The 63,169-nt window shown below is 36.8% G+C and overlaps 8 protein-coding genes and 3 long non-coding RNA genes across 60 annotated transcripts; 4 read left to right on the top strand and 7 right to left on the bottom strand.

The window, feature by feature from the left end:
* Window positions 1-6,505: 6,505 nt before the first annotated feature.
* Window positions 6,506-7,258, top strand: LOC139196903 (secreted RxLR effector protein 161-like). Its single transcript, XM_070823256.1, has one exon. It carries the CDS (start codon window positions 6,506-6,508, stop codon window positions 7,256-7,258), a length of 753 nt encoding a protein of 250 aa, XP_070679357.1.
* A 9,506-nt stretch (window positions 7,259-16,764) lies between these two features.
* Window positions 16,765-17,300, bottom strand: LOC139196714 (uncharacterized). Its single transcript, XR_011581814.1, has 2 exons — window positions 17,050-17,300; window positions 16,765-16,928 (listed from the first exon to the last, which is right to left on the bottom strand). It is a non-coding gene; the product is annotated as an uncharacterized lncRNA (long non-coding RNA).
* A 9,369-nt stretch (window positions 17,301-26,669) lies between these two features.
* LOC139196902 (uncharacterized) lies at window positions 26,670-28,011 on the bottom strand. Its single transcript, XM_070823255.1, has 4 exons — window positions 27,764-28,011; window positions 27,392-27,690; window positions 27,070-27,172; window positions 26,670-26,934 (listed from the first exon to the last, which is right to left on the bottom strand). Exons 1-4 carry the CDS (start codon window positions 28,009-28,011, stop codon window positions 26,670-26,672), a joined length of 915 nt encoding a protein of 304 aa, XP_070679356.1.
* A 1,455-nt stretch (window positions 28,012-29,466) lies between these two features.
* On the bottom strand, window positions 29,467-33,007 carry LOC139196901 (uncharacterized). The gene is made up of 4 exons (XM_070823254.1): window positions 32,860-33,007; window positions 32,129-32,537; window positions 31,077-31,934; window positions 29,467-30,979 (listed from the first exon to the last, which is right to left on the bottom strand). The coding sequence occupies exons 1-4, from the start codon at window positions 33,005-33,007 to the stop codon at window positions 29,467-29,469; spliced, it is 2,928 nt and encodes a 975-aa protein (XP_070679355.1).
* Window positions 33,008-33,340: 333 nt separating this feature from the next.
* On the top strand, window positions 33,341-34,963 carry LOC139196713 (glutathione S-transferase T3-like). The gene is made up of 2 exons (XM_070823057.1): window positions 33,341-33,830; window positions 34,100-34,963. The coding sequence occupies exons 1-2, from the start codon at window positions 33,561-33,563 to the stop codon at window positions 34,829-34,831; spliced, it is 1,002 nt and encodes a 333-aa protein (XP_070679158.1). The 5' UTR covers window positions 33,341-33,560; the 3' UTR covers window positions 34,832-34,963.
* An 847-nt stretch (window positions 34,964-35,810) lies between these two features.
* Window positions 35,811-36,663, bottom strand: LOC139196712 (uncharacterized). Its single transcript, XM_070823056.1, has 2 exons — window positions 36,358-36,663; window positions 35,811-36,192 (listed from the first exon to the last, which is right to left on the bottom strand). Exons 1-2 carry the CDS (start codon window positions 36,602-36,604, stop codon window positions 35,879-35,881), a joined length of 561 nt encoding a protein of 186 aa, XP_070679157.1. The 5' UTR covers window positions 36,605-36,663; the 3' UTR covers window positions 35,811-35,878.
* Window positions 36,664-37,556: 893 nt separating this feature from the next.
* LOC103446307 (uncharacterized) lies at window positions 37,557-39,149 on the top strand. 2 transcript variants are annotated; one of them, XR_011582099.1, is made up of 4 exons: window positions 37,557-37,694; window positions 37,897-37,959; window positions 38,100-38,175; window positions 39,033-39,149. It is a non-coding gene; the product is annotated as an uncharacterized lncRNA (long non-coding RNA). The 2 variants fall into 2 exon arrangements; XR_011582098.1 differs by having other exon boundaries at window positions 38,091-38,175.
* Window positions 39,150-39,902: 753 nt separating this feature from the next.
* On the top strand, window positions 39,903-53,455 carry LOC103446283 (uncharacterized). 49 transcript variants are annotated; one of them, XM_070823638.1, is made up of 21 exons: window positions 39,903-40,029; window positions 40,124-40,250; window positions 40,597-40,674; window positions 41,922-41,969; window positions 42,087-42,516; window positions 43,012-43,106; window positions 43,631-43,750; window positions 43,850-44,117; window positions 44,192-44,290; window positions 44,400-44,466; window positions 44,562-44,603; window positions 45,000-45,097; window positions 46,001-46,110; window positions 46,863-46,937; window positions 47,922-47,947; window positions 48,030-48,107; window positions 48,311-48,391; window positions 49,305-49,393; window positions 50,103-50,217; window positions 51,377-51,537; window positions 52,506-53,455. In XM_070823638.1, exons 17-20 carry the CDS (start codon window positions 48,345-48,347, stop codon window positions 51,483-51,485), a joined length of 360 nt encoding a protein of 119 aa, XP_070679739.1. In that variant the 5' UTR covers window positions 39,903-40,029; window positions 40,124-40,250; window positions 40,597-40,674; window positions 41,922-41,969; window positions 42,087-42,516; window positions 43,012-43,106; window positions 43,631-43,750; window positions 43,850-44,117; window positions 44,192-44,290; window positions 44,400-44,466; window positions 44,562-44,603; window positions 45,000-45,097; window positions 46,001-46,110; window positions 46,863-46,937; window positions 47,922-47,947; window positions 48,030-48,107; window positions 48,311-48,344; the 3' UTR covers window positions 51,486-51,537; window positions 52,506-53,455. The 49 variants fall into 49 exon arrangements, 24 of the variants coding, with proteins under 24 accessions (XP_070679739.1, XP_070679747.1, XP_070679746.1 ...); XR_011582089.1 differs by lacking the exons at window positions 39,903-40,029; window positions 40,124-40,250; window positions 40,597-40,674 and adding exons at window positions 47,541-47,591; window positions 48,622-48,661 and having other exon boundaries at window positions 41,829-41,969; window positions 44,557-44,603; window positions 50,103-50,226; window positions 52,506-52,568; window positions 53,142-53,455; XR_011582074.1 differs by lacking the exons at window positions 39,903-40,029; window positions 40,124-40,250; window positions 40,597-40,674 and adding exons at window positions 41,556-41,731; window positions 48,622-48,661 and having other exon boundaries at window positions 50,103-50,226; window positions 52,506-52,795.
* Window positions 53,456-54,979: 1,524 nt separating this feature from the next.
* LOC139197069 (uncharacterized) lies at window positions 54,980-55,715 on the bottom strand. Its single transcript, XR_011582100.1, has 2 exons — window positions 55,468-55,715; window positions 54,980-55,357 (listed from the first exon to the last, which is right to left on the bottom strand). It is a non-coding gene; the product is annotated as an uncharacterized lncRNA (long non-coding RNA).
* Window positions 55,716-55,828: 113 nt separating this feature from the next.
* LOC103422415 (protein NO VEIN-like) lies at window positions 55,829-57,820 on the bottom strand. Its single transcript, XM_070823660.1, has 2 exons — window positions 57,668-57,820; window positions 55,829-56,576 (listed from the first exon to the last, which is right to left on the bottom strand). The coding sequence occupies exon 2, from the start codon at window positions 56,320-56,322 to the stop codon at window positions 55,843-55,845; it is 480 nt and encodes a 159-aa protein (XP_070679761.1). The 5' UTR covers window positions 56,323-56,576; window positions 57,668-57,820; the 3' UTR covers window positions 55,829-55,842.
* On the bottom strand, window positions 57,669-60,694 carry LOC139197068 (protein NO VEIN-like). Its single transcript, XM_070823659.1, has 2 exons — window positions 60,395-60,694; window positions 57,669-57,877 (listed from the first exon to the last, which is right to left on the bottom strand). Exons 1-2 carry the CDS (start codon window positions 60,554-60,556, stop codon window positions 57,737-57,739), a joined length of 303 nt encoding a protein of 100 aa, XP_070679760.1. The 5' UTR covers window positions 60,557-60,694; the 3' UTR covers window positions 57,669-57,736.
* Between the last annotated feature and the right edge of the window lie 2,475 nt (window positions 60,695-63,169).

Genomic DNA, 63,169 nt, shown 5'->3' with positions numbered 1-63,169 from the left:
TTTCAGGCGGCTTAGTCCGAGGCAAGGAAGCCAAGCTTGGCTGTGTTGAATTGTAATCTTGTCTTGACCCAAAGATAATGGATCCAACCCATGAACAAAGAAAGATCCATGCACATGCTAGAGAATTCTAGCAAAGTTCAAGTTGGTGGAAAAATCTAGAATAATGGTGAGGATTCCACCAACATACAAGATTAGTGTAGATGATTCTAGCTTAGGAAGGTAGTGGAATTATCTAGATAGCATGATGCTTCCATGCTTCTCCAAGGTTCCATCCATGCCTATAAAAGGAGAAGGTATCCATACCATTTGTAACAACCAAGAGAGCAAGTAGTGAGAAGTGAGAAGAAGCAACAAAGCTTCTAAGAGTGTTTGAGTGTTTCCTCTTGTACTAAGTTTGTGAGCGAATAAAAATCTTGTGTAAAAACTTTGAGTATTCTTTCTTTCTCTTGCCTATCAATTCCGCTGTGTTACATACTCCTTTGTGAGATAAACAACTCCAAAGTAGTGAAGTCTTTTTAATCCCCAACAAAGTGGTATCAGAGCTATGGCTAGCAACGCTATGGCAGCCTTCCAAGTTCCATTGCTCGACAACAACAACTTCGATAATTGGAGTATCAAAATGAAGGCCCTTTTGGGAGCACACGATGTATGGGAAGTCGTGGAGAAAGGCTACACTGAGCTTGAAGATGAAGCTACTCTGTCCCAACCCCAGAAGGAGAGTTTGAAAGATTCAAGAAAGAGAGACAAAAAGGCTCTCTACCTCATCTACCAAGCATTAGATGACAATGGCTTTGAGAAGGTCTCAAGTGCAACCTCTGCCAAGCAAGCATAGGAGAAGCTTCAAACCTCTTACAAAGATCTGAACAAGTGAAAAAGGTTCGTCTTCAAGTATTAAGAGGTGAGTTCGAATCTCTACAAATGAAAGGGTCTGAATCAATCTCTGATTATTCTCAAGAGTCTTAGTTGTTTCTAATCAATTAAAAAGAAACGGTGAAAAGTTGGAAGATGTTAGAATTATGGAGAAGATACTACGCTCGTTGGACCCCAAGTTCGAGCACATTGTTATGACGATTGAAGAAACTAAAAACTTGGAAGAAATTAGTATAGAGCAATTAATGGGTTCGCTAAAAGCATATGAAGAGAAATATAAGAAGAGGCAAGGGAATGATGAACAGCTCCTCAAGATGCATGTCCAGCCAAAGAAGAAAGAAGAAAGCTTCGACAATGAGAGAAGCCAGTACGAAAGAAGTCGTGGTCGAGGACGCGGATGTGGACGTGAACATGGTTGGAACTTCAACAACCATAACAACTACGAATGAGGAGGAAGCTCAACAAAAGGTCATGGAAGAGGACGCTCAAACTTAAGGTATGAAAAATCTCAAGTTCAATGCTACAACTGTCACAAGTTTGGGCATTATGCTTGGGAATGTAGAGCTCCAAGCAACAGACTTGATGAGAACGTAAATTATGTGAAAGAAAAGAAAGAAGATAATGGCGTTGTGCTACTAGCATGCAAGAATAATGATGGAGACCAAGACTATACATGGTACCTTGACACTGGCGTCAGCACCCACATGTGCGGAAGAAGAAGCATGTTCGTAGAGCTCAATGAATCGGTGAGTGGCAACGTTTCTTTTGGAGACGAATCCAAAATACCCGTCAAAGGAAAAGGTAATATCCTAATTCCCATGAAAAATGGCGGTCACCAATTAATTTCAAATGTCTACTACGTGCCCAATATGAAAAGCAACATTTTGAGATTGGGTCAACTCTTAGAAAAAGGTTATGATATTCACATGAAAAATTATAGCCTTTTTCTTAGAGATGACAAAGGAAGATTAATTGCCAAGGTGAAAATGTCAAAGAATAGGATGTTTCCTATGAATATTCAAAATGATGTTGCAAAGTGCCTCAAAACATGTTACAAAGACACATCCTGGCTTTGGCATCTTTGTTTTGGGCATCTTAACTTTGGAGGACTGAAGTTATTATCCAAGAAGGAGATGGTGAGAGGCTTACCGTGCATCAGTCGCCCTGATCAAGCTTGCGAAGGATGTTTACTTAGGAAACAGTTCAGGAAAAGCTTTCCAAAGGAGTCGACCACAAGAGCCCAGAAGCCACTCGAGCTTATTCACACTGATGTGTGCGGTCCAATAAAACCAAGCTCTTTAGGTAAAAATAATTATTTCCTTCTCTTCATTGATGATTTTTCAAGGAAAACCTGGGTATATTTCTTGAAGCAGAAATCAGAGGCCTTTGGAGCATTCAAGAAGTTCAAAGCCGCTGTAGAAAAAGAAAGTGGTTACAAGATCAAAGCCATGAGATCTGATCGAGGAAGAGAATTCACTTCGAACAAATTTCAAGAATTCTGTGAAGCCAATGGAATTCGTAGACCTTTGACAGTTCCAAGATCCTCTCAACAAAATGGTGTGGCGGAAAGAAAAAATCGAACCATCCTTGACATGGCTCGAAGCATGCTCAAAAGCAAGAGATTGCCTAAGGAGTTATGGGCAGAAGTTGTAGCATGTGCTGTTTACCTATCAAATTAGTCTTCAACAAGAAGTGTGTGGGGAAAGACTCCGCAAGAAGCATGGAGTGGAAGAAAACCAGGTATCTCCCATCTAAGAGTTTTTGGAAGCATAGCCCATGTACATGTACCAGACGAGAGAAGAACCAAACTCGACGATAAAAGTGAAAAGTTCATCTTCATCAGCTATGACTCAAATTAAAAAAGCTATAAGCTGTATAATCCAAACAATGGGAAGACGGTGATTAGTCGAGACGTGACGTTCGATGAAGAAGGAGAATGGGATTTTTGCTCTCATGCAGGTGATCTTCACTTCTTTCCTCAGTTTGAAGAAGAGAATGAACAAGGGATGATGGAGCAAACAAGAGAGGTTTAACAAGAATCCACTACTCCACCTGCTTCACCAACATCAACCAATCATGGTAATTCACCAGCATCAACATCATCAAGTGGGAGTCTAAATGAAAGAGAAGTACCACGCACAAGAAGTCTACGAGATCTCTATGAGGTAGCTGAAAGACTTGATAATCCTACGCTTTTCTGTCTCTTTGCTGATTGTGAACCAGTTGACTTCCAAGAAGCAGTGCAAGATACTAAGTGGAGAAAAGCAAGTGCAAGATACTAAGTGGAGAAAAGCAATGGATGAAGAAATTGAAGCAATCCAGAAGAACGATACATGGGAACTCACTATTCTTCCAAAAGAACACAAAGCCATCAGAGTCAAGTGGGTGTATAAGACAAAGAAAAATGCCAACGGAGAGGTCGAAAGATACAAGGCAAGATTAGTGGCGAAGGGATGAAGTCCGCTTTCCTAAATGGAGTCCTTGAAGAAGAAGTCTACATTCAGCAACCGATAGGCTAAGAAATCATAGGGCATGAAGACAAGGTTCTGAAGTTGAAGAAAGCCCTCTATGGGTTAAAACAAGCGCCACGAGCATGGAATAGTCGCATCGACAAGTACTTTCAGGAGAACAACTTCATCAAATGCCTTCATGAACATGCTCTCTACGTCAAAGTCAAAGATGAAGATATTCTAATTGTGTGCTTATATGTGGATGATCTAATCTTCACAGGAAGTAATCCAAGCATGTTTGAAGAGTTCAAGAGAATGATGAACAAAGAATTCGAGATGACCGACATCGGGATGATGACATACTACCTAGGCATTAAAGTCAAGTAGAACGAAGAAGGCATTTTCATCTCCCAAGAAAGCTATACAAAGGAGATACTGAAAAAGTTCAAAATGGATGACTGCAAGCCCATAGGCACGCTAGTGGAGTGTGGAGTCAAACTAACCAAGCATGACAGAGGAAAAAGCGTAAATCCAACATTTTTCAAAAGTCTAGTTGGAAGTTTGCGTTACTTGACATGCACAAGACCAGACATTCTTTATGCCGTCGGATTAGTCAGTCGCTACATGGAGAATTACTTGACACACAAATTAAACCCTCTTTTTGACAATTGTAGTATAGATGTAAGTAGGGTATCGTTCTAGGCCGGGGATTAGGAGGGATTGCTAATCTATTCTAAATTAATTTAAAAATATTAAACAAGACTCAAGGACACGAAACTAGGCTAAAAACTCTAATAACTCGAAACACACTTAGAATGACTCAAAATAATGAAAACAATCAAATTAGACACTAGGAACTGAAATGGACGGAAATTGAATTAAAAGACTAACAACAATGAAAACTAACTAAATAATATAATTTAATAATGGGGGGGGGTTTGGTTTTGACGAGAAGTAAATTAAACTTAAATAAATTACAGAGTTGACAAAAGCATGAATTAAGGTGAAAGGATAGGTGACGGACTAGCTAGAGGGTTCTTCTCCACACATGACACATATGCAACCTAAATTGATTTTCAGTTGTTCTTTCAATAAATTGTGAATGACAATGTTCCAAGTTAATTAGGTCCGTTTAAATTAACTCTTAGATTTCCCTAGATTCATTGGATTGAATGGAATACGCATTACAACCAAATTATTCCTCATCAAAGTCCCTAACTATGTAATACGCATGATAGAGACATTCAACAAAGATCATTAAGTTCAACGGAAATCATAACATTGACTAGGCATTCATAACTATGGAATACGCATGTTAATCCAGCCTAGAATTCACTTAACACGATTGTGGATAACAACCTTCACTACTTGTGAATATAAGTTCATAACGATTAGGTGAAATTCACTTATATTCTAGCATCAAATTCATGCATGTAAATTAAGTATGCATTCTTAATCGACATACAAAAATAAGTTATCAATCAAGCAGTTAAGCAAATTAAATCACAACTCAGAAATCACAACTGAAGGTAATCAATTCATATTACAAATATATTCATGGCTTTGAATTAACCTCTAGCCAAAATAAATTTAGTTACACATTATTAAAACAGAAATAAAATATAAGTTTGGAAAGATTTAACCGAGAGAGAAGGCAACTTGCTGCTTCTGTTTTTCTCCTCCCCGAGGCTCACGCTGCTCGCCAGTCCGCCCGTGCCTCTGGTCTTCTGCCCGTGTGGACTGTGCTTCTGACAGTCTCTCTTCTTTCTCCGCACAGTTTTCTGTGCAGCTTCTCTCACTAGCTGCCAGGCAGCTGTCCTTCTTCTCCACTCCCTCTGCGCACCCCCTCTGACCTCTCTCTCCCCGCCTGACTTCTGTCAGTCTCTCCTCTCTGCCCTCGTGCTCTCTGTCGCCTGGCAAGTCTCTGACCTGCTCTCCCCTTTCCGTCTATCCTCTTCTGTCCGCCTTCTGTTTTTTCTTTTATTTTTTTATTCTCTTGCCGTTCCTTCCAATCCGTGTCCTCCCGTAGCTGTCTCCCACTTCTCTCCCCGTGCTCCTTCTATCTGCCCTCTGACCTGCCTGGCGTTGTGCTCCCCGCCTTATGCGCACTGTCCCCCCTCTTTTTATTAATCTGATCCTCCTTTTTTTTATTCTTTCCGTTTCTGCGCACCACCCCCACTTCCTTTTGCTCCTCACTTTTTCTTTACAGTCTGCCGTCTCTCTCTCTTTCTATCCTGCTGTTTTTATTCAGTCTTTTCTTTTATTTTCTGCTCCCTTCTGTCGCCCCACTTAGCAGAAAAATAAGTCCTTTTGGTACCACAAAGTTGAGAAACTAATTTAAGATGAGACACGATGTATGCATTCAATGATTTCCATCTAGCAAGTTGGCCATTAATCAACAGTGAGATGTCCTTAGAAAGGAATCACTGAAAAATTCCATCTTTGCATACTTTTTCACTATATTCGATCATGTTACTCCTACAAACACAATATATCAAAAGTATCATAAATACTTAAAGCTTCCAACTAAATTAGACAAGAAAAGAAATAAAAAAAGATGAAATATATAGTTTAAATATTGGTTTATCATTTAGCGTCACAATGGGTCAGCAATATTGTAATTTAAATTTGCTTTTGACGAATTTATTACATAAAATTTCACTTGTTCTATTTTTATTTTCTTTGCATAACAAATCCTATAAACACAAAAATAACGTAAATAGCTCAAAAATATAAGGAACTAACTAAGAAAAGACGAGTGAATTCGAAGTAAAAATATATATAAATATGATCCGATCAGCTATGAAATCATAGGGCATGAAGACAAGGTTTTGAAGTTGAAGAAAGCCCTCTATGGGTTAAAACAAGCGCCACGAGCATGGAATAGTCGCATCGACAAATACTTTCAGGAGAACAACTTCATCAAGTGCCCTCATGAACATGCTCTCTACGTCAAAGTCAAAGATGAAGATATTCTAATTGTGTGCTTATATATGGATGATCTAATCTTCACAGGAAGTAATCCAAGCATGTTTGAAGAGTTCAAGAGAATGATGAACAAAGAATTCGAGATGACCGACATCGGGATGATGACATACTACCTAGGCATTAAAGTCAAGTAGAACGAAGAAGGCATTTTCATCTCCCAAGAAAGCTATACAAAGGAGATACTGAAAAAGTTCAAAATGGATGACTGCAAGCCCATAGGCACGCTAGTGGAGTGTGGAGTCAAACTAACCAAGCATGACAGAGGAAAAAGCGTAAATCTAACATTTTTCAAAAGTCTAGTTGGAAGTTTGCGTTACTTGACATGCACAAGACCAGACATTCTTTATGCCGTCGGATTAGTTAGTCGCTACATGGAGAATCCCACAACTACACATGTGAAGACTGCCAAAAGAATTCTTCGATACCTTAAAGGTATTGTTAACTTTGGCTTATTCTATTCAAGTTCTGATAACTACAAACTTGCTGGATATAGCGACAGTGATTGGGCAGGAGATTTCGACAATAGAAAAAGCACTACTGGATTTGTGTTCTTCATGCGAGATACTGCATTCACATGGATGTCAAAGAAGCAACCGATTGTCACTCTCTCTACCTGCGAAGCTGAATACGTAGCTGCTACCTCATGTGTCTGTCATGCAATCTGGCTGAGAAACTTGTTGAAAGAATTAAGCATGCCACAAGAAGAGCCAACAAAGATCTATGTCGACAACAAGTCTGCAATAGCTCTAGCAAAGAATCCAGTATTCTATGACATGAGCAAACACATAGATACCCGCTATCATTACATAAGAGAATGTATTGCAAGAAAGGATGTGCAAATGGAATACGTGAAGTCACAAGACCAAGTCGCAGACATATTCACCAAACCACTCAGGCAAGAAGACTTTGTCAGATTAAGGAACACAATTGGCGTCACAAGACAAGATTAAAGGGGGATGTTGAATTGTAATCTTGTCTTGACCCAAAGATAATGGATCCAGCCCATGCACAAAGAAAGATCCATGCACATGCTAGAGAATTCTAACAAAGTTCAAGTTGGTGGAAGAGTCTAGAATAATGGTGAGGATTCCACCAACATACAAGATTAGTGTAGATAATTCTAGCTTAGGAAGGTAGTGGAATTATCTAGATAGCATGATGCTTCCATGCTTCTCCAAGGTTCAATCCATGCCTATAAAAGGAAAAGGTATCCACACCATTTGTAACAACCAAGAGAGCAAGTAGTGAGAAGTGAGAAGAAGCAACAAAGCTTCTAAGAGTGTTTGAGTGTTTCCTCTTGTACTAAGTTTGTGAGTGAATAAAAATCTTGTGTAAAAACTTTGAGTATTCTTTCTTTCTCTTGCCTATCAATTCCGCTGCATTACATACTCCTTTGTGAGATAAACAACTTCAAAGTAGTGAAGTCTTTTTAAGCCCCAACATGCTGAGGGTAGCAAACAAATATTGATTGTGAAGATTGTTAAAAAAGATACTGCAGTTGTAGGTCATCGGCAATGAAAACATCCTCCTTGTCGCCCAACAAGATTCCACCTGAGCCATAATAAACCGGTACTCTGTTTTTTTTTTTGGTGAAGAATAAACCGGTATTTTCACCAGGGCATCAGCATGACTTTTCTCCGTCTCTAAATTCCAGTTCTTCGAAACATAAAGCCTGAACATGCAACAATCCTCTTTTAGAACTTTCCCAAACTTTCTAAAGCTTCAAGTAATCATTAACCAAAGGTTGGGATCGTACTCTAAATGCACAAGAGAAGAAATTAGGCAATTCTTGCTCTTAGTGTTTCTTTAAAATAGTTAACTGCAAACCAAACAGCTCATCCTTGTCATCTATAATGCATTCATCTGCACCAACCCACCCTCCATTTTTATCACCTTTCGGAAGCAGATCTTTCGGTTAGCCTTACTACTGGCTCCCACTTAAACTTGCTCAAGTAATTATATACTCGAACGAAGGTCGAAAATTCATCCTGTTGATCAAGGTGCCTAGCAATCAAGGCACATCCCTTTTTCACTTCGACAATCACCCCAATTGCAGCGAGCTCCTTTTTGCAGGTCGTAATTTTAGAGGGGTGAAGTCACGATTTAGTTCATGAATTATCAGTTAAAATTAAGTCCTGAATTATTTTTTCAGTAAAATAAGTTTTTAAATTCATTAAAAATTACTAAATTCATCTCTACTATTATTTTCAAAGCTATTTTATCTAATTTTTCGTCAACTTAAGTCACTTGACACACTTTAGAATGTAATGCCGTCATTTTCTTGTCTACAAGTCTTTAACATTTCATATAAGTTGCGAATCTAACGACTAATTTACCCTTCGAAAACTTAACTTACACTATTTCTTATGAAAAAACTACCAATTTACCCTCCGAAAACTTAACTTACTTATGAAAATACTACCAATTTACTCTCCAAAATTAACTCCATACACTATTTCTTTATGAAAAACTACCAATCTACCCTCCAAGTAATGTGACTTCAATTGACGGAAAATTGAACATAATAGCTTCGAATATATTATTAGGGATATAATTGGCATATTTTTATAATTCAAGGCTAATTTTTCTGAAAAAAATGGTTTATGAATCTAATTTTCACTGAGATGATAATTCAAAAACTAAATTGACAATTCATTTATTTTAGAGTCATAAAATTCTTCATTAATAAAAGTGTTGAATACGTGGTTCATTTTTATTGGACCTTTCAATATTGTTAGCTAGCAGCCCATTTGTTTCACTTTTTCGGTTTTCTATTTGAATGCCACGTGAGTGGCTTTAGGGTTTAAGGCAGCAGCTCCACTTTATAAAGGCATCATGCCTTTTTGGGTTTTCGAGAGAAGAGAGAGCAGACGTACATAAAAGAAAAGGAAGGCTTTTAGGTCAGCTCCTCGTGAGGCTCACCAGGGACAATGCTTTCTTCAACAATCTTTGCCTTTATAGACTCCCTGGCAACATTCAATCCTTCATAAGAAGAGTTATGAACAGGCAGAAACTTGAACATACTAGTCAAGCTAGAAACTAGAGCATCTTCTATAGATCTGACAAGCGAGATAAATGCATTCACAAATGCAGTTGGCACGCAATCGAGAATCCCCTTATTCCATTTGCTGTCCAGAAGAATTCTTTCTCTTGATGAGGCAAGAAGTAAATCAGCGTGAATTATGAAGGGAACTTTCTCAGAAATTGTAATATACTTCATTATTATTTGTTTACAAGAGGGAAGTCCTCTCTTATAGAGTGCTAAAAACTACACAACTAGTCCTAACAAGTGGACAAGCCAAATGATGATTACATGAGGAAAACACCGAAGAGGAAAATAAAGGAAAGCAAAGCAAAGTAATGATGGCTAGCTATAATGATGGCTGTCTATAAAGTAAAGTAATGATGGCTAGCTATAAAGTAAAGTAATGATGCCTAGCTATAAAGTAAAGTAATGATGGCTATCTAGATAAATAATTACAAGTCTATTGTCTATACCAATAATGTCTAGTAGCTATTGTTGACACTCTCCCTCAAGTTGGTGCATAGATGTCATGAATGCCCAACTTGCTTAGTGAGTTGTGAAATACTGAACTTGTGACTGCTTTGGTGAGCATGTCTGCTAATTGATCTTTAGATTTAACGAATGGAACTTCAATAAGTCTTGCCTCAATTTTTTCTTTAATAAAATGTCTATCCACCTCCACATGTTTGGTGCGATCATGTTGAACCAGATTGTGAGCAATGTCAATTGCAGCCTTGTTGTCACAATGTAGATGCATAGCATGCTTGGGCCTAAATCCCAAATCTCTTAGTAAATTCTTCACCCAAAACAGTTCACATACTCCATGTGCCATGCTCCGATATTCTGCTTCAGCACTTGATCTAGCAACAACCTTTTGTTTCTTACTACGCCAAGAGACTAGATTTCCTCCAACAATAACAAAGTATCATGATGTTGATCGTCTGTTAGTTACATCACCAGCCCAATCAACATCAGTGTAGCCTTTAATGTCTAAATTATCATGTTTTGAAAACATTAATCATTTCCCAGGAGCTGACTTTAAATACCTCAAGATACGGTTTACAACATCCATGTGTGTTTCACTTGGTGCATGCATAAACTAGCTTACCATGCTGACTGCATATGCTATATCTGGTTTAGTATATGCAAGATATATTACCTTACCAACAATTCGTTGATATCTCTCTTTGTTCGTAGGTATCTGATAGGATATTCACCAAGTTTGTGATTCAGCTCAATTGGGGTATCTGCTGGTTTGCATGCTAGCATCCCAGTTTCCGTCAAAATATCAAGAACATATTTCCGTTGTGATAGAAATATTCCTTGTTGTGAGCGGGCCACTTCAATGCCCAAGAAATACTTTAAAGCACCGAGATCTTTCATCTCAAATTCACTTGCTAGATACTTTTGCAGTGCTGCCTTTTCTTCTGGATCATTTCCTGTAACCACCATGTCATCCACTTATACAATAAGAGTAGTGATTTTACCTTTCTTATGCTTTAACAAAAGAGTATGATCTAAGTTGCTTTGCTTGTATCCCAAAAATTTCATCGATTTGGTAAATCTCCCAAACCAAGCTCTCGGTGATTGCTTTAAACCATACAACGACTTTTTTAGTTTACAAACGTTGTTGGTCTGATTGGGATCCAGCTTGCATCCTGGGGGAAGCTCCATATAAACTTCTTATTCTAAATCTCTATGCAGGAAAGCATTTTTGACATCGAATTGTTGCAAAGGCCAGTCAAGGTTTGCTGCTAAGGATAAGAGTACACGAATAGTGCTTATCTTAGCTACAGGGGCAAAAGTCTCTCTGTAGTCAATGCCATATGTCTGCGTGTAGCCTTTTGCCACTAATCTTGCTTTGTATCGCTCAATAGTGCCATCTGCATTGAATTTTACTGTGTATATCCACCTGCAACCATTTGATTTCTTCCCCTTGGGTAGGTTAGTTAACTCCCAAGTGGAATTTTTCTGGAGTGCCTCCATTTCTTCATTCATTGCACGAGTCCACCTAGGATCTTTCATAGCATCCTCTACATTACAAGGAATAGATACAGTGGATAATTGATTTACAAATGCCTCACATGATGTAGATAGCCTATGAATGGACACATGGTTAGAAATTGGGCATTTAACCTTGGCTCTAGGATCAGGATCATATAACTGTTTAGGAATCCCTCGAACTCGAGGGAGAAGTTGATAATTAATGGACTCAATTTGACTTGACTCAGGTACGATCTCAATAGAATTAGATTGATTAGGTACCTGTTGATTGTGTTCAGGGGTTGATTGATCATGTGGCATTGTCGAAGAAGGTAATCCCAAGCCATCTAGACTTAACGTTGCTGGATGTACTTCTGTGTCTGATGTTGGAGTTGATGATTCTGTTTCTCCGTGTATTGTTTGATTACAGTCGTCTGCCAACTTATCAACATTTATCTCAGTTTCTGAAATTTCTGCAACAATTTTAATGTTGCTAATGTCTTGGGTATCCTCTTCAAACATATTATTCTCCTCCTGAAGGGGATACTCAATGTCTCCCTTTAAAAAATATGTTTCTCCTTCTTGAAACTGGACATCTGCAGTGATGTATAGAGTTTGGGTAGGAGGATGAAAACATTTGTATCCCTTTTTTGTATCAGAATAACCCAAGAATACACACCGGAGGGCACATGGATCAAACTTCCCCCGTTGATGTGAATAAACCTGTACATAAGACACACACCCAAAGACACGTGGTTCTAAGTTTGGGATAGATGGAATGGTGAGAAGGTGGTTAAGTGTTTGGAATGGTGTTTGATATTGGAGAGTATTGGATGATGTTCGATTTATGAGATATGTTGCAGAACACAGTGCCTCCCCCCAAAACTTATGATGCATGTTGGCACCATATAAAGATGCACGAACCACTTCTAAGAGATGTCGATTCTTCCTCTCTGCTACACTGTTTTGTTGAGATGTATAGGCACATGTGGTTTGATGAACAATACCATGCTCTTGCAAATAGTTATGCAGAACATGATTGACATATTCTTCTCCATTATCAGACCTGAGTGTTTGAATTTTCTTGTCAAACTGAGTTGCAACATATTGATGAAAAATATTGAACTTGGTAGGAACTTCACTCTTGTGCTTCATTGGAAACACCTAGGTCATTCTAGTACAGTCATCTATAAATGTCACAAACCATCTAAATCCAGAAGTGGTAAGAATTCTGGCAGGACCCCAAACGTCAGAATGAACAACCATGAATGGCACATAACTTTTATTTAATCTTAATGCATAGGAAACACGATGACTTTTGGCCAAAATACAAATTTCACAAGGGAAATCGAATTCTTTGAATTGGGAAAAAAGTTCAGGGAATGAAAGTTTAAGATAACCAAATGAGGGATGTCCTCATCGCCTGTGCCATAACCAAATCTTCTTCATTCGGGTTGATTCGTCTCTGCTTACATGATGCACTTGACTCAATCTATTGCTGCATTCTTCCGTTAAGTCCAAATAATATAGTTTGCCCCTTTTAGTACCATAACCAATCACGGCCCTGGTGAGCAGATCCTGGAAAAGACAATATAGTGGCAAAAAAGAAACAGAACAATTAAGGGAGTCAATAATTTGAGAAACAGATAAAAGATCGTAATCTAGGGATGGTACAACTAGGACATGATCAAGATTGAGTGAGGAAGTTAGTGAAATAGAGCCTTCTCCAGTAACCAGAGAGATTGAACCATTGACACTGGTAATGAATGTCTGGTTGGCTGTTTTTAGTGAGTGAAAAATGTTAGCATCAGATGTCATGTGATATGTGGCACCTGTATCAATAATCCACGATCTATTACAAGTATTAGCGGATGTAGAATTAGATATACCTAAGGTGTTCAAGGCTTTTGGGACATGGTCAGATGAGCTAACATCTTGAGAAGACTCAGAGGTGGTGAATGATGCTCTGCTGGATTCCTTCTTTCGTCCTTTGTGAACTCATCATTCTAGACAGCCAATAATCTCATAACAGCCTTGAATAGTATGGTTTTTCAATCCGCATTTGGTGCACTGCATAGGTAGTCGATTACGAAATTGATCAGCTGTTGATAAGTTTATGTTTTGAAGTCGAGGTCCTTGTGGAGATCGAGAATTTGTGGTAAAGAGCACAATAGCTTCAAGCATGGTGGCACTTTCTGACATGGTTCCTTGTCAATTGCTTTCACGTTTGACATGAGAGTATGCTCCTTCAAGACCAGGTTTGGGCTCCATCCTCAAAATCTCACCATGAATTTGATCAAACTTGTTGTCTAATCCTGCAAGAAAAATATAGACTCGAAGTCGCTCAATTTCTTGCTGCCTTGATAAGATATCATTTGGGTCCTTCATGTTAGTAGGACTAAGTTGATCAAGTTCTTGAAAAATCTCGGTGAGATTGCTGTAATAGTTAGCAATAGAAGCTCCATTTTGCTTCATGGTAAATGACCTTTTATGAAGATAATAAATTTTGGCTTCATTAGAGCCATTTGAGTAAGTCTTTTTTATGGCATCCCATACCTGCATGGCTGTGTCGTAACGGATGAACCGCTTCATCTGATTGGGTGTCATAGCATCAAATAACCAACTTTTGACTTGACAATTTTCATCTCGCCACTTGTTATACAGTGGGTCTGTGATTGCAGGCTGCTTGGTATCATCGGAAAGATACCCATGTTTTTCTCGACCAGCAATTTTCATCTATATGACTTGATGCCATAGAGAATAGTTGTTCTCATCAAGTTTAATTCCTACAGAGAAATTGGAATTATCATTTTGAATGGTGACCACTTGTGTGGTGGAGTTTGATTCACCTGGTGTGAAGGACTTAATTGGTGGGTTTGATACTTCATCATCACTAGCCATTGTATAGGCTTAAGATCAGTGAAGTTGAAATAAAAATAAAACTGATATGATGATTGAGATATGATATGGTGGAAGTTTTTTTTTTCTTTTTGTTTTTGAGGTTCAAGAGTCAGTCATGATCGACTGCTCTGATACCATCTCGAAAATTGTAATATACTTCATTATTATTAGTTTACAAGAGGGAAGTCCTCTTTTATAGAGGGCAAAAAACTACACAACTAATCCTAACAAGTGGACAAGCCAAATGATGATTACATGAGGAAAACACCGAAGAGGAAAATAAGGAGAAAGGAAAGCAAAGCAAAGTAATGATGGCTAGCTATAAAGTAAAGTAATGATGGCTAGCTAGAGGAATAATTACAAATCTATTGTCTATACCAATAATGTCTAGCAGTTATTGTTGACAAACTTTTGGCACCATCTTGGTGGGAAGGAATGCATATAGACTCCAGGAGATGTGTTTGTTCCTCTATGAAAGAGCTCTGCAATTGGAAATGCAAGCGTGATCACCCATTCATCTACTACATCATTTCTCCCATCCATTCTACAATCCAGCCTGACAGGAAACTTCTGCTTCAACATATAATAGCCGCATTCTTTATCAAACTCGTAGCCATTTTCTTTCGCAGAAAGGTGGAGTGTGTAGGATTCAACATCGATGTTCTTCCTGGTGACAAATTTAGTCTCGCTTGATATTGCTATCGCACTTACAGAGTTATGCCCCTACGATTGTTGCATCCCGAGAAGTTATGACAAACTCAAGTGATGGATCAACCTCTTATGGGTACTCATTATCTTCTGCATTCTGCAAAATAACTAGTATACTATTTACCACTAATTCTATATTCAAATACAATATTGTAAGGCCATCTCCAACTGGATTGGCCATAGGGCCATAGGTCAAAGGATAACCTTTTTTGACACAAAACCCATCTCCAATGGAGATATGGGTAAAAAATTCTTGGGACCCATTGGGCCAAAATTCTGCCATATGGCCAGCTAGCCCCCTCGGTTGGGCCAACTGGATTTTTTTATATTTTTTTTAAGACAAAATGAAAAATTCTAATTTTTTCTTATAAATACTTAAGATATTTCTACATCATTTCTCATATCTTTTTCACATTTTCATACTATCTTACTTCATTTTATTTTCATTATTCACATTCTATTCATCTCAAACATTTTTTTTATATATACCCCACTCTTATCTCATCCAATAATCTTTCCTTTAATTTTTTCAATAATTTTCATATGGTCACATCTTTAAGTGACACTCAAAATATGTCCGGATACTTATTCATTTAGCGACAAGTGACACTCAAAATATGTTATAAAACTTTATTTTAATATAGTAGTTTAATTCAATTAACCAATAAAATTAAAGAACAAACTTATAATAATAAATTATTGAGATGACTAAAAAATAGCCCATTTGATTAGAGATAGTTTATAAATAATTAAATATAATCTAGCACTATTCATTAAAAAATAATTTCTTGTAAGGTTATAATATGGGTGGGAGCTAAAGCTCATTCGGTTGAAGATGGCTTAAGATTCCAAAAGCATGCCATAGACTAAACATTAAAATGAAAAAAAAAAAAAAAAAAAAAAATCCAAAGAAATGAATTAAAAACTGGATGAGTTCCATGAGGAAGTGAACATCCTTAGCGTAGGGTTCAGCAGAGAGATTCTTCACAGCCTGGTGAAGATCCTCTGTCAAAGGGTTGGCCTCTTCCCATCCAATGGAGAACTTTGTCTTCCTTTTCTCTCCTACGTGCGCTTTCGGAGTAGCCATTGAAGTATCGATTGCTTCTTTTAGTTAAGCTTCAGTACTTCACAGGGAATGAGAGAGAGTAGTAGTTAATGGTATTGATAAACTTCAATTAGTGCATGGATTAGCTTAATTAATTTTGTCTTTTCATCTTCCTTGAGAATTTGAGACGTTTTGTCTCCCTTTTTCATTTCCAAGGGGCAAAGTGGAAGAACTGAGTTTTCACAAAACTTCCTCACGTTTGAGATATTACCCTAACACCTTATGAAATTTTTATTTCCTTTCATAAAACCTTTGAGTAAAAAATCTGCATATAAATTTACTATTTTACCTCTATAATTAAATTTGTTGAGTAAGAAAGTTTCTATAAATACACACACAAAAAAAATCAAATTAAAACATTAAATATTAAAAAATAGGGTAAAAGACTGTTTACTACCCTCAAGTTTCATGGTTTTCAACATTTAGTACATCAATTTTTTTTCATCCCAGAGTCATACCTAAAGTGTAAATTTTGGGACAATTTCATACATCCGTTAGTCAAACTGTTAACTTTGCTGTTAAATGATGATGTGGCACCCACGTGGTCAATGACTGGGTGCCACGTGTCATTAAAAAATTTAAAAATAATTAAACTATTAAAATAATTAATAAAATGAAAGTAAAAAAAAAAAAAAAAAAAAACCCCAGATCCCCATTGTCTTCCCCATCCCGACCCCCCATCCCTTCTCCCTCTACACATCCATCCTTCCCCTTCCCCTTCTCCCCAGATTCCCTTTCGTTTTTTCTCCCGTTCCCTCTGCATAGGCCTAGTCCCGTCCACTCCCTCTGCACATCCAAGAACTCAGCCGTCCACTCCGTCGAGGTCCAGGAACCCGACAAGTCCATTGTCCTCGGATGGAAGCACGGCGACCCTCTCTTCCACAGAAATCTCGCCTAGCTGCAGAGATTCAAGAACAACAACCAACCAACCAAATCTCAATCAAACAACCAATCAGTCAATCAATCAATCCAAATCCAAAAATTCAAATTGTAGAGAGAGAAAAAGAGAGGGGGCGTACAGAGATGGCTCTGGGGGTGGCGTAGGGAGGGTGGAGCTCCGGTGAGGAAATCAGAGAGAGAGGACGGGAATGAGGGAGGGTGGTTGGTGTGGGTTGTAGAGGAGAGAAGAGAGGGAGGGAGAGTGGGTGGTTCCAGAGGAGAGAAGAGAGGGTGGGGGTTGCAGCAAGTGCCAGAGGGAGGAGTGGATGGAGAAAGGGTGGCTCGGGTAGGCAAGGGGTGGGTGATGGGGGTGCTCGGATAGAGAAGATGAAGGGGTGGATGAGATGAAGGGGGCGGAGGGGATGGGGGAAGGATGGATGTGCAGATGGAGAAGGGAGGGGGGTCGGGGTGGGGAAGACAAAGGGATCTAGGGATTTTTTTTTTTTAAACTTTTAATTAATTAATTATTTTAATAGTTTATTATATTTTTAAAATTTTTAATGACATGTGGCACCCAGTCATTGTCCACGTGGGTGCCACATCATCATTTAACAGCAAAGTTAACAGTTTGACTAACGGATGTATGAGACTGTTCCAAAATTTACACTTTAGGTATGACTCTGGGATGAAAAAAAATTGATGTACTAAATGTTGAAAACCATGAAACTTGAGGGTAGTAAACAGTGTTTTGCCCTAAAAAATAAATAAAATCAAAACCTCAGCCGATGAGATGAGATGACAAAGTCCTAGCTGTCTGTCTCTCTCTGCAAATTTTTATTTTTCACCACAATCTGAATCTCTTCAAACATTTAAAAAATGATTAAAACTTTAAGGTGAGTAGTAAATACCCATAGAGAATTGAGTCGGAGTTTGAGTTTGATATGGATTCTCAGTCACAATTTGGGTCTGGGTTAAGGAAGCATCAACAATGGCTGGTTTTTTCTCAATACGCAGCGGCAGCGACGACCAATGTAACAGGAACAACCCAGAACAGCGACGACCACCATCACATTGCTCCGGAGACGTTGTTCTGCTACAAGAATGAGGACGTGGCAAATCAGTCGTACCAGGACTTCGAGCTGTGGAAGCAACAAAAGCAGCTCCTCCAAACCCAGCAGCCGTGGCTTTACCAGTCTCATACCAAGCTAAACTCCAAGGTGCTTTGCTGCAAATCTTGGGCTGATCTACTGACCTATGATATGGCAGGTCTCTTTTAGTTTTGCAGCCCCTTTTCTAGCCTTGGGGATCCATTCCCTCAACTTGGATATGAGCAAGGTATCTTTTGGATGATCTGATCAATTATATATTGGGATTTTCCTTTTATATTTGTTGCTAGTGCATGTTTGACCTATAATTGGTTAGTCTTCACCAAGGATCACAAACAACATACACATATATATCTTTGAGGAGTCGAGTAAAGAACGATGATTATACCTGAGGATGCCATGGTATAAGCAGCAAAGAACACCAAGAGAGTCTTCTACTCACTAAGGAACTTGATATCAAAACCCTAGTGATAGTTCTAGCAATTGTTTTGACGTAATCTTCCTGTGAGCAGGGACACCTCCTATATAGACTTATAACCCAACTGCATCTCAACTATCGTGGGATCGTTGAAGCTTAAAAAAACTTTCGCATTCGTTAGTTGTTAAACCACAACTAATGCACACATTTAGTGTCCTACAAACAAGGGATTTTATCCTTCAAATAGTTTTTGTCATTAATTAATTAATTCCACATTTAATTGTCCTTATTATGCTCAGTGACAATTTCATAGAGTCCTAACATTCTCCCACTTGAATTATCAAGGATCATATCCTTAATCAACGTATTGAATCAAATTAATCATTTAGTGATCACTTTAGCGAACACAACCATTAATCCCTTTGCATATCTGCCATAAATTATTTCAAAAAAAATGAACCTTAGAAAATCTTGTACATCAACTCGTACAAGCCATCCTAAGATTGTATCTCTCAAAATAACTTATGCATGATACAAATACCAAAACAAATTTAAAGCTCTGTTTCCAAGCTCCCACTGATTAGAGTGGTCCACCATTGTCAAGCTTTTGTTTAGCTTCAATGGAATGCTTATAATACCAAGCTCATTTGGTCTGAATCTTTCATCAGTCCACAACATTTCAATATAGTGCATACATATAATTTGCACATATACACAATAATTGAAATAAAACCTCAACCATTAATATGGTCATGACTCCTAATTGGTTTAAACCACGTTTCGATATCCTTATGATGATATGTGTAAGTTCAAAACCTAACATTCTCCCACTTTGAACTTTCACTTATTATGTTCCTTATCTATTGCATTAAACCAATCCCTTAAGTGATCACATGAGTCAATCCAACCATATAATTTCTCATACCTGCCATGAATAATCTCAAAGAGTTGAACCATAGAAAATTGGTACATACAATGAATTTGTACCAACACTCTGAGATCATATCTCCCAAAACTATTCATGCACGATACAGAGCCGAAACATATTAAAATGTTTATCCTTTACGCTCCCACTGATCAAACCAAACATCATTGTCAAACCTTTATTTGGCTCCAATGAAAAGCTTGAATAGTCCAGCTCATTAATCCTTGGTCTACTTTTAATTTCATTATTTCAACGCATTGCATATATATATATATATATATTTGTATACACATACAATACTTGAAACAATCAATTCTCATCAATTGCCATGATGACAAATATACGAATACATTAGTCCATGCTTGTTCAAAACACAAGGAAAATTGAGATGAAAGGAACAACCTTTACTCCCACATAGCAGCGAAATCAAATGAGTCAATGAGTCTCATATTCATGACATGTTCCTTGAACACCCCATAGCCAAGGGCTTAATGAGAAGATCTGCAATCACTGATGCAGTGTCTATGTGCTCAATAGACACTACTCCTGCCTTCACCTTTTTCTTTATAGACAAATATTTCACGTCCATCATTCATACATCTTTATGTTATGCCTTTGGGCAAGAAACGTAAATAACCATCATTTGGAAAATAGATTATGTAACCTTAATGTATAATAGTCATGTAAAAGATTAAGAAAACAACCAAGATTTCAAGTCTTTTGAACAAGAAAACAGTCAACTTAATTCTCTAAAAAATGTTATGCCTGAACAAATCTCAAACCATTCATACATTCCTCTCTTTGGAAAAGAATATTGACATGTTATGAATTTTAAAAACACAATTTACATAATCCATTACCTAAAGTCCTTTCACCTTTGTACCAAATCTAAGACTTTATTGTTATGCTTCCAACCATCTGAAGAATCCAAGAAACATTAGGCAAAGGAACAGTCCACTTAACATTTTACAAAGTACAATATACTGAATAACAATTTGAACCACACAAAATTCTTTTCTTTTGAAAAGAATAAATACATGGTATAAATTGCTGATCATAAACATACATATATAATGTTTATATATGGTTTCTTTGAACAAAATTTCCTTATAATTTCACTTTATTGAAAAATTATATCAACATTTGTTCAAGAATAACTCATTATGGTTGTTGCTCCTACAAAATGTTAGTTTCAATAACTTATGAGATGAGTAATTTTTATCATCTTGCCATTCAACTGGCGCCTGAGAAACTTTATGTTAAAATCGAAGACTAGAAACCCAAGGTCAATTTATAAGGTGATTTGAATGACTTCAAATCAATACTCTTTACGAATCTTAGACAGGCTAATTGCATCATAAATCAAGATACAACATGAATCAAGTCTCTGCTCATATACTTAATGGTGAAGCCAAGAATTGTCGGGAGGAGGGGCGAAATTTAAAAAGGTAAGATTCTAGAAAAATGTAGACAACCAAATCTTTTTTGATAGTAAACAATAGCAAAAACATCTCTCTTAATGTAAACAACTTTGCTACCACTAAACCGTTGATCTCTCATTTTGTTACGCAGTGATGTTTTCACAATATTCATAGCAAAAAACGCTCTCGCTGCTTAAGCGGTTGCAACTGGTAACTCGGTGTTACCTCATTAAAGCAACCATCCAATTCTTTTAGTTGCATACCAAGGACTTGAAAATAGAGATCTACACGATAGTAATATAAGTTTGTGAGTCTTGGAGCTTTGGGCTTTGATTTTCCAAGTGTGAAATGCAAATCCTCTATGTTAGGAACATTAATATCATTTTCCTCACAAAATTTTTAGACATTATGAAACAAGTCCTCAAAGTCACATCAGAAATTCGTTAAAAGTAGTGATGACTAGAAAAAGATATACAAATTTGAGTATGAATGTGAGGCTTAATTCACTCATCCACCCTCTTATTGTAGAAATTATCGTTTGTGATAAAAGAAAAATCAATATTAAGGTAATTTTGAGTATTGAAAGTCTTAATATCACGTCCAAAACAATTAATTAGGGACCAATCAAAACATCCAACCAAAAGAACGAGGGACCAAGGCAAACCATTAACAAAAAACAAAGGGACCAAGTCAAACAGAAGAAAAGATAGAAGGAAAAAAAAAGGAAAGAAAAATTGGAGAAAAGCAACAAAAGAAAGAAGAAAAAGTAAAACACAACTTTTCATTTAAAAGGAATGGAGAATACGACGTCGTTCGATCCAATATTTTCCTTTTAAAACATACCTTTTCTTTTCTTTTCTTCTTCCTCGCACATGAGTTGCCTCTTCTGCAACGGGCAGCCTACCAACAACAGAATGGGTGAGGGAAGGGGCTGAACCAAAGTTCCAGTTATGTTTTTCGGCGAAGGGAGTGGCTGCCGCCACTCCTTGCCCTCACTTAGCTTCGCCATTGCATATACTACATATACCATTTGTAATAACGTTCAAGGTTGAGCATGCTTTGATATCATGGTGAATTAAAGAATAACTTTTTTTTGGAGAAAATTAAGGTTCATTATAGCTTATATGCATATTGACACACCCCGACCTAAATCAGGACGTGCTGGCCGTCACGTGAGCGTGACGTAACCATGTGCACAGTGCGAAAGCAATAAAGGTATAAGGAAAAACGAATAAACAAAAACCAAATCAACTAGAGTACTAGATGAGATAAGGTGTAAGTGCGCGATTAAGTGTAAAATACACAACCAGAGCTTAAATATCCTAAGTGCAGTCAACCAGGATAAGTACTAATCATACAACACCCAAGGGTGATCCTACATTTATGATGTTCTGTCAGAACCACTGTCGAAATCCTCGTGATCCACCAAAGAACTTTTACCTAAAACCTGGAAGGGCGCAAAACAGAAAGTGTGAGTGGGCAAAAACAAAGCTTTTCAAAATCATTTCACTTCTCAAAAGTTCTAACCCATCGCCGTAAAACCTGTATAATTTCCCAGAAAAAAATATATATCCTATAACAGAAATCATGCTCAGGATGAAAACCCATAGAAATATACCATGCCAAAGTATCTCAATGCAATGCTATAAGTAATCCAGTTAAAATATATCAATGCCAGATATCATATCAGCCAAATCCGCCTACGTGACCTGCATGGCTGAATCTATAGCTCATAACCAATCTAAATCATATCAAATCAAATCAAATCCTACACACAAGTCGGAATCACCTAAAGTGGTATGTACGACAAGACTAGGTGTAAAATAAATATGCTCTAGTCCTACGATCACGTGAAGGCTGTGCAAATAATCGTGGGTCACCTATGAGTTGGAATCACCTAAAGTGGTATGTACGACAAGCATGTGCACCTAACTTGGATCCAAGGTGAGCATATGGTGCGGGAGGTGAACATCACGTGAAGGACTGTGCCCTAACTCTGGGCGGGAGCACTAACACCGGGGTGCAGGTTTATGAGCTTTCAATGCATCATATCATACATCACATAACTGAAGCAATCTCATAACTTTAATTTATGAAATTACCTGACAGTTACCTAGGCATCCGCAACACCAATCATAAATATATGCAACTACTAATGCATAAATAAAACAGGCAGATACTTTGCATGGCATTTCAAAACGTATAATCATTCAAATTCATTTTCTGGGAAAAATCTCAAGTATATAGGTATATACAGAAAACTAAAAGCCCACTCACTGATATGTCGAAGGGTCGTAGCCCCTGAGCCTCTATTGATGGCTTTCGTCCTCAGGATAGGTCTCACCTATATGCGAAATAACTGAATAAACGTTATTTAAAGCACATACACAAAACTAGGAAATAACTTCTCATACATTGCTCAAATGGGGTATTTGAATATACCACCATAACCTACTCAACCTCAGGAACATCCCCATATTTTTAGAAAAAAATTTCATGACCCCACGTGCTCTCACGCCCCGGCCAAGGCACTGCTATACGCGCCCCCACGCGTAGGCACGTGCCTGACACACCTAACGGAAACCTCAACGCCGTTAGGGAATATTTCGTTAAAAAGTAGCATATGCCGTTAAAGTTACCTGACGGCGTCAGAATATTCCGTCAATATTCTTCTTCTTCTTCCTTGGTTCGCCGGAGTATGGCACCGGTGCTGTTGCGATCACTGGTTTCTGGAAAATCTTTAAAGCTTCATATCTCACTCATTTAAATTTGAACCAAAATAAAGCTTAGGGCTAGAGGAACAAAACCTTACCACTTTCAAGCCTTGAAATCCACGGGATCTCGCCAGAGAAACCTCGATATTCTGGCCACCTTTGCAACTCGTCTAACCCGAGCTTCCCGATGTTCAAAACACTCCAAAGTTACTCCCCGAGCTTTGTGAAGATGTTTTAAGGCTTCCTATGACCTTAAAACTTGCTGAAAAGTCCACATTTACGATTGCTTGAACAGTAACCCAAATCGGGAATTCTGGTTTTTGGGTTTTACGAGTTCTCACGTCGAACTAAGGGTATGGATGAGCTCCTGAGTTCATAAGGAACACAAAAGCAACCTCCTCGACGTCGATCCGAGTAAGATGAAGCTAGTTTGAAGAGTGACCGTAGAACTTGTACGAAAAATGGATAAAATTCGAGAGAAGGAGAGAGAGAAGGGTCAACGAGTTATTTGGGTGTGTGTGAGTGGTCCTAGTTTGGGTTACCAACCAAAACAAACAAAAGCTTAAGTTCTAGTTGGGTCCAAAAATTTAGAAACTTAACATATTGGACCACCTCTAAAAACATGTCACACACAACACACCTCAACGTCCAAGGGCAAAATAGACATTTCACACTGACGATAAAAATAATTCAGGACGGGCTATGACACATATTGGTTGCAACATGTATATCAATTAGACATCAATAGCCACATAATGAATTCATAGTAACATTTTTACCTTGGAAAAAAAAAAAAAACACTCATAATATGATTCAACCATATTCAATCCTTTATCAAACTCCAATGAGTTTGCCTAAATACTTCCAAAAAATCCTGAATTCTGCCATGTGTGGATAAACTAGTTATTCAATGAATGACCATGGCATGCAATTTTATGTAACACATTTGGGTAAGAGACAAAAAATATCAGTTGTGCAATCTTACTCATGCATCCTAATTTGCACAGCTATTTCACCAAAATTTCAAGTCACAACTCAAATTAGGTCTTTGTCTAGTATCCATGCATAAAACTTTAACATGGTAAGTAGGAGAACCTTCGAGTAGTTCTGAGGTATGTGTAGTTTCTATTTGGCCACATAATTTACTTTGCATTAGAATATGGCACTACAACATGACAACATACTAATACATTCAAAAGAATAAAGAATCACATTGCAATATGGTATGGACATCAAACTCAAACCAGCTTCTATAATGAGAAACAAACAATCCAAACTAAACACAGTACAAAGCAAAGATACAGAAACAGAGAAATAGAGAAACCTGCAATTGACAACAATGGCGGCAATCCAGGGGTATGCATACCACCCCAGCCTTCAAGGACCAGATTGAAGTTCGTGAAGTGAGGGCTTCCCTTGAGCCAGATGGATCGAATGTCCGGGAACCACCTGATCACCATCCTAGGGATGACAGCGTAGCAATTCTCGCTGAAAATCACATCTTGCACCACTGTTCAATCTCTTACCACGACTTGCACACCGTTGAGATCGAGTTCCGGTCTTGGTCCGTCTATATAAACGAGAACACGTGCTCCAATACCTCATTGGGAAATTAGTTTCGTCATGTTTATCATTTTCCACAACTCAAACTGGTCGAACAACACTAAACTGATGTCGCTCTTCCGACTTCTCTTATGCCACAATTCAATGATATCAGAGGAAACCCAGCAATCACTATGCTCTAATTCATTAATTGAACCACTCACATGTTGTCTTCTTTATAAGAACTTATATGCATGTTATGATTGATGAATTACAATTTCATGTGATTATCATACTCGGATAATATATTATCATAAACCCATTTTGATGTAGTTTCTGCAATCAATTGTCCCAAGAAAGAATCACACGGTCTTTTTGAGATCCTTCCTTTCTTCTGAGGACCCCATCAATCAAGCAGCAAAGACAACACCAAGAGAGTCTTCTACTCACTAAGGAACTTAATATCAAAACCCTAGCGATAGTTCTAGATCTTGTTTTGACTTAATCTTCGTGTGAGCAGGGACACCTCCTATATAGACTTATAACCCAACTGCATATCAACTATCGTGGGATCGTTGAAGCCCAAAAAAACCTCCACATTCATTAGTTGTTAAACATAACTAATGCACTTAGTGTCCTACAAACAAGGGATTTTTTTGTCATTAATTAATTTATTCCATGTTTAATTGTCCTTATAATGCTTAGTGACAATTCAATAAAGTCCTAACAATAAAGGGAATGGGGTTTGCCGGAAGCCATGGCAAGGTAGGGGGACGGGTGCTTTATCAAGAAGGAAATGGTTGGCTGCTAGGGATTTTTTTATTATTGTTTTGATTTTTCTATTTCTTTATAAAGTTTATGTATTTTTCTTATGTAATTAATTTTAAGGTTAAATCTGTCTTAACGGAAATTTTTTAGAATGAAATTTGAATAAAAGAGGTTTTGTGTAAGTGAATTAAAACCTCAATGGGTGTTAGTATAATGTGTTAAACGTGAAGAGGTTGTGTGAAAACTCAATAAATCTCAAAGTGTTAGTGTAATTAACCCAATTTTATGATGATGACTACTACGATACAATCCATTCATGGAGGTTACATATAAGTGATTAAGAGCAATTCCACCCCTAAAGACTTTGCGCCAAAACCCAACGCATTTATCCACTCAAGTGAACAGTAATAGATCTCAGTGAACAGTAATCGGCCAAAGCATCTCCACCCCTAAAAAAATGCTCTGGCACCTAGTCTAAAAATGTGCTGGCACAAACGATCTCCACCCCTACAAAATGCGCTGGCACCAGCCCCATTTAAAATATTTTATATTTTTTTAAAAAGAATAAATAAAAAAATAGTTTTATTTTTGGATAAATTTTTTAACCAATTTCGGATAAAATTTCAAATAAACTTAAAAAAAACACACTAAAATAAAATTACATATCATCAAATAACCTTAAAAAAAAACACACTAAAATAAAATTACATAAACTCATCAAATAAACTATAAAAAAACACACTAAAATCAAATTACATAAACTCATCAAATACACTTTATTCTTCAACCACAATCTTATTTTAATTATCTTCACCTTCTTGCAATCCCCACTAGTGCTCAATCAAGTCATTCTGGCAGGTTACGTGTCAGTATGGCTCTTGCACATCTGTGTACCGTTGAACGATCAATTCATTGTAACTTACATCCTGTTCCAACGGCTCGTGTTGCACGGGATCTTCGGTCCGGTCATGAGCACAGTAGATACGTGTTCTTGAGTTGTTCATCGGATTCGATTCATATTCATCGATGACATCATAATCATACTCATCTTCCACAATCATGTTGTGGAGAATAATACACGTCATCATGATGGATCGAAGAGCCTCGACATCAAACATTCTAGTAGTATACCTGATAATCGCCCAACGAGCTTGCAGGATACCAAAACAGTGCTCCACATCCTTCCTACACCCCTCTTGACATTTTGCAAAGTGTTTTTCTTTTTCAGTCTATGGATGTGGCACTGTTTTGACAAACGTAGACCACCTTGGATAAATGTCGTCTGCAAGGTAGTATGGTCCATCGTATTTAGTGCCATTAACCCAATATGTGTATCTCGGCGATTTTCCTTGTAGCATATCGTCGAACACTGGAGATTGAGCTAGGACATTTAGGTCATTCTAAGCTCATGGAACACCAAAAAAAGCATGCCAAATCCATGTATCAAATGAAGCCACAGTTTCCAAAATGATATTTTTGCCTCATTTTCTGTCACCATAAGCTCATTGTCATGCACTTGGATAGTTTTTCCAAGTCCAGTGCATGCAGTCAATGCTTCCAATCATGCCAGGGAAGCCTCGCATCTCACCCTTCCTCAGAAGCCTTCGCATGTCCCTTGACGTGGGTGTCCGGAGGTACTCATTGGTGTACAGGGCTTCAATTGCAGAGCAAAACTGCATTAGGGACTCCAGAACAGTTGTTTTTCCCATCCTCGCGATCTCATCCACTCGATCTGCAGATACTCTATATGCAAGCATTCGCAAGGCAACTGTAATTTTTTGCTTTGGAAGAAAACCTAGAACACGAAAAGCATCCTCTTTTTTCACAAAATATGGATCATGGTTGCAAATAGCACTCATGATTTTGTTGAACAAACTTCGTTGCATTCTAAAACAATGTCTAAAAACATGATCAGGGAATACGCTGTTGGGAATAAAATAATCTTCCAAGAGATCTTTACCTCGTCTTTCCCTTTTTTCCATCGAAGTTTGCGGCACGTCTGGGTTTGGCTATCTGACCTACAACTTCCATGACACGTCGGGAATGTGAGGCCCTCTGCCTTCTATGGTCATCATCCGAGTCCTCCTCCATTGCGAAAGCCTCATCTCCACCTCCACCTTCCTTGAGATTGATCAATTCTTCTTGTTGTGCCAACAATCTTTTTTGTTGCTCCACAAATTGTTTATGCACTCTCCTTGAAGAAGACATTGTAAAAAAACTCAAGATTTGAAAACAATGAAGATGGATGTAGGGCTGTATGGTTTATATGGACAAAAAAAATTAAGGATGAGCTTTTTGGTATTTTTTTTCACACAAAAAGTATATGAAAGCTTTGGTAGAAAGTGTAGAAAATATTGAAATGTGGTGAAAGGTGGAAGATGAGGGTTATGTATTTATAGAAAAAAAAAAAAAAACTTCTTTTAAAAATTTTCTGTATTTTTAAAAAAAATTTATGTATTTTTTAATAATTTTTCTGTATTTTTTCATAATTTTTAATAAATTTTAATATTGTTAATTAATCTGGATAATTGGATTTGAAAAATATTCAAATCCAAGAGCCAAGGCGCTGCCACGTGGCCAACGATCATAATTCTGACCGTTGGGCCTTTATTTTTATTTTTATTTTTATTTTTGGTGAAAAAACGTGGACCGTTGATCTGTGATCGGACGGTCCATTTTAAAAGTCAAATTAAAATTTTTTTTTACTGTTGGAAATCTAACGGTCTACAAAAACTAGCCGTTGGAAATCCAACGGCATTGAGAGAGCCACATCGCCTCCTTCCGGGTGAAGCACAAGTGGGCTGACAGCGGGCCTTGCCGCCTGCACCCTTGTCCCCTACTCGCGCCCACTCAGAGTGAGCTGCACGCTCCACGCAAATAGCCTGGCTCCTTGGTCAATCAATTTTGGGTTGGCCCAGAGACCAGCTTGGGCTGGGTGCCAGGCAAGTTGCTAGGTTGGGGTGAATTGACAAGGTCCCAACTTGATTTTTTAACTGGGTGCTGGGCTATTCCACCTCCGGTGGAACTGCTCTAAAGGTGGTGAACAAAAATAGTTGTCCCAAAACAAAAAATGTTTCATTCAAAATTTCAACTAACCTTATTCAAGCTTTGGCATAGGACAAGACGGTGCCTACTCTAATTTATTTCTTGTACAAAAAAATATACTTTGATGAATTTAAACTCGATTGCAAAGGGGCATGCACGCTACCCCGTCCAACTAGCCTAACCGATATTTGCATCTGTACCTTCCTTATACCATGAATCAAAGAAAGAAACTGAAATCGTCACGAGGATTCGGACGCATTTTGGTAGATTTCGTAGAGATTCTAAAATCCAAGAGACAGAAATATGGGTGCAATGCTTTGTCACACTAAAGAAGCTATCAAGTTAACAAAATAATATTTATGAATAATTTGAATAGATCAGGTGCCAACAAAAGAAGCTATCAAATATCAACTGTCCAAAATCACAAGAAAATCACATTAACTAATACAGATTAAAGTTCACAGCATTTATATATTGACGGATTATCGGAATATCACAATAATTATTTACATTGAAACCACACATTATATTAGTAAGACAGTACTTAAGGACACAAACTAAACCTTAAACAATAAATGGAGGGCGCCGCATGATTTTGAACCAAAAAAAAACCTAAGGTTAGGTCTCGGGTCTTGCACTCGCCGCCGCACGAGCCGTCATGTGTCCCCGTGCTCCAGCCACGCGCCTCTGTGCTCCAGCCACATGCAGCCGTGATCTCCGGCGGTGGTGCCACGCACCGTCACTCGCTGTCACGCGCCAGGAAACACGCGCAGCCGCGTGGTCACTGGGGACAGCGAACATGCCGCAGCGTTCGCAGAGGAATTCCTCATCCTCGACGAAGATTCGCAAATTCTTGGACTTCATATAGAACTCAACTGCTTCCTCGTCGAAATCCAGCACGAATGCCAACTTGATCAGCTCCGAAAGTGCAGGTATATGATCAGTGTTCTCCCACAGGACACCGGTAGATATTACTTCAGAGAAATATGTGGCAAACTCAATGACACTTTTCTGCCCTCCAGATCTGTCCATTTTCTGTGTGAAAAATGTGGACTTTTCTTTGTCCCATCGTATCTTTCGGCTTGCCCTCACGTTCAAAACCTCCCCGGAAGACAATGGTAAGTTATAGCTTACATTGATTGGTTCGATTGTCTCCACAATAGTAAGATTGAGAAGGCCTTGCACAGCTTCATGCCTCCTTTCTGCTTCCATTTTGAAGGCGGGATCAGCTAGAAAACCAAGAATGAGCTTCAACAGCGGTTTCCAAATCAAACCATCCCTTGGAATTACCTTTTGCCCAAAGACAATTTCTAGGGGCAGTTCTTCCTTCTGTACAGATTCTGAAATAGTGCAAACACCAATATTCTTGTAAATTTCAAGCAATGTAGCCCGAGGTAATGCAGGCAAGCTCGGCTGCGGGTACCAAACAAATAAGGGGTGATGAGAAAACTGCTCAAAAAGATCCTTCAGTAGCAAGTCATTAGCAAGAAACACGTCCGACTTGTTTAGCAACAAGATTTCATCTGAGCCGGAATTAACAGGCAGTTTCACCAAGGCCTCAGTAAGAACTTTCTCTGTTTTCGAATTCCAGCTCTTTGCAATATAACCCCAGAACTTGCAACACTGCGCATGCGACAATCTTATTTTGGAGCTTTCCCAAACCTTCCAGAGCTTGCAGTAGTCCTCAATAGAAGGATGAGATTTTACCCCAAAAGCATACGAAAAGAACACTAGCAGGTTATGCTCAAAGTAGGTCTCCAGGACAGTAAGCTGCAAACCAAATAGCCCGTCTTTGTCATTAATTACGCATTGATCAGGACTAGCCCACTCTCCATTCTGATTTCCATTCGGAATCCAGATCCTTTTGTAAGCCTCACAATCCGGCTTCCACTTAAACTCATTCAAGTACTTGTATACTCGAACGAAAGTGGAAAGTTCATTATGAAAATCAAGGTGGCTGGCAATCAATGGACATCCTTGCTCCACTTCAACGATCACCCCTATCGCAGAGAGCTCTTTTCTGTAGGTTGTAATTTTAGAACCATAAAATTCTTCGTCAATGAAAGGCCCGTCGGTCTTTTTCAGAAACCCATCAAATTTGTAGTCGAACAACAAGCACTTGCTGGGAGGCCTATAACCAGCATAAGTCTTCAACCATGGTTGAGAAACTTTCTTTCTGAATGCATCCGGAAAGGAATAATCTTTCGCCTGCAATAAAATCTGCATGCAATCCAGCAATGCTAGCGCATTGTCTGGGGAAATGCTGCTTGAATTCCACAACGACCCCCATGCTCTTGAGCTCCTTCTTATATTCATGAATATTCTTGCCATAACAATTTTCAGAATCGTCGATAAAAGGGAGACGAGATATTGGAGAGATATATTCCCATTCAGGACTATAGAGAATGCACTCTCTTGGAGATCTATAAGCACCACGACGAGTGCGCAACCACTTTTCCTCCCGAATGCAGCTTTTCAAATCTTCAGGAAATTTAAAAGGAGTTCCCTTCAGCTTTCTACAACACAACAGAAATGATGCAACATTTTCCTTGGTGATGGAAGTCAAAGATGCGTACTGCTTGAAATAACGAGCAAATACTTTTGCAGCCTCCTCATAATCAACAACCACCCCTATTTTCTTCAACTCATTTCTGAAGGAAAATATTTTGTCTCCATAGAAATTGTGATCAATCAATGGAAGACCACTAAACACCTGAAGAAGGCAACCCCATTCCTCGTGAAGCAAGAGACATTCATGTGGAAACTTGTAAACATTGTTTGTTTTCAGGCACCTTGTTCCACTCAATACTTCGACAATCTTATCAGATGAATTTGAGATCTTCATAATTGCCAGCAATAGTAGAATAGCATCCGATGTTAGAGAAGCTAAGCATGACGGTGGCTTTAGGTGGTCGATCATGAGCTGGTAATTTGTGTGGAAGGAAACAACCACACCAAGCAACTCGAGTTCTTCTATGAAATGAAGAATTTCTTCACCATAAAGCTCCTGATCAATGAAGGGAATGTCACTAATTTTGGATGCAATTCGCCACCCTTGGTTGAACAAGACAGATCCAACCGGAGACCTGTAGCCACGGGACGTTTTAAGCCATAGCCCCTTTTAATACTGGATATGAATTCTTCTGGTGAAAGATAGCTGTCCCTCAAAAACTTGATAAAATTCAGGATTGAAAGTACACTGTCTTTAGTTAAAATGGTTGAAGATGCAAGAGACATAAGACGATTCCCAATAAACTTTCATGCTTCTGCGTATTCAAACGTAACTCCAAGTACTTTTAACTCCTCCTTGTAATCATTAATTTTCTCGCCATAATAACTCATGTCAACCAATGTGATATCAACAAAATTAGATCCACTCTGCAGAATGTTTCCACATGATGATGTGAGTATGAATGACTGCGAAGGTGGCCTGCTGGCACCCGAAGATCCATTCAAATAAACTTTCAGCCAGTTACTGTTCGCTATGCTTTTCAAAAACTTCTCTGGAATGTGAACCCTCTCGTATTTCAGGTGACGAATCCAGTCGAAAAGCAAGAATGCATTTTGCTTCGTAAGAGTTGAAGACACAGTTGGGATACATGCATTGGGAGCAGAAATAGAAGGGACATCCGAAGCTGCAGCGTGATCTTTGAGGAACTCAAGGAGCAGCTTCTTTTTTGTAACTTTACCTGCATAGAGGCCTGGTTTTATGTAATTACTTATTCTAAAGTAGGGGGGAGGGCAGGGTTTGTTTTGATTTTGCTTTATTTATGACAATGCCAGCCGAATGTGGCTGGGTTGGGGGGTAATTCTAAAAAATTCAGAGGGTGATTTTGTCTTTTGAGGTCAATTCCTCCCCCCTCGATTTTGCTTTATTTACAACAAAACCGTGGGATTTTGGGCTGGGTTGTAACGTAGTTATTAAAAGTTAGGAGGGTAATTTTGTCCTGTGCATTTGAGACGGATTGGGGTGGGTTTGGGTTTGCTGTCATTCAGTAAGAGCAATTCCACCGGGGACCAAATGTCCCAGCCTCCAGTCCAAAAACCAAGCCAGGCCTCTGTCAATCAAGTCCACCCCAACAAACTGACTGGTACCCAGCCCGAGCTGGGCAAGAGCCCAGCCCAAAAGAGACTGAGACAGAAGCCGGGGAAGAAGCATGGCGCGTGCACTTCACGCAGCCGTTTGGCGAGTGCCCGACAAGCTTTCAGACGCCGGGGCCCGCGTGCAGGCGCTGTCAGTCCCCCCCCCCGAGTTGCGACGTGGCTACCTCTCTGCCGTTGGATTTCCAACGGCTAGTTTTCTAGACCGTTGGATTTCCAATGGTAAAAAAATTTTAAATTTTACTTTTAAACTAGACCGTCGGATCAAAGATCAACGGTCCACGTTTTTTTCACAAAAAGTAAATTAAAAAAAAAAAAAAGGGCCTAACGGTCAGAAATATGACCGTTGGCCACGTGGCAACTCCCTAGCTCTTGGATTTGAATATTTTTCAAATCCAACGATCCAGATTAATTAACTATATTAAAATTCATTAAAAATTATTAAAAAATACAGAAAATTTTAAAAAAATTACAGAAAATTTTGAAAAATGTTAATTTTTTTTCCTATAAATACCTAACCCTCATCTTCTACCTTTACACCACATTCCAATATTTTCTACACTTTCTATACTATCTACATTTCAATATTTTCTACACTTTAAGAGAAAAAAATGTCTTCGTGGAAGCTCATTGAAGATGTTACGTTGTGTGAATGTTGGGTTCACACTACTCATGATCCGATTACGGGTAATGAGATGGATAAGCGAGAGATGTGGAGTAAAATTACGAAAGCGTTTTGTGATGTACATGGAGAAAACGCCAGAACTAGTCAAGGTCTTCAAGGTCGTTGGAAAAAACTCAACGCATCATTTACTTGTTGGAAAAACGCCATCTCTCATGCTTCCGGTAACCTCCGTAGTGGGACAAGTTTAGCGGATCAGGTGACAATATTTTTATTTATTTATATGCATTCCACTCACATTAATATTTTGATTTATTTAATTTCGTATGTAATTTTTATCTTATTTCTTATGTAATTTTTATTTAATTTCTTATGTAATTTTTATTTAATTTCTTATGTCATTTTTATTTAATTTCTTATGTCATTTTTATGTAATTTATATGCATTCCACCCGTATTAATATTTTGAATTTATTTATTTGTGTTACACCCGCATTTTTTAACACTATGTTATCCCACTTTTTTATAGACACTACAAGCTCAAGCATTCTACAATTCAAAGAACGGGAACAAATCATTCAATAGATTGGAATGTTGGCAAATTGTCAAAGATTGCCCTAAATACAAAATTGTGGCAACTGGTCCAGAAGTTGTCATGCACGGTATGGGTCTACATAGTTCTCCAGAACCAGACATGGCCGAACAAGAAGCCGACACATTTCAAGACACGGAAGGGACGGCTGAACAAGTGCCCGAGACCCAACCGACTCGTCAGTCCCTAAGGCCTCTAGGTAAAAAGGCGTCAAAGAAAAAAGGTAGTTCTTCCAAAAATGACTACACTAAATATATGGAGGAACTTGCTCGCCAAGGTGAACTAAACTTGGCACGAGAAAAGGCTAGAGATGAGGAAAAAGTTGCTGCTATGGCAGCAATATTAGCAGCTACTGAGGCCCGTGATGCGGCGGCTGAAAGACAAAGAGAAGTAGTTAATCGAGAGAACGAGCTGGTTAGAGAAGCACTTCATCGAGAAAATGAATTGCTTCGAGAAGAAAGGATGGCTCAAGCAGATCGTGACACTATGAGCAAGTCTCTAGTAGGACTGTCTCCGAATTCTAAATATTTTTGGACATCGGAAAAAAGAGATGCCATGCGTAGGAGGCGTGCAAGAGATGCGGAAACAAGTCAAGGGGGTTCTAGCTACACAAATCATGGCAACCAAGATCCTAGCACCACATATCCTAACTCGAGAGACTTTATTTAATTTCTTATGTATTTTTATGTATTTTCTTTCTTTTTTCTAGTAGAACTTTATTTAATTTCTTATGTTTTTTCTTTTTTTAGGTTTGAACTTTATTTAATTTCTTATGCAATTTTAATGTAATTATTTATTTAATTTCTTTTGTACTTTATTTAAACACATGAAATAAGATTACATAAACTCACCAAATAAATTTAAAAACAAAACACATTACATAGAATTACATAAACTCACCAAATAAACTTAAAAACAAAACACACTACATAGAATTACATAAACTCACCAAATAAACTTAAAAACAAAACACACTACATAGAATTACTTAAACTTAAAAAAAATACAATTTATTCTTCAACCACAAGCCTCATTCTAATTATCTTCGCCTCCATGCAATCCCCACTGGTGCTCAATCAAGTCATTCTGGCGGGTTACGTGCCAGTATGGCTCTTGCACATTAGTGTACCGCTGAACGATCAATTCATTGTAACGTCCATCACGTTCCAACGGCTCGTGTTGCACTGGATCTTCGGTCCCATCATGAGCACAATAAATACGTGTTCTTGAGTTGTTCATCGGATCTGGCTCATATTCATTGACGGCATCATAATCATACTCATCTTCAACAATCATGTTATGGAGAATAATACACGTCATCATGATGGATCGAAGAGCCTCGACATCAAACATTCTAGCTGCAGCCCTGACAATCGCCCAACGAGCTTGCAGGATACCAAAACAACGCTCGACATCCTTCCTACACCCTTCTTGACATTTTGCAAAGTGTTTTTCCTTTTCAGTCTGTGGATGTGGCACTGTTTTGACAAATGTTGACCACCTTGGGTAAATGCCATCTGCAAGGTAGTATGATCCCTCGTATTGGGTACCATTAACCTAATATGTGCATCTCGGCGAGTTTCCTTGCAGCAGTTCGTCGAACACTGGGGATTGAGCAAGGACATTTAGGTCATTTTGAGCTCCTGGAACACCAAAAAAAGCATGCCAAATCCATGTATCAAATGAAGCCACCGCTTCCAAAATGATGCTTTTGGCTCATTTTCTGTCGCCATATGCTCCTTGCCACGCACTTGGACAGTTTTTCCAAGTCCAGTGCATGCAGTCGATGCTTCCAATCATGCCAGGGAAGCCTCGCATCTCACCCTTCCTCAGAAGCCTTCGCATGTCCCTTGACGTGGGTGTCCGGAGGTACTCTTTGGTGTAGAGGGCTTCAATTGCAGAGCAAAACCGCATCAGGGACTCCAGAACAGTTGTTTTTCCCATCCTCGCGATCTCATCCACTTGATCTGCAGATGCTCCATATGCAAGCATTCGCAAGGATGCCGTAATTTTTTGCTCGGGAATAAGACCTAGAACATGAAAAGCATCCTCTTTTTGCACAAAGTATGAATCATGGTTGCAAATATCACTCATGATTTTGTTGAACAAATGTCGTTGCATTCTAAAATGCCGTCTAAAAACATGATCAGGGAATATGCTATTGGGAATAAAATAATCTTCCAATAGATTTTTACCTCGTTTTTCCCTTTTTCTATCGAGGTTTGCAACACGTCTTGGTTTGGCTATCTGACCCACGGCTTCCATGACACGGCGGGAATGTGAGGCCTTCTGCCTTCTATGGTGATCATCCTCATCCTCCTCCATGAAGAAAGCCTCATCTCCACCTCCACCTTCCTCGAGATTGGCCAATTCTGCCTGTTGTGCCAACAACCTTTGTTGTTGCTCTTGCAACTGCTTATACACCCTTCTTGAAGAAGACATTGTAATAAGAACTCAAGATTTGAAAATGATGAACAAGGATTCTGAGCTAAAAAGAAGGATTGAGCTTGGTGTGAGGATGGATGTAGAGATGTAGGGTTTATATGGACAAAAAAAGAAAGGATGAGGTTCTGGACAATGCCACGTGGCACTACGTGATTGGTTGAAAATCTTATCGAAATCTTGGCTAAATTATTGTAAACCGGAAGTGACACGTGGCGTGTCAGGATTGGTCGAGAATATTATCGAAAATCTATCCACAAAATAGTACGTTCGGATAATGACACGTGGCATGACGTGATTGGTTGAAAATCTTATCGAAATCTTGGCTAAATTATTGTACCATGGAAGTGACACGTGGCGTGTCGGGATTGGTTGAAAATAATATCGGAAATCTATTCACAAAATAGTACGTTCAGATAATGACACGTGGCGTGACGAGATTGGTTAAAAATCCTATCCGAAATTAAAACTATTTTATTTTTTTATTCTTTATTTTAAATGGGTTAAAAATCTTATCCGAAATAAACTTAAAAAAAAAACACACCAAATAAATGCGCTGGGTGCCAGCGCATTTTTTTAGGGGTGGAGATGCCTTGGCCTATTACTGTTCACTCCAGTCTATTACTGTTCATTTGAGTGGATAAATGCGCTGGGTGCTGGCGCAAAGTCCACAGGGGTGGAATTGCTCTAAGGGTTTCGGGGATGGGAGGCCATGCCTCCGATAGAGAGGGAGAGAGAGAGAGAGAGCGAGAGAGAGGTGTGGGGATCTCAGCGCCATTGCTGCAGATCCTCGATTTCATGAGTGGGAGAGGGGGGACAGTCAGAGAAAAGTATGGGGGCCTGTAGTTAACGGGACACGAGTCTCAGGAGTAGAACCCAACCAGCTCTCATCTCTCACTCTTCCTCTCTCTCCTACGCGAGCCCTCTCATCTCTCACTCTTCCTGTTTCTGTCCTCCTCAAACCCTAGCAGCCACAGCTCCATCTCTTCCGTTTCTCTCATCCTAGAACAGAAGAAATATGGAAAATCAGGGCCTTTTCATTTGCTTCCACAGATTTCTCGAGCTCCGGATCGCTAGCCTCCGTATGAAGGTTCATCTCTCTCTTTCTCTCTCACTTTTTAATCTTATATATATATATATATATAACCTAATATTATTAGGACAAATAGAACATTTCATCTGGAGAGATTTTTTTAATTGATTGTTGTAAAATTCGATTCTTGCTAAATGCTTTCTTTATTTTTTGCTGATTTGTGTGTGGATTTTTTGTTTGATTTCATTTTTGGTTGCAGGAAACGTTTATCTTCTAATTTTAGGGTTTTGTTTTGGGAGTTTGCAAACGCTTTCTGGGTCAGGTGTGTAACCTATCATTAACAATTTTTTTTTTTTTTATAATTAAAATTGAAAGATTGCTTAGGAATGGATTTGCCTGCGGTTATATAACTTATCTTTAACCATTTTCTAATATTTTTTGTGTTTTAATTAGAATTCAAAGATTGTTGAGGAATGGATATGGCTATGGCTTAGTTGTGAATTAGTGGTGCAGCGGCAACTCCTAAGTTGCTATTTAGGTAAAATATCAGAGCTCCCCCAATTTGAATTTTCAATTCTGAATTTCAATTTCTAGGGTTCATTTCGATTTGGGTTTTTTTTGGAATCTGATCTTTCTTTGGTATTTTTGTTTATTCCGTCGTCAGTCATGGCCTCCTGAGATGAAAGAGCCATGGGCGTGCATGGCTGCTACTGTGTTTGCTTAGTGTGAGAGGCTGATTTGCTTTTGCTAATTTTGGATATGTTTGGATTTTTTTTTTTTTTTTTTGTTGGGGTTGTCATTCTTTAAATTTTTGTAAATTTTCTATGAAGAGTTGAATATTTGTGCCTGTCCAGGGTTTAGGTTTCGCTGAAATGTTCATATCTAGGATTAGATTTAGAAAAAAAATTGGGTTTTGAGCTGGGGCTTTTTTGCTTTTTGCTAATTCCATTGTTCCAATCTGCTTCTTACTTATGAAGATAATGTATTTTCCTGTATATTGTTTTCCCTTTTTTTCGTTGGTATTTTTAGTGATTTTCCTGTATGTTGCTTTCCCGTATATCAAATTTTATTTATTCATTTTTTATATGTTGTGAGCTGTTTTATGATTCAATCCAGCATCATCCACTTTCACAAAATAGGTTGCTCATACTTCAGTGGACACAATTTTTTAAGGTTTTTCTTAAAGTCTTGGTGTCATGTTACATTTTGAGGAAAGCTTCCATCTCTACGTGAATCACTGGCAAATAGAAAAACAAACTGTCTTTTCAGCATTCAACGTTGTCATTTGCATCTTGACAAATTGTCTTCAGTTTTTCTGAGAACTTCAATAGCTGAATGCAATTAGATGTAGGTTGATTTTATTTGAATTTTGTTTCCTTTTAATAAAATTTGCAGAATTCTGGCCAAATAGCCCCTTTAGACAAGATAGTTGAATTGAAGGAGAAATATAAGTTTCATGTGTTATTGGATGAGAGTAACTCATTTGGTGTGCTTGGAAAATCTGGAAGAGGTAACTGAATACTGTAGGATTCCGGTATTTTTAGAAACCCGTCTTTTTTTGTATCTCTCATAACTATTGATCCATTACCTGTTTGTGATTTCTGGTGGTGTGATTTTGCAGGTTGAAAAATTCGATATTATTACTGGTGCAATGGGACACGCATTAGCCACAGTAGGAGGATTTTGCACTGGAAGTGCTAGAGTCACCAATCACCAAGTATGTTTACCGAATACACACTATTAACCATTTATATGATGTCTCTGTTGATAGATGAAATTTTTAACAAGCAAATGACTTTCTTATCTTTCTATTTTAGTGAATGCTTAATTATGTGCTCACAATCACTTATGTGCATGCATATATTAAACAAAAAGCGTCAAAAGTTTCTAAATGATAAAATTTTGGGATATGGTAATTGGCAGCGATTGAGTAGCTCTGGATACATCTTTTCTGCTTCTTTGCCCCCATATCTTGCAAGTGCTGCCATTACTGCCATTGATATCCTCGAGGAAAACCCTGGTCTGATAACAAAGCTGAAGAAAAATATTGCCATATTATGGAAAGGTATGTTCTTGATCTCTTATTCACTTGCATGTAGTTTGATGTTCTTTATTCTGTATCTGGACAGTTGTCAGCGCCGTGGTGTGTACTCATCACTTGATCAATTTCCTTGGCATCCCCTTTGCTTTGTGAGATCACTTACTGCCTGCCTTGCATTATGATGCTCTTGATTGAGAAATGTGACGTGATGTGATGTGGTGTGCAGGATTGTCAGCTATACAGGGCCTCTCATTCGCTAGCAGTCCAGAATCCTGAATTGTCTTCCTCAGACTACAGAAAGCAGATTCTGTGAATCCTTTTCTGTCCTTTTCTGCCTCTCTACTTTTAATTGTAATGGTTGCGGTTATGCAGTTGTTGAAAGAGCATTCCATCTTTGTGGTTGCCTCCAAAAAGTCATCGCTTGATAAATGTCGTCTTCCATTAGGAATTAGATTGTTCGTCTCCGCTGGCCATATGTAATCCGATCTGTTCAAGGCAGCTGCATCCATGAAAGGAGTTGCAGAATTGGTGCTAGATTATATAACCAAGCAGATTGTCATTTTCTGAAGGCGGTATGTCTTTTTACCAAGCAGAATTGGTGAAAAATTGAACCCAATAGAATATAGAAAATGAAGTGTTTAGAAAAGAATTTTTTTCAATTCAAGTTGTCTTTTTCTTTCTGTTTATTTAACTTCGGATTGGCTGCTTTATTTGTTTTTTCTAGATTATATATTTTGATATTCTCTAAAAACTTATGTATCGTCTACCGTCACCTGCTTCTGCTCCTCAACTTGCTTCATTTTTAATTTTCAAACTTTATTTTTTACATGTGAAAGCAATTGATTGCCTTCTTTTGGAAAAATGCTAATGGAAAACTTTTTCCCCGTTTCTAAATGATTCTCATCTGTTTTTTTGCAGTTTTCTATAGAGGTTTAGTTGAACATGGAGACAATATCCGATTGCTTGAAGGCAGGAATGTCTGGTATTGCTCACCTGGTATGTTTAATTTTCATTGTTCATCTGTCTGATTACGCTTTTTATTTTTGCTATCTCCCTTCATCTATAAACCGTCTGAGACTTATCTATCTCCATTTTGGCGATACAATTTCTTCATTGTGGAGATAATACTGTGTGATTGTTTTGCTTCTGGTAAATCTTTTATCTATTTTCCGTCTGTTCCAATTTGAATTCCCTTTTTGGATTTTATATGCCGTTGATTTTACTAATTAAAGTATATAATTCCTTTGACACCCTCCGTGTATATATAGTGGCAATTTTACTTAAAATTGTCTTAAACCTAGACATGGATGATCATAACCTTGATGTACATGCGATTTGCAATTAGATGCGTTGTCTTCTATAGTTATTTGTTTGCCCTGAGGTTTTATACGATATACTTAGTTTCTTTTCTCTACTTCAGACCAAGCAGTGCAGTTCACGGTAGATATGACAGATTATATAGTGTGATGAATTGCTTGCTACTACAGATCTTTTTATCGACAGATATACATTGTATTAATCGTGAATTCCTTCGTGTGACAATAGTTGTGCTTTTGTGTCTGCATTATTTAATTTGGTTATGGTTTAATTTAATAAGATTATTATTAGAGGTTGAGCTGTCTTTAAGGTTTAATACATTACATAAGTGGGTTAGGTTTTTCAACTTTAAAATTGTTTTGTTGTAAACATGCAGCGCCCATGCTCACAAAGTCCTAAACTAATTTTATTAAATTAAGGAGTTGGCAAACCACTTACAAAATTATGGACTCAAGGAATTAAAAAAACTGGTCCATTTCCTACTATCCTAACCCGTCTCCCCCAACCATTTTCTGCCATCCATTAGGTCCTTTAAATAATTAATGTCTTAAGTCTTGCATGACCAAACTTTCCACTTCCCATTTTGGGGAGAGAGAGAGAGAGAGAGAGAACCATATGGGGTATTCAGGATTTCAGGGAGAGGGGTAGGGGTCATGCGCAGAGGCTCAGTGTTGTGGGGTGAAAAGTTATTTGAAAATAATGGAAAGAACATTTTCTGCATCGTGATTCTTTAATTGTATGATAATGTTTCCAATGTTTTAGATTACATTGATCTGTATTATTTTAAAGTATATATGAAGATTAGTTTATAGGTTTATGCACTTAAATTGGATATATGGTATTTTTCAGATTATTTGACATACAATTGCATATAATCTCAATTTTTCTCATGCAATTTTTGTCTGAGCTTCGGAATCGTTGAATAGGATAATTCATACTTGGATAGCTACATCAGCACAATTGGAGTTGAATTTGTAAGCATTTTGTCAGTTTTACACTACTGATTCCTTTGATTCAACTCTCATCTTACCAACATCTTTCACTCATCTATCCCTTTTGTTTGTTCCTGATTATGATGAATTTTTTTGCAGATTAAATGTCCTATTTACAGCAAAGCCGTCAGGTTTGGGCTGATATTGGGGCTGGGTTGGAAGGGCAATTTTGTCCTGTGCGTTTGAGACAGATTGGGGTGGGTTTAGGTTTGCTGTCATTCAGTGAGTGCTTTCGGGAATGGGAGGCCATGCCTCCGATAGGGAGAGAGACAGAGCGAGAGAGAGGGAGCGGGAGGAGTGGGGATCTCAGCACCATTTCTGCAGATCCTCGATTTCATTTGGCTTCGTTTTCCCTTTCTGAAACCCTAACAGCCACAACACCATCTTTGGAATAGCATCGGCTTCCTGCTTCCTAAAATCAAAACCACTCAAAGTGGCCTTCATTTATGTAACTCGAGAGCTTCGGTGAGATGGAGGAGAGGAGCATGGAGATGGGCTCGAGTCCGCAAACGACGGAAGAGATCTTGAGGTTTGATAATTTTTGCACTTTCTCGAATTGATTCAGTGCATTTTTTTATAAATTACTTAGTTTTGGGTTTGAATCTTTATCTGGAAATCCAAAATGAAAAAACTGTGCTCTGCAACACGATTGACGATTTCGATGTCGGCTTCATGAGATCTCTTCAATCTTTGCTCCCAATTTCTGTAAATTTGGGGTTTCTTGGGGTATAATGTTTTCAAACTCTGTTACTTATTGGATGTGAAGATCTAATTCAATTTGGTGATTAATATAATTAGATTGTATTAAATTTTTCATGATTTTGTAGAATTTTACGTTTTAATTTGTGGGTTTTGGAGAATTCTTCATTAAATTTCTGGGTTCTTTTGATGTGAGATTTAGTTAATTTTTGTAGCTTTTGTAAAATCCTTCGATTAACTTTTTTTGTTTTGTTCTCTTTTCGTATTAGCAAGTTATGGAACCAACTAAGATCAATTAACTTATTACTGATTCTTCTCTCTTCAGGTTCATGGATTGTTAAGGAGAGTGTGGGAAAGAAAGGGTGCCTCACTGGTTAGGCACTGGAAATCAATTATTTCCATCGGAAGAACTACTTGGAGGTAAAGTTGAAGAAATAATTATTAAAGTACATTAAAAATTGTAACTTGCGTTTTGATATTCTATTACTCCACATGCTAAATCTGCTTGGACATTGAATGATGGAGGAGCTGGTTTCTTTTTTACTTAGGGCGTGTGGGATGAGATTTAAATGCGTGTCTCTCATGATTTGCATAAACATAACTTGGATATGAAAGTATAAGATATCATGAATCATATGTTATTTTCTAATTTGGATACATTATTTGAATTATTGCTTCTTTAGAAAAGATTAAGGAAGGTGGGTTCATCATGGGATTTAAGTTTTAACAATACAACTTCTTAAAATTGAGTAAATGCTCGCATTTGATAGAACTTTGAAGATGGATTTTCAGGTTCAAATTTTGGTTGTGTATTGGTACTGTGGAGTTTTTACTTTTATTTTATTTGGATGTATGGTTGGGAATGAGGTATCTGAAAATTTTGGAGAAAAATTAGCGGCTATTGTTTACTTGCAAAGTCTGTAACTTTCTTTTAGCTTTTGCAGTACATTTGGGAGCAAGCTGAAATTGATATCATTGAGCACAAGACAAGAAAAAGCCTCCATTTCCATCTCCTAAAAGCAGCAGAAGAAAATTAAACAAGCATTTTCATACAGCTGGAGGCTGTAAGTTGTTTATGTTTTTCCAATTATTACTTATTTGATAATATTTTGTTTTTCTGGTGAATTCTGAATTACTGAGAGACAATTACTCATGTGTTACAGGTGGTCACTGCCTGACATCAAAGACTACTTAGAAGTGGCAGCCTTTAAGTCCGTTCATTTTTTAATGCGCAAGATGCAAGACAACAGAAAAATCCGAAGAACAGAGGAGTTTACTATCGGCCGGGACATAAAATATGAAGAGATGAAACGTTTTCATCAACATGATTCTTGGAAATAAGAAGCGTGCTTATGTTTTTGTCACAGATCCTGAAGAAAACTATAGATTTGCATGCATTTGTATCTTCAGAGAATTCTAACTGTTGTTCTGGTGAGAAAATAATCTCAAAACATATGATGTGAAGTGGACTTGGCTAATAATTCATTTTGATTATGTATATGCAGAATTAGTAGCTGAGAAAATAGAATGGGCAAGTATACAAATGGATTTGATTTGATTCTTGGAGCTCACATATATCTCCACAATTGTTAATTTTTATCATGGTTAGGCAGCATGACTATATTATTTGCTACTAACTGAGAGAGTGCACCTGCAATTCAAGCCCATAACGTGTTCTTTATTTATTTTTTTATATTGAAAATCATTACACAGCGTTGGTGGTGGGTACCTGATACGGTACCTCTGGCTCTCTTCTTCACTGCAACAAGTTGCCAAAAAAGTAAGTCGAAATCGTGATGCATAATTTCCTTTCATTTTTTAATTAATTTATGAATATACTTTCATCATAATGTATTTACTTCTTGGGCAGTGCAGCCTTTACAGAAATGGATGCATCCATTCTTTTCCCTGGTACAGGTATTGACCTCTGTTAAATTTGATTTTCCTGAGCATTTTCTTTTATTTAAGGTCAAAACTATTTATGAGTCATATTTATCATCGTCGTGCATAGAAAAATGTTGTAATTATTTCTCTCTCTCACAAAATTAGTAGATTTGAAGTCAGTAATTGACTAAATCATTTGTATTTTGTTTGAATGCAAATGTCTTATTAGTTCATTTATGATATTTATTGTGACTGTTAAAATATTATTCTCATAATTATTTAAATTATGTTTCTTACCATAGTAACTAAATAATTTAAAAAATCTAAACAGGAATTAGTATGCAGTTTGTTGAATCCGAATGATATTTATATATGCCCTCATTTCATCTGAAAAACGGCTTTTATGCTTGGTGACAATGTGTTTTTCAGTTTGCTGCAGCCAACGTCGAATTCTATCTAATTAGGGAAAAGGTCCAACAAATTTCCACTAGATCCATCAAGCGCATGATTAAGCTTTTGAAATTTCTGTAAGTAATTCTTTTGTTTGTTCCTTTAAGTTTGCATATATGATTTTTTGCATTTATAAAAGTTAAAATCAAGTTTTTTTTTTTTTTTTTTTTTTTTTATGAGAATGCAGATTTTGGATTTAGCATTTGATTTTCTTTGATGGGATTTTGAATTTAATGTGTGGAAATTGGGTTTCATTTGAATCTGAAAAATATGAATGTTTAGGGTTTTTGTTTGCTGATTATTGTTTGTTTTATTTGTATTTTTTCGAGTTATATTTAATTTATGTTTATATTGGGTGGTATCTTTAAGGTTTAATAGAATAGATGAGTGGATAAGGTTTCTCAACTTTTAAATTGTTTTGTTATCAACGTGCAGCACCTATGCTCACAAGTCCTAAACTAATCTTATTAAATTAAGGAGTTCGTAGACCACCTACAAAATGATGGAATCAAGGAATAAAAAAAAAGTGGTCCATTTCCCACTGTCCTAACCCGTCTCCCCCTACCTGTAGCAGAATTAAATTTTTGTTTTGAAGTGTATGCCATTTCGGATAATTTGGGCTTTATTTTGAGCATGTTGTTAAGATTATTAATCACACTTTTTCATAGTAATTTAGATGAAAAACAAATGCTGAATTTGGGGGCATGGGGATGGGGTAGTGGGAATGCAGAGATAGAATTATGGGTTGAGTAGTGATGCTGAATATGGGGGTATGGGGGTGTGAGAATTTCAGAGAGAGAGTGAGGGAGGGATGGGGTTGGTTTTGAAAGATTTGCTCTACCTAGGATTGTTCCTGTAAGATTTTGACAGCGTTGTCTCTCTAAAATTTGTACCCTTTTCTGACGTTTGTAGGGTTTAGGTTTCATCAGATGGCGTTTGTAATGTTTATACTGAACTGTCGACTCTTTTATTCTATGTAGGTGAAATTGAAGGTCAGTAGATCTCTTAAATTGATGAGGGGGCTACAATTCGTACAAGGAAACTAGCCAGAGATATGCTACTATTTTGGAAGAGAGTAGATAAAGAGATGGTATCCTTCTCTTCTCCTCCGGAAATGCATTGAGTACAAGAAGTACATGCATGAAAATATCAAAATGCATGTCTTTTTATCCTATTGATCTTAAATTTAGTCCTCTGTAATGATGTGTAGTAGACCTCAAATTCATATCTTGAAATGTTCGTGTCTAAAGTTCTGTACATCTTCTGTTTTGGGTTTTTTCCTATTTTAGGCTAAATAAAAAAATTATTATGAAGTCTGGATAGTCATTTAGAATTTTGGTGATATTGAGAGTTGATGAAGTAGGTGATGAAGGAGGGGGGGACGGAGAAGGTGAAGGTACTGATGGAGAAGGTTATGAAATTGGTGAATTTAAGTCTGAAGGCACTTTCAAATGTTTTCAAAAAGTCTGAAAGCACTATTATTTTGCTAATTTGCACCACTGATATATAATAATCTTCATCAGAAGCAATATGTCGAACTACTGCTGCTTCATCAGAATTAGCAGTTGAAACAATTGAGTTTATTATTTATGATTTTCCTAATTAATTTGACCATGAAAATTGTCAATTATTTTCTAAATATTGGATGCTTTAATTCCTAAGTTGAGCAGTTTGTGTTACCCCTGTTAGTCATTTTCACGCTCATTATTTAATTGCGGACATTACACTAAACGTGTTCAATCGGTTTCATAATACCTGATAAGTTCATGCCCATTGAACGCATCAACTTATTTTATATATATATATATATATATATCTGATATATGTGACTGTTTGAATCAGGACTTATTGAATGAAGGCAGCAGCAAGGGAATTTGAGCCTTGGCCTGTAGAGATACGATTTTGTAAGGAAGCTAGGTACCTTTCTAAACTTATTGGATGTGAAGATTTGAATGATCAAATTTGTGAATAATGTAAATTTATGTGATGATTATTCAACCGCCAAATAGGTGGGCATGTTCATATGTTTTCCAATGTTATATACTCTCCTGTCAACTCTGAATGTTGAATTACTCAACTATTAATGTCAGATTAATTAAAGTTGGGCATCAGTTCATATGTTTTTCAATGTTTTGTAAAAACGATGCAATTTTCACTTGGTATTGAGTATGTGGTTGTTTAAGTAGAATAGTGGGAGATTCATTTGTAAAAAATCCTCAATGATCATTTGAATATAATTTTGAATACTACGCTACCGTTCTGCTTAAAGCGCTCTAATAGATGCATAATCTTGAATGAATATGTAAAGACTACTTGAGAAACTAACAGTATACAAAATCTGAATAATTTTATTTTTTTTATTTATTTTTTTTACCGACACAAAACCGAGCGCAATGGCGTTCTAGGATTCATATAGCCGACCCCACTTAGTGGGAAAAGACTTTGTTGTTGTTGTTTCCGTCTTTTTCTAGGTTTGTCTGCTATGGTTATTATGAGTTTCTGGTTTTCTTCATCCTTCAGGCAGTTGCTTCTTTAGGGACTTATGACATAGCATTAGAGATGGGAAAGAAGGTGATATGTATTTTCGTTATCCGTTCAATTTTGATGGTAGTCCTTATCTTAGTTGTGTTTATTTTCTATGTTGTATATATCCATGTACATATGCTATGTGTGCGTATAGATCGATCATCTAACAAAAAACATGCTAAACTATATAGAAAATGAAAATTATACGTAATAATGTGTAAAGTTGTTGCCTTTCTATTATTTTGTGGTACATTATTTTTACAGGTTTGAACCCCTTACTTGCCACTCATCAGTGGTTGCTATTTCTGGAACTTCTACTTGAATTTCTATGATCTGATTTTATAGTTTATTTCTCTTGCATTTTGTGAATCTCAGTGATGGGCGCAAGAGCTGATGAAGAGGTAAAACTTATTGCACTATTGAAATTGCGGTATATCTATACCACTGTGAATGCTCATTTTCTAATTATTTTACTTTGTACAGACAATTGAAAGATTAATTGAGACGGGAGATGGTGAACAAATTTTCCAGAAGGCAATCCAAGAACAAGGGGGAGGCTAGGTTTGTCAAATATCCTTTTTTATTCTCTGCCCCTAAATAAGCACTTTTTACAATCGAAATTGTGCATTCTCTCACAAACTTGACACATTTTTTGACATCTTAAACAATTAATTTTAAGCTCCTAACTCTTCTAGCTTGGGTTGTTGAAAACTTAATTTTCTGATTAAGATTGATCATTTCCAAAATTGTGTATCAAATTGTAGATAATGGACACTTTGGCCGAAATTCAAGAGCGACATGATGCTGTTAGAGATCTTGAGAGGAAGCTTCTCAATTTACAACAGGTATCTTCTTAGTTTGTTCAATGATGTGTACTCTCTGATGGAAATGAAGTTGCTATATAATACAGATATCTACCATAGGCCTTACTTTTTAGAGTTCACTTTACAATTTGGTATTGCCATATTGAATATAATAACATTTTAGATTACATTGATCCATATTATTTTAAAGTATATATAAGGATTAGTTTATAGGTGTATGCACTTAATATTGGATATATGATATTTTTCAGGTTTAGTTTGATTCCAACTCCTTTTTGAATAAAAAAATTGGTAAGTTCGAGTCAATTTCTTGCTTTTCTGCTTAATTTCTACTTCTTTTTTTCCTGCTTTTCTGCTGTTTTTCTGCAGCTTATCTGCTGCCTGTCTGCACTCCCCCTTTTCTGCTGCCGTCCATTGCCTTGAACAAAAAAAAAAAACCCATTTTCCAAAGCCACCAAAGCCACAAGAAAAGAATGTATGATGTTGGTGTTTTGTGTATCTATTTCACATCTGTGAATGAAAAAAAAAAACCATTGTAATGTTGGTGTTTTGTGTATCTATTTCACATGTGTGTTGCAAAAATTTGATTTGAATTGGTGGATTTGGGTAAGAAACTAAGAAACCGAAACAGTTCTTTCGGTTTTAAGATCGGAAATGGACATGCATGTGTTTCTCTTTGTGAGATATAAGGGATTGAGGAATTTTGAGAGTGATGGCTAGATAAGGAATAGAGAAGGAATAATTTTTTTGTTTTTGGATCTAGAGTTTACTGCAAAGTTGATTTCTCTTGATTTTTTGTTGTTTTAATATCTTTTGTTCATGTATTTGAATGGATTTTTTTTTTAAATTTCTGCCTATTTATGTAAACCCCTATTCAATTTGTTGGATTTCATCAGAGACTATTGGGTCTAATCATTTCCTTTTAATTTTTCAGGTTGTTTTTTTATTTCTATAGGGGAGTTGCAGGTGTCCGTGTCAGATTCATAAGGAAAAAGAACCATTTTTGTGGATATATTGAAACATGTAAGAAATTGTTCTCTACTAACATATTAGGAAAAATTAGAAATTTTCCAGTAAATTTGTTCTCTTTCGGTTAAGTAGTTTAGGCAATATGGACAGATTACTTCAAAATTCAAATTGAATGATGGTTTATTGGTGTGAATTATGTTACATGTTTAGCTATTCTAATAGATGTAGATGTATTAATATTCAATTTATCCCCATTCACTTATGGTGTTTACTAAACTGTTGTGCACTATTGCTGCACAACCTCTGATGGTTCCATTGTTGGGCAAAAAATTGAGATTAAATTTAATTACAAAATAAAAAACTAGATCGCTACACAGACTCTGATGTTATTTTGTAACTTAGTTGATTTGGGTTTGTACAGTTTTTTTTCATCTTTGAGCCACTGGCTTGCAGGTTTTCAAGTGTTAAATTGTTTACTCCTTGCTATGAGAAACTAACAAAATACAAAATTTGAATGATTCTATTTGTGTCTATCTGTTTTTCCGGATTTGTCTGCTATTGGCTATTCTGATTTTCTCTGGCTAACAGACTCTCTGAAAATGTGTTTTGGCTTTTTTAATTCAAAAACTAAAACTCATTTCGTTTGTCGACGATGATTTGTTATGAGGTATTGCTATAAAATGGAGAAATTAACACTGATTCTATTACTATGTGTACAGCAGTTTGTAATATCTAATCTTAAAATATATATTTTTTTGGGTAGTCAGAAAGAAGGCACTCAAATTACTTCTGCTCCAACCCATTTCAACAATTTATCAAGCTTTAGTTGAAGCTCCTGGGAAGCATATCCATTATATTGCCAACCTTGAAAAGCCTTGGTAAATAATGTCAGTTGTTGCTTCTCCAACTCTTTTCCCTAATTTAAGCTTTTTAAGCTTCATTTCCTTTTTCCTATATGTAGTTTTGATTGTGTTGGGAGTTAGCATCTTTGGTTTCGACACTGTTTTGTTTGTGATAGATCTCAATTTATTGCAAATATTTTGCAAGTTGAGGTGCTAAAGATTTTGCATTAACTTATTTTTTCATTTGCCCGTGTTCTAATCCAAAAGGTTTAAAGTTGGTTGAATATTACAAACTGGTATAGGTTTGGGTATAATAAAAGAAGTAATATAAATTATTACTAGGGGTGTGACATCCACACACCTCATTTTACTTCTCACACCTTTTTAATTTTCGGTCATCGGATCGGATGAATTGAAGAATATCAACGGACTAAAATTATCAAGGGGTGTGTGAGAAGTAAAATGGGGTGTGTAGATAGCACACCCTTATTACCATGACACAGTAACATTGCGAGAGGTCTTTTATTAATCTCTCTATCTATGACAGTACGAAATATATCATAGATGAGACTAATATTTAAAACCATGTTTATGTACTGGTGAAATACAAGCATCTATATTTCATTGGAAAATCAGGTGAAATATAGGTGTTTTTATTTGCAAAAAATTCAGATATGGTGTCTTAATAACTTTCTCATTCTATTCTATATGATTCTTTAATCAAAATTTTGTAGCTTTTGGATTTGGTAGATGTTAGTAAATTAGGTAGTAAAAAGTACTCTTTTGCTTATTCTCAATGTAGTCAAATTTTCTCAAGACAATTTGAGTGGCGAAAAACAATGTCAAACATATGTCGTATATATAAACGTTTCTTTTGGTTGTGAAGATAATACTATGGAGTGTGTGCATATTTGAATTTTCAGTTTCCTCGACTGTATTCAATCTCCCATTTCATTATAGACCTCACGTAGTACTTAATTGTTCTCCACTAAGATGCATGCTTCAGTACAATCGAATGAAAAAAAAAAAACCATTGCAATGTTGGTATTTCGTATATCTTATTTATAACAATGTTTTCTATTGCAAATTATTGCCACAACAATTTATATACACAAGGTCCATGTGGCTATTATGCATGCATTATTTTCTTCTAACTGAGGATACGTTTTAATTAGTTCCTCCCTTAATTTTTTAGGTACACAGTGGTGTTGAAAGTTTTCCTCATTATGCTCCTATGCCCAGTTGGTCAGGTGTATATGACATGCAGTGAGCTCGGGGACACGGATAGGTTAATTCATCCATGATGTTGAGCCCTGTCTTGAATGGTATCTTGGGCGCCGCGTTTTAGATGCTTAGGTATATGATTGAAGTGTTATCTGTAGTTTTTCTTTTTGAATTCATAATATTTGCAACTATAAAAAATAATATACTTTTATACCTCTGTTTCTCATTTCTTTGTTTTCATGAAAAATTAATTGTCATTGGCAGCACTATAGAAAACCATCTTTCTGCATTATTCTCCGCTTCATACATAGTTACATGATTTTAGGTTTAATATCTAGCTTTTTAGTTGTAGATTACTTATATGGTCTTTAACTTAACTACAATATTTAATTTGTCATGTTTTTACTTTTGACTTGCTGATATTTATTTTAGAATCTGGAATCATATCTAATATTTGTTTATTTCCTGACTGTCTTATTCCCTCACTATCTCCAGATTTTAAATTTTGGTAAGAACCATGAAAATGACTGAAAAGTACAATGTTGTTTTTGAAATATATATTAGCATCCCCTTCTCACCCAAATGCCAAAATCAGGTGGCTTGACTTGAGGTATTTTCAGATATTGTAATTGAATCAACAATTAGGTTACACTTTAACAAAAATATGTAAAAATGGTTGATAACCACATTTATAAGAGAGAAGTACTATTTTGTCTTTGATAGTTAACAGATTTGTGGTGGAGTCAATAACATGCTCTGAGTCTGAAATCTTTGCTCTTCTCTTTTGCATTCCCAAAATTTGTTTCCTGTAGCTTGGGAAGAAAATTTTGCAAACTGTGCAAGATCCTTTACATGTGCAATTTGGGATGCTCATTTTGCAATCCAACAATAGAAAAAAAGTTTAAAAGTCTTAATTGAAAACGTTAATTCCCAACCATTTATAACAGGATAGCTTTTTAAGTGTGAATAATCATATTGTTTGTTACACATTGCTGTATAACCATTTGTGTGGTAGACAGATCAACTACTTTTTTAGCTGTTATAATTTCTTTGTTTGACATACTAATTTTTCTTTATTTGGTTGATTTGTTTTGTAACAGGAACCAAAGAGAAAAAAGAATGAGCTCAAGGGTGCAATATCGTTGAAGATCAGCCCTAAACAAGTTATGTAAATCCTATCAACTCTCTACGTATAGAAGGTTCTGCAAATATAACTAAGCTACCAACTAATCCTTAGTAGTCAAAGTGCTCCAATGTTTGGAGTACATCGGTAAAATAGGAACGACTATATTTTGGGCATCTCTTAATATGTATATATCAGTGTACATAGCTAAGCTATAAACTACTACTATATACTTTATATAAATAATTTGTGCATGTTCTATATAAATAGTTTTTACATATCTATGCAACATGCCATAATACATTTAGGCCCTTAGCTTAACCTTATTGTATCTATGCAACATGCTATAATACGTTTAGGCCCTTATCTTAACCCTTTTATACAATACTTATAATTTGTTTGACATTTAGGCCCTTATCCTAATTCCTAATTCCCAAGGTTAAACCCAACCGTGCTTTATTTAGTTGCTTAAAGCTTTAGTTTGTTGATTGTTATGTTTTATCAGCTGTTATAAAGCCGCTCTCCATGTTTTCGCCTTTGAACATGTGTGCTTGAAAACTTGCTGAAACGACAACGGAACAATTTTTATGTTTTTTGTTAACTGTTTAAACAGGTGCCTGGCCTGTAGGACAAGTATTTAACCACCTTTACTACAGGGGCAAAATATGTGTGGACTACATCTTCCTTCTGTTTCTTCTGTAACTTATGGAAACAGGCATCCTGCATCTTTTTAGCTTTGAACATTAGTGCTTGAAAGATTAGCTACTGAAACAAGAACAACACACTTTTTTTTGCTTTTTTGTTTAGCTGTTAAAACACGTGCCTGGCCTGTATGACATATATTTTGCCATCTTAACTTGAAGGGCAATATAAGTGTTAAATGCATGTTACTTCTGTTTCTCAAGGAAACGGAGCATTTTTTTGCAACTATACCTTTTATAATCAGCTCGGTTGAATGTATATAAAAGTCGAACTGCTTATCTTACCGACACCTTTTACTCATCTATCCCTTTTGTTTGTTCTTGATTATGTTGATTTTTTTTTTCAAGTTAAATGTCTTAATTCATGTGGTTAAGGTTGGTGCATTCAAGTCCCGCAGCAACGCGCGGGCATTTTTACTAGTATTCTCCTAACTCGACATAGCCTTCTTCGATCCACAGATTTGAATCAGTCAAATCAGCCCATTTGCTTTCATTGGCAGGGACAATAAGCCCTCTCCTTTGTCTATTAACGTAGCCGTAGTTATTCACAAGTGGCATTTTACGACATAAATGATCAACTTCTTAAGTAGAGATATACTTATTGCACAATGAATGATACAAAAAGTGGGCATATGCAACAACAGGTTTTCGCTCATTGCCAAGAGAATGATCGAGGCGAACTGCATACTCGTAAACACTTACAGCATCAACCTTCATTTCTTCTGCGAGCCATTTCACCAACTCCTCCTTCCTAGAACATGACTGGAGAGCTCGCTGGGTTATTTCTGGCATAAAAAGAAGACTCGCTGCGGATATAAATTCCTTGTTCCAATCAATCAACCATGAGACATGACAAGAAAGACGGGATAGGAAAATCTTCTTTTCACCAATCCGCATTGCGCTTAAGCTGCAGAATGATACACTCTCGTCAAAATCGACATATTTTATCAGTGGAATGTTCTTGATGTTGGTGCAGTGGAATGTCCACCTCCATTTATCGGAGACAAACAAAAGAAGCTCCAAATAGACATCATTCGACACTCCGGCTACAATATCGGAACTCTGAATGCATTTAGCATACCACTCATCGTCGACTGGTTCAACTCCAAGGAAATTCAGAATGTGATCATACTCCGATTTGTCAAATGAATCACACAAAACATATCTTCCATGGGAAGAGATGTTCCCCAAGCTAACCCTTTGATTGCTTGCCTTTCTCAAAATATTCCAGAAAGCAGGCAACAACCTACCCACTTCGCGAGGTTTATGGAAGAACTTCTGCTTGTGTGACTTGGTTGGTACAATGTCTTCCTCAATAAGCAGTGCTTTGATTGACTCCCTCACAACATTCAATTCATCATAGGGGGTGTTCTGGACAGGTAAGAACCTAAAGTAAGGAGGCAAACTAGAAACTGGTGCATCTCCTACAGTTTTCACGAGGGTGATAAATGCTTTGAGGAATGCAACAGGCACACAATTAAGAATTGGGAAATTTTATTTAAACCCATTTAATCTCTTTTTACACCTAACTTAAAATTTCAAATGTTAATTATATATGTTACCCTATTGCATAATTACTATTAAGTACAAAATGAAATTAATCATAAAACTCAAATTTATCAATAAATCCAAGATCCTATTGCATGTTTGTTTATCGAAGATCGCTTTCTGGGTTTACGAGAACGAAATAAACAATCACAATGGATAGGGTTCTCCATTGAGTTTGAGAACCCATATCCGAAAAACGAAATAAACAATCACAATGGTTTCTGGGCATTTTCCAATTCAACCATTTCAACGGATAGGGTTCTCCATTGAGTTTGAGAACCCTATTGCATGTTTTTTATCGAAGATCGCTTTCTGGGTTTACAAGATCAGAGACAGTAGTGGAAAACCCATATCCCAAAAACGAAATAAACAATCACAATGGTTTCTGGGCATTTTCCAATTCAACCATTTCAATACAAAAACAACAAAAAGGCCTCTCAAACTTAGGTCTAAACGCATCGAATTTAGCTTCTAAAACCAAAGACTCCAAGGCCTTGTGGTTGAGTTTGGAATTTGAGTATCCCGATATCATAGTCGTCCAGGAAACAACGTTTCTCTCAAGCATTTCGTCGAACAGTTCCTGCTCTTCTTCCAAGAGAGCAAATTTAACGTATATGTTAATGAAAACGTTGATTAAGAAGGTCTTGGGCTGGTACCCATTTGAGAAAACGTGCTTGTGGACGAGCTTACCCTGCTGAACAGCTCGCCGAGCCAAGCAGCACTTGACGAGCTCGGAGTAGAAGACGAAGTCGGCCCAAAGTCCGCGCCTTTGCATGGCTTCCATTGCAACATTGCCCTTACCTTGGCTCCGCTACTGCTCCCAGGAACAAGACCCTGCATCTCTTTCTGCAAGAACCTCAGCCTGTCTTCTTCTTCGATTTCAATTTTCCATCTGTTGAATCGGGACTTAAAAATCTAATGGGTGTAAAAATAAATCTACATAATGAATTGGGTTTATGGGGTTATTTTAGGTATTAAATTTGGGTTTAAAGAGATAATAATAATTTAGTTAAAAATCAAATGGGTGCAAAGAGTAATTTGGGTGTATAAATAGGTTAAATGGGTTTAAATAAAATTTCCCTTAAGAATTCCTTGATTCCACTTGCTGTCCAAGACAATATGTTCTCTTGATGATTGTAACAGAAAATCTGCCTGAATTATGAAGGGCAAATTTGTAAACATCTGAGTTGGAAGGAATGCGTAGACCCCGGGTGAGCTTGTTCCTCTATGAAGGCGCTCCCCATATGGAAATGCTAGCGTGATCACCCACTCATCGACCTCCATTCTCCTCTCCTCTCTGAATTCTTGCCTGACAGGAAACTTCTGCTTCCACATATAATAGCTACAATTTTTGTTGCCGTCACCATTTTCTTCTGCAGAGAGGTGGAGCGTGTAGGACTGAGCATCAATATTCTTCCGCGCCACAAGATCTATCTCACTTGATATTGATATTGCGCTCACAGTGTTGAGCCTTGGATCCTTATTATCTTCCCTAACTGAGAGTCGCTTAATCTTTGAAAGAAACAAGAGAACTTCCGGATGCATACTTGAGAGCTGCTGCTTCACAGGATGGACCTCGTCGGGCTTTAGAGGTAAGATCAGCGTTGTGGTTGGAAGGGCAGAACCAGAACTATATATCTGTTGTATGTCAGATAGAGTAGGATTTTCCTCAACCCATTCAGGAACAATGTACCCGAGATTGCAATGCAGACAAGGCTCCTTATTGAACCTTATCTGATAGCCATTACTAAAGATGTAAGGCCGATCTGTGATCAAAAACACACTCTTGAAGCCAATTCCTGTAGATTACCCAGAAACATGATTGAATTAGCACAACAATGAAAAATCTTAACTACCAAACAAGAAAGAAAACACATATAAGCTTATAGGCATTCCAAACTGTTGTGCTAGGATAGCACCAAACCTTATGGAACCAACTGAAGCTAATCTACAGGAAATATATCAAATTGAATGCAAGAACAAAATACTAAAAGACACTAAGATTTTAACGAGGTTCCTCAACAGTCAGTGTAACTGGAGTATGTCCTCGGAGTAATAGGAGCTCACCCAATAATCCACTATCAATCAAATGAGAGTTTACAAAGTGTTGGCAAGCTCACAACCCAAAACCCCAATACAACTAATAGCTCTTACACACCAAAGAAACAAATAGAGAAAGAAATAGAGTGATTAATTTCTTCTATATACAAAACTCAAAGCTATTATAATAATAAAACTTTGATGGAGTGAGAACTAAACAATGAGAGGGCACACTTTCTTCTTCTCTCCAAAATGGAGCTATTGAAAAAACCAATATGTGCTCTCTATTTTCTGCTACTATGTGGCTGCCTTGCTCTCTCAAAGATGGGCTACTAAAACAAATGGTGTTCACTCCTTCTCTCACTCTCGGCTGCACACATTCATCCATTATAAAGCACCCAAAAACAACACCAATAATAAGGCTACTTGCTAGCCTTTACCCTTTTTTCTACAAACATCATCATAACCTTTTTTATCTTTTCAACAAACATAATGATGTTGCCTACCTCATTTTGTTTATTTTATTTAGCCGAAAGTTGTTTTGTCATTTGGCCATAATTCAACACAAACTTCAGCTGCATACTTTACCGATTAATATATAACCGTCATCATGTAAAATATCACCTAAATTTTGATATCTGCAGAATAATTCCAATCAAAGTACTAATTTTTTCTGTATCAAGCATACTATAGTGCATATAGTTCGCGATAGACGACTGAAATGTGAACTCGCAGAGAATTATTAAATCTTGGAACATCTCTATAACAAACATGTGCCACATTGTATCAAATGAAACATTGCGTGGCTTCCATAAAGTTAGGGGAAGTAATGTATTGATAATGCACATACCTTTCTCTCCAATGTAGCCGCGCTTCCGGTTGCCTTTCTTGGTGGACCGTCCAATGCTGCAAATGGATTCTATGTTCTTACGTGAAATCCCTTCTCGTTGTTGAAAACCAGCAATGTGGCAGGAGCCCCTGTGCCGGTTATATCCCTGGACGTTATGACAAATTCAAGTGATGGATCAACGCCGTCTGCGTACTCATTGTCTTCTGCATTCTGTGAAGTAAAATACACCATGTTTTGTTATTTCAATCAAACCATACAAGAAACAAAAGTTAAATCTTGAAATTGTTCATATTGGCATATCGATTAAGATTAAGATTCACAAGCATATATCTTTACAAAACTAAATTATTTCCCATTTCCAATTGATTAAAACATTGAGAAATCGAATAGCATCTTATCTGTAACATCCCACATCACCCAGGGGAGTGGATCCTATAAGCCTTATGTATATTCCCATCTCTTCCTAGCATGAGGCCTTTTGGTAACTCACTGGCTTCGGGTTTCATTGGAACTCCGAAGTTAAGAGAGTTTGGACGAGAGCAATCATAGGATTGGTAACCTAATGGGAAGTTCTGCTCGTGTAAGTTCCTAGAAACAAAACAGTGAGGGCATGGTCGGGCATGGTCGGGGCTCAAAGCAAACAATATCATGCTACGGTGGAGTCGAGCCCGGGATGTGGTGAGGGCTCGAGCCGGGATGTGACATTATCCAATGTAAGCTTTAACAGTTTTAACTTTACTGAATGTATTAAATGAGATTAAAAACCTTCAATTATATTATCCAGCACACTAATACCTACATGCATGTGCAGACAAACGTAACAAACCTACATAACGTCATTAATCTTTCTTCATAACGCATTTAGTTCTTGTGATACAAAAAAATATTGGGGAGAGGGGGAATTGAACACGTGACTCGGAATTGCTCTTTGCCACTTGAGCTACAAGCTTCTTGCAAAAGCATTTACTTCTCTTTTCTGGACAAGGGTATATTATAAAGGAAATTGATTTCCGCATTTAGCAAGGTGATGTTCTGAATTAAAGTGATTTCGGCACACCCTTTTCCTATGACACTCCATATTTATTTATGCCATTTGAAATGAATGAAAGAAAGAAAAAAATAATATATATCTTATTCTAAGAAAGAATTCCTAGTCAAGTGACCTAACCACTTTGACCAAAAAAAAAAAAAAAAAACTGACCTAACCACGTTAACACCAAAAACAAAATTCATCATACATATTGATGTCAAATATTCAGATAGACAAATCACTGGGCCACTCCTAACCTGGGCCACTCCTAACCATACATAATTGTCTCAACTCAACTACCGTATTACTAGGTGTTGAGTTTTATAAGTATGGTTAGGAGGGGTGAACTAGTGACCCATCTCTCTAAAAATCTGACATGAAATCAAAGCGTACTATTCTTTCGATATGTCCTGGACTCGATTTACTGGGCTTGAATTTGCATCTTTAAGTTGAGCTTTCGAAAAGTTGCACTAACTCTAACTTAAGGATATTGAGATGATTGGGCCTCAAAAAGTTACAACAGCTCTAGTCCCTGAATGATGACCGGACTATGAAAAAATTGTGTTAACTCTGGTACAATGAGGTTTATATCATATATTGCCAAATTTTAGCCCCAACTTTCATAAATGTCAACTTTTGTAATAAATTTCATACATAGTCAAAATCACTCTTGAATAAACCCAAATATCCACAATTAAACCTTTTTTTTTTGTAACGTGTGCTAGCTTTTCCTCTTAATGAATGAGCAGCAAGTATACAAAATTTCATAGGCCTACAATAAATTTGGATTCACTGGGAAGAAAACTGTTGTTCGAATATAACAACCTTTAGGGAACTGCAAATTATATAAATCATATATAGTTTCGTTTTCATATTAGGAAAAAGAACAAAACTCGCTTTGATACAATAACTACAATAAGATTAAATCGTCCGGTAAACACAAGCGAAAAAGCTCCATTCAACTCTTATGCCTAACATGTATTGATCGCGAAAAAGCTTCACATGCTGTCAAACATGTATTGATCTAAGAAAGGTTAATTTCTTTGGATTACAGAGATTTGGGTCAGAGTACCCAATTCTTTCAATCCTCCATTTAGGGACTTGAGGTAGTGACTGTTATTGTTAGTGTTCTTCACATTTATATGGTGATGAAAAGATTACGGCGAAATCTACTTTCCCCAGTCAAAATTAGTATTTTCCAAAAATAAGCCAGTAGTCCTTTTGTACGTATTACATGAGTTGGAATCGAAAAGAACTCCAAGGATTTTAGGTCCAGTGTAATTGGGTTTTAATTTTTGAGTATTTAGGTCTATTTAGGTGTGTTTTTCGCTATAATTGATAATTTATATAAAAAAATGACATTTATGAAATTGGAGGGTAAGTTTTGGCTATATATAATAAATACTCGGTATGGCACTACAATGATTTGACCAGTTTTCGATTTGGAAATTGGTTTTTCTTGTGACCATATTGGGTTACTGACAAGAGAGCATATTGAAAAATAGGATCTCAGATACAAAATAAAATACAATTAATATATGAAAATTTTCATCCTAAAATCGCCAAGGCTTTTTGTGGTATTAAAAGTGAAAACTCTCGTATATTAATATTATATTATTTTACAATCCTATCCTTCAATAACTGAGTGTTTTTACTAGGAGTGTGTATATATACATAGGAATGGGAATGAAAATTACCTGAATGAGTTCCATGACGAAGTGGACAGATTTAGTATAGAGTTCAAGAGAAAGATTTTTGACCGCCTGATGAAGATCTTCAGTTAAAGGGTTGAGTTTTTCTTCTCCGATGGAGAACTTTTCCTTGCGTATTTCTTCAATGTGCTCTCTCGGCGTCGCCATTTTCGGTGCGGTCGATGGGCGATCACAAAGCCACAGCCGGCTTTTCAGTTACAGAGAGATTAAACAAAGTCACAGAGAGAGCAAGCAGGGTGAGCAAGTAACGAGAGTAAACAGAGAGTGCAAGAGCGAAGGTGGGATACTAATAACTCTTTTTCCATGTTGCAAAGGACTAGGGTGTTTATATATAAAGGCCACGATTATTTTTCGGAATGGTTAATGGAACCCAAAAATTTAATTATGCATTTAATTTTTTTTATCAAAACTACATATTAATAAAACATTGTTTGTCAATTAAAAATAAATATAATTACACTTATACCTTTTTAATACAAAACTAAAAGAAGATATTAGAAAAGAAAATAATGTGAGCATTAAAGTAATTTTGTACAAACAAGTTTTTATTGCTATTTTTCTAAAGCTAACAGCTATGTCACTTTATTACTACCCTTTCAACTCATTCACTCTCTTTCTCATTCTCTCTCCTTCCTAACGGCCAACACCTATATTTTTTGGAATGTCTATCAATCTGTTAAAAGCAAATAACTTCTCTCATTAAAAAATTAAAATACAAATATTTAAAATATATATTACTCAACACACAGAGTGTGTGACATTTGCTAGTATATATTAAGAAAAAGATGCCTTTAAAGGAAGAAATATCCATTTTTATAAAAAAAAATAATAATAAATATGGCGCGCACACCACATCGAGCTTTAACGATTTGAATTATCTATTTTTCAAGTTGCACCTCATAGATCATCTTTATAAAATATTAGCCAAATTGAAAATATTTAAGACAACTAATTGAGTTCAAAGAAATTAAAGAACATTTTATTCTCTAAGAAACATTAAAATTTCATGGTGATAGTTAAATAAGCAAATGGTTTCAGATTGAATTGAGTTGAATTTTTACCAAGATGATCTACAAATCAAGACTTACAAAATAGACAGCTCGAATCATTGAAGTTTAATGTGAAGCCGACCCCACAACTAATTTCTATTTAAAAAAAAATAGATATCTTCTCTTAAAAGGCCTGATTAAGAAAAATACTTTTATAAGATGTGAATAATTAGTTTGTCAAGAAAACGCACATTAATTATTTAATATTAATAATAGTTCTTTTATTTTTATTTATCTCTATTAATTAATGAAATACTCTTTGTCAATCAAAAGAGGGTGAAAAAACAACTTAGTATTCTATCACACAAAAAAAATGATAGGAAATAATGTAATTTCACATGTCCAAATTTTACTCTTTTTTTTATTGAAGTCTCACATACAGGTGATATTAAAATATCTCTAATATTTAAAATAAAAAACAATCAAAAACAAAAATCTCCCACTTCCCCGCGCTCTCTCTCCCTCCCTCCCTCTCTCCTTATTTTCTAAAAAAATGTGTTCATACACAAAAACCTCCCACTTCCCCCCAAGCTCTCTCTCTCTCTCCCTTCTCATTTTCTAAAAAAATGTGTTCACACACACAAAGTATGTAAGTAAATGCTTAGTTTATTTATATATGAAGATGCAATTTTTTACTTTTTTTTTTTTTTGTGAAAATGAGAATATCAGAATATCTAATTTACTAAAATAGATAAATGAAACCTTCTTGAGGAAGTTCAATGATACAATGCAAACAGAGGAAAGTTAAAACCACTCGATGAAGAGCAAAGGAAAAGCGAACTTTGGAAAAGAAAAAAATAAAGAAAAAAAAACATTATTGAAACTGTGAGTTGCTTTCAAATCTAAGCCACATGTCATTGTAACGAAGAACGGAAGGACCACAACTTATACACAATGATTCCATAATTATATGGTGTCTCAGTCTATTAATATTGTTACAAGTAAGTTTTACATAATATGTATTTCTTAGATTGAAACGTGTGACAATAAACTCATTCTATATAAATTATTCTCGAATTGAAGAGTTTTGTTGTACAATAACAATTGACGTTGAACAAATAACTCCTTGTATATGAGAGTGGTCCTTTTTGTAAGAGCCCTTCTTCTTGCAAGTCTAGAGAGCGTCAATTTTTATTTTTTTAGTACATCGATATTTTTACACTAAGAGAAGGGGAAGTTCGGGGAAGTTCGGAGAAATTCAACTAAGTCACACAATGAGAAGCCTAATTTAGAACGCGTCAATTTAAACTCTTAATAAGGTTTAATGTCATTTCTAATGCATCAAAAAATTTGGACTTTTTAAATATAAGAATAAACTTATCTAATGCACCAGATACTCAAAACTCTTATAAGTTTTCTGTCAAAGTGAGACCCAATTTGAATTTTAATATAATATTTGAGTTTGAGGTAGAGCTTATACTAACAAGAAAAAATGTTATTCAACCGAAAACATTAAGCTTTGATTTTTTACTACAACCATCTTCAATACACATACTTAAATCGTGAAAAACTTAAATATTTTCTCTTGCAATACAAAGACTCAGATTTTAGATGTAACATATAATTCAAATATAAAAATATGTCTAAATTTTGAAAGAGAAAACCAAAAACCTCAAACTGGCCTCTTTAATTCAAATATAAAAATATGCCTAAAATTATGAATCTTGCATTCAGAATGCTCTTCACAAAAATTGGATGTCAGATCACACTA

This window comes from Malus domestica, chromosome 06 (genome assembly GCF_042453785.1).
Source record: "Malus domestica chromosome 06, GDT2T_hap1".
In the NCBI taxonomy this organism is placed as follows: domain Eukaryota; kingdom Viridiplantae; phylum Streptophyta; class Magnoliopsida; order Rosales; family Rosaceae; genus Malus; species Malus domestica.
This window is presented reverse-complemented; position numbering and strand designations above follow the sequence as displayed.

What these genes read in the sequence shown, in the direction of transcription:
- LOC139196902 (XM_070823255.1), bottom strand. Translation starts at nt 28,011, where the DNA reads ATGTCTTCTTCAAGGAGAGTGCATAAACAATTTGTGGAGCAACAAAAA. An exon ending in GGAAAAAAGGGAAAGACGAG is followed by an intron (nt 27,691 to 27,763) that starts GTAAAGATCTCT and finishes ACATTGTTTTAG; the next exon opens with AATGCAACGAAGTTTGTTCA. An exon ending in GCAGACGACATTTATCCAAG is followed by an intron (nt 26,935 to 27,069) that starts GTGGTCTACGTT and finishes GGCGATTATCAG; the next exon opens with GTATACTACTAGAATGTTTG.
- LOC139196901 (XM_070823254.1), bottom strand. Translation starts at nt 33,007, where the DNA reads ATGCTTCTTCCCCGGCTTCTGTCTCAGTCTCTTTTGGGCTGGGCTCTT. An exon ending in GCTGGGACATTTGGTCCCCG is followed by an intron (nt 32,538 to 32,859) that starts GTGGAATTGCTC and finishes GCCTCTATGCAG; the next exon opens with GTAAAGTTACAAAAAAGAAG. An exon ending in TTAAAAGTACTTGGAGTTAC is followed by an intron (nt 31,935 to 32,128) that starts GTTTGAATACGC and finishes CCGTGGCTACAG; the next exon opens with GTCTCCGGTTGGATCTGTCT.
- LOC103422415 (XM_070823660.1), bottom strand. Translation starts at nt 56,322, where the DNA reads ATGCATCCGGAAGTTCTCTTGTTTCTTTCAAAGATTAAGCGACTCTCA.
- LOC139196713 (XM_070823057.1), top strand. Translation starts at nt 33,561, where the DNA reads ATGTCTTCGTGGAAGCTCATTGAAGATGTTACGTTGTGTGAATGTTGG. An exon ending in GGACAAGTTTAGCGGATCAG is followed by an intron (nt 33,831 to 34,099) that starts GTGACAATATTT and finishes ACTTTTTTATAG; the next exon opens with ACACTACAAGCTCAAGCATT.
- LOC103446283 (XM_070823638.1), top strand. Translation starts at nt 48,345, where the DNA reads ATGATGCTGTTAGAGATCTTGAGAGGAAGCTTCTCAATTTACAACAG. An exon ending in TTGTGGATATATTGAAACAT is followed by an intron (nt 49,394 to 50,102) that starts GTAAGAAATTGT and finishes TTTTTTGGGTAG; the next exon opens with TCAGAAAGAAGGCACTCAAA. An exon ending in GCCAACCTTGAAAAGCCTTG is followed by an intron (nt 50,218 to 51,376) that starts GTAAATAATGTC and finishes TTAATTTTTTAG; the next exon opens with GTACACAGTGGTGTTGAAAG.
- LOC139196712 (XM_070823056.1), bottom strand. Translation starts at nt 36,604, where the DNA reads ATGTCTTCTTCAAGAAGGGTGTATAAGCAGTTGCAAGAGCAACAACAA. An exon ending in TAGAAAAAGGGAAAAACGAG is followed by an intron (nt 36,193 to 36,357) that starts GTAAAAATCTAT and finishes TTCATGTTCTAG; the next exon opens with GTCTTATTCCCGAGCAAAAA.
- LOC139196903 (XM_070823256.1), top strand. Translation starts at nt 6,506, where the DNA reads ATGGATGACTGCAAGCCCATAGGCACGCTAGTGGAGTGTGGAGTCAAA.
- LOC139197068 (XM_070823659.1), bottom strand. Translation starts at nt 60,556, where the DNA reads ATGGCGACGCCGAGAGAGCACATTGAAGAAATACGCAAGGAAAAGTTC. An exon ending in TCGTCATGGAACTCATTCAG is followed by an intron (nt 57,878 to 60,394) that starts GTAATTTTCATT and finishes TTTACTTCACAG; the next exon opens with AATGCAGAAGACAATGAGTA.